Here is a 72,089-nt window from a genome sequence, read left to right on the forward strand (position 1 = left end):
AACTGGAACATTTTATTGTACACTGTAGACGTCACAGCATACACAGCAACCATTAGTTATTCAGGCCTTCACCCTCAGGATGTTTCCCTGGACAATCGCTGCAGGTACAGGGCCACCATAGCTGTCCTTGCTCTTCTCTTACTCCCTGGGGGAGTAAGAGGAATAGTCTCCCGCTGCTCCCCTAAGGGAGGGCACACAGATTGGCAGAGCCCTGCAAAACTGGTTTGGGAAGACTGGCCTCTCTCAAAGGTAGAGGTAACTGAACTAAATCAGGAAGTGCAGCTCATTAAGTACAGGAAAAGCAGGAACCAATCCTGAGTCTCTGAATGGTCAAATGGCTGGTTGCACCGCCTCCCTTATTACTCACTGAAGCTGCATAGGAGTGAGGAAAAACCCATGATTACTCCTGGCAGGCCTGCTTTACTAGGGCTTACTGCCAGGAGGAGGGCAGACTGGTAGCCCAAAACCAGCCAAGACTACATATATATTTACTGTGGTTACTATATTATCTGTTTGGATAGGATTATTATCTAAGGCATCATAAACGTTGGGGGATTTAGTCCACACCGGAATTTAAACTTAAAACTACTAGGAAGACAGAGTAGGACAGGGAGTTACTGGATTTTTGTTTGGGTGATGGGGTTGAGATATGAGAAGCAAGTTGAGTTGATGGCTGCATAATGAAGGAGATTACAGTAGAGAATGGAAAATTAGGAAGAAGGGTTTAGCGGTGCTGTATGCAATGCTTCTCTAAACACTAGGGCAAATAAGGGGTTAAAACCTACCACCACCATCCGAGGGAACTTTCCACCCTCTTCCACTTCCCAGGATCTTACTATAGACCAGCAGCTGTTCTCTGAGCAAGTACAGATTTAGGCTACAAAATAATAGTCTATATATTTACCTTCCTTTATAATCCCTGCCTGTCCACTTCTTCCTCGCTCTGCATAGTTCCTGTTTCCCTGTGTGCTGACCTATGCTGTGCTCCCTCTGTGTCCCTGCTGTATCCTGCTCCTGTGTTTTACCTTTGGATTTCCCTGGATTTGACCCTGCTTGTTCTGGACTACTCGGCTCTCTGTGCCCCTTTGAACCTTGCTACGCTCTCGACCACGCTGCTCTCTGGAACCCTTGGACCTGGCTTTGTACCCAGATGACTCTACTCTCTGGACCCCTTGGACATTGGCACACGGACACGACTATCCCTACGCATACTACTAAAGACGTTGCAAGTATCGCTAACTACTCTTTCTACAGGCCCAGCAACGCTATACCACACTCCGGGCTTGCTCCCATTGCTGTTGGTGTGTAGTGTAATACCTTTCCCACCTCAGTACTGGGGTCTTGCCAGGTCTGCGGATATACAGGCATGACAATTCCCTACTAAGGACTAATACTTACCTAATACTTACCTATCCCTGTTAGTACAGTTGTACCTACCTGGACATCAGTACTCTATCCACTGCTGCAAGGTCTTATCACACTTTTAACCCCTCGTTTTTGTCTAATTGTTTATAATTGTTTATTGTCTATTTTTTATCTTGGCATTTATATTATTAATTACTCCATTAAAAGTTATTTTATCACATTTCCATTATCCAATTAGTTGATTTACTGCAGCATACAGTGCTTTCCTCTTCTACTGCTATATATTACCATTCCTGTTTTTTGCACCATTAACTTCTAATTACTCTATTCTCTTTGATCACTATATGGTAGCTGAGCAAGGAGTGTTTATCTTGTGTATGTATGTCTTTATTTATGTACAGAGACAGTGGGTGGGCGTTCTGGTAAGTGCATCTGCATGGGGCCAAGCATTATGTTTCAGGTGTATAGTATTAGCCACAGAGCTACTCATAGAACATATTGATCTTTCTGGGTTGGTCTTTCAACCCTTTCCCTCCTGAGCTCGCTATACTGTACGAATACTGTATATACCACTAACAAATGGCAGACTTTTTCTCTACTACTGTACAACTAATTTTAATACTTGTAAAATGAAGCTGAGCATGTGTTTTCTCAAACTTAACCTATACCTGAGATCGCACCACACAGGGATATTAAAGACTATTGTCTTGAATTGGATAAGATATTGAAACAGTTGGCAAGATTTTGGTGAGATATATCTAACTTGGAGAATTACATAAAGAATAATCTTATTCCCAGGGACCTTCGAATCAATTTGTTCCCATCATATCAAACACTGTCTGAGGAATTTTATTGGTGTTTGGGACAAAATTTTGACTAAATGTTCCAGCTCACCTAGGAAACCGTCAAGCTACTTAAGGGCCCACTGATACACAAATCAGTTTACCTGTGAAAAAGCATTGCTATGACGCAAAACGATTGGCGGTCGCAGTTCTGACATCATTGCATCAGCGTGTGATATCCAGGGCAAACAGGCCCTGCACTTCCAGCTCCGATTGGTATTGTGGCCAACAGAGCTCATAACAAGTGCGTGCACAGGCGCTACGGAACATACTGTGCTAGTCTGAGAATAATTCCCTAAGGAGAGGAAAATGGATGACACCCTCACCAATATTTCCAGGGATTGTATTGTATGTCTTTATTTATATAGCGCCATTAATGTACATAGCGCTTCACAGTAGTAATACACGTGGTAATCAATTAAATAACAGATAATATAAATAACAGATCATGGGAATAAGTGCTTTAGAAATAAAAGTAACATTAAGGAAGAAGAGTCCCTGCCCCGAGTGTCAATTTATGTGACATTGGAACTTGAGAACTACATCCTTAATCATCATACTTCCCCGGTAGGGTTACCTCTGTATATATGAATGGACATGAAGGGACATAGCATTTGAGCTCCTACGGAACCCTATAACTAGTCTGAGAATACCGTAGATTAGATATTCAGGGACCTCTCTTCCCTTTCCCATGATCTTATCAGGGCTTACTATAGGAAAGCAGCTGTTCTCTGACCAAATATACCTATATACTACACACTAATAGTCTATATACTGTATTTACTGTGGTTACTATATTATTTAGATCCATTAAAGTTAACTTTTATCACGCTTCCATTACTATCAGTTGATTGAGTGCAGCACACAGTACTCTCCTCTTCTGCTGCTATATATCACTATTCTTGTTTTTGCACCATCAACTTCTAATTGCTCTAGTCTCTTTGCTCACTATAGCTGAGAAATAAGCAAACTTACTGTACTGTATATGCATATATAAATTAATCTTCCATTTATCTCAGATGTGTTCACAGATATCTCCCCACGTGCTATATAGATTAGTATTTTGGGAGGTAGATAAGTCAATTAATATTTTAAATGTATTTTCTCTCTTTCTACTCAGGCCTGATTTATTCAATGTAGGAGGGTGGAATATACCTATTCAGCACTCAGGGAAGCGCTAAACATGGAGTTCAGCTATCACTTCCAATCATGCAGAGATTCCTGACTGAGAATGAGGCTTGGTGAAAACCAGGTTCTGTATTGTTTTTTACTCTGGTCAGGGAGAATAAGGATGTGGTTTGCAGTGATTCAAAATGCAGGACGTCAAGGGGGCTCAGATTTTGCCACGCTAAACTCACCCTTCTCTAATCAATAGGCAGACAGAGTATTCTGACAATAGGTAGGGGGGTGGGGAGAGTGAGTGGACTGGGCGCTTCCCAAATATTAATTAATTGGTGTAATTAGTGACACACCTGTTAATACACAAAATAAACCTTACACCAAAAAGTGAATAATAAATATATAGTGTACAAGAGCAGCTCAACTTCCTCTGATGGGACAGTTCCAAGTCCCAGGATGTGGAATTTTCTTTTCTTGGAGTTGAGGAGGAGCGCAGGAAATGGTCGTGATATGCAAAAAATAAAAATATATATATAGTGCAGATGGTAGATCACTGCTAAAAAGATAATCAATAATAGGAATAGAACTCACAAAAATCGTATTGTGTTACTGCATGTCAGAGATCCATCTCTCTCTGACTGGAGCCCTTTGTGTAGCTGGAGACAGGATACCTCTCAGTGGAGTGGTTGATATGCAAATAAAGGAAACCACAATAGTGCATACTATATGAACTATAAAATGTGTATTAGTCACAAATGGTAAAGGAAACTCACATTTTCCATACTCTACGCGTTTCGCACACTGCTTCGTCAGGAGTATAAATCATTTATACTCCTGACGAAGCAGTGTGCGAAACGCATAGAGTTATTGGAGAGAATCTGCACACTGAAGGACTGGCAATCCACTGCTGACACCAGACCCATTTTGGCTTCCCGCCCTCACCCGTGACGCGAAAGCGGAAGTGACGCGACGGCAGAGACTGATGCGGAAATACACTGTGAGGCGCAAGTGAAGCACCGGGTAGCAGCTCTATACTTCACCACCCTTCTATCGGCGGTTCTCTCCACCACCCATCTTATTTATGGAAAATGTGAGTTTCCTTTACCATTTGTGACTAATACACATTTTATAGTTCAAATAGTATGCACTATTGTGGTTTCCTTTATTTGCATATCAACCACTCCACTGAGAGGTATCCTGTCTCCAGCTACACAAAGGGCTCCAGTCAGAGAGAGATGGATCTCTGACATGCAGTAACACAATACGATTTTTGTGAGTTCTATTCCTATTATTGATTATCTTTTTAGCAGTGATCTACCACCTGCACTATATATATATTTTTATTTTTTGCATATCACGACCATTTCCTGCGCTCCTCCTCAACTCCAAGAAAAGAAGACAGAGTATTCTGCCATATGTACAGGCTTCATATGGTACGGGGAATTGTGGCTTGTAACATAGAACTCTGCCTAACATAGAACTCTGGCGCTGAGGTGAGGTTGAGATGAGTGGATTTGTAGTTTCTTCTAATATGCTTTGACCTCAGGAAAGGAGAAAAGAAAAAGACAAAACATGCAGGGAACCTGCAATGGTGTATTACCCAAGGGATAACAAGATAGAATAAAGAAGGAGCAATTTATTGTTAAAATAACAAGGTTAAAAAACAATGGAAAACAATTAATACAATTAATACACATACATTGAATATAATAAAATGAATGATAGACAAGTGCCTAAGCACTATCCGTACTCTTGTGATTTGGAACTTGGTCCAACAATTCCGTTCTTTGCTCCGCCTGGTCTAAAATTGAAAACCTACTCACCACAGGTAAGTAGTATAAAAGCACTTGGGTTTAGTGGTCTTGGCCGTTGATCTCACTGTTCGCCTGGAGATATAGCCGTCTCTGCTGCCGGGGATCCTATTTAGTGTTCCTGCATGCGCTGCTTCCTGGATTACACGCGATCCTCCCGGCGTGATGACGTCACCCGTATTGGTCCTCGGCTACGGTGGCTCAGCGGTACCAGCAAACCATCCAACGCGTTTCAAAAGTCCAAATAATGTCTTTCTTCGTCAGGGATAAGACATTATTTGGACTTTCGAAACGCGTTGGATGGTTTGCTGGTACCGCTGAGCCACCGTAGCCGAGGACCAATACGGGTGACGTCATCACGCCGGGAGGATCGCGTGTAATCCAGGAAGCAGCGCATGCAGGAACACTAAATAGGATCCCCGGCAGCATAGACGGCTATATCACCAGGCAAACAGTGAGATCAACGGCCAAGACCACTAAACCCAAGTGCTTTTATACTACTTACCTGTGGTGAGTAGGTTTTCAATTTTAGACCAGGCGGAGCAAAGAACGGAATTGTTGGACCAAGTTCCAAATCACAAGAGTACGGATAGTGCTTAGGCACTTGTCTATCATTCATTTTATTATATTCAATGTATGTGTATTAATTGTATTAATTGTTTTCCATGGTTTTTTAACCTTGTTATTTTAACAATAAATTGCTCCTTCTTTATTCTATCTTGTTATCCCTTGGGTAATACACCATTGCAGGTTCCCTGCATGTTTTGTCTTTTTCTTTTCTCCTTTCCTGAGGTCAAAGCATATTAGAAGAAACTACAAATCCACTCATCTCAACCTCACCTCAGCGCCAGAAAAGATCATTTCCAGCCTTCAATCCAATTCTGGGTAGAAGATACCAGAACTATCTTTTCAAGGCAGCTCCAGGACTACCTATTGGACTCTGTATCTAAGGTTTTTTATGATCTGTTATTGTCATTTGCACTAGCGCTGATTACACACCTATCATTTCACCTATAACATAGAACTCTGCCTAACATAGAACTCTGCCTAAATTACTCAGGAATTTCAACACAAGTTAACCATTTATAAGCATTGTTAGTTGAGGATCGTATTGTTAGTCATCATTTAATATGCCAATCATTCTTGGGAGATGTTTAAAACTTGTCTGTTTAAAACTTGTCATCTGGCTGTTTATCCAAAGACAAGAACAAATTTACCCACAGGTAAACCATAAAGAAATACCAGCAATCATTTAGAAGTAGAAAGTAATCAAGCGTGGTGTTAAAGTTATATAAATAAAAATAAGAAACACAAGGTGTACTTTTTATGCAAAGCACATGAAACATGATGATGTTTGTTTATAGGTTAATACGTGATACGTTACATCAGCACTATTTGATGAACAAGTAGCATCACTGCAGTGAATCTGATCCAAAATAAAAAGTCAGTTCATGAACAAAGTTAATAGACGTTCTGACACCTAAGTTACAAACAAGAACAAACTCAAACATGCTGAAAACAGAAGCTGCCACACCAGAGAGAGAAAGAAATTATGGAAACGAAAAAGTTCACCTGAAAAGAACTTTAGGTGTTTTTGATGGTGTGAGCTTCATCATTGGCAGCATTGTAGGTGCAGGCATTTTTGTGTCTCCTACAGGTGTGCTGAAATATGCTCGTCTTAATGTTGGTGTGGCATTATGCATATGGGCTGCTTGTGGAGTCTTAGCTATGCTGGGTGCCCTCTGCTATGCAGAGTTGGGTGCTGCATTACCATATGCTGGTGGTCAATACTATCATGTAAAGAGAGGACTTGGATCCCTACCTGCTTTCATATTCATCTGGACTTTAACGATATTTCTAAGGCCTGCATCCAATGCAGCACGAGCCCTGATATTTGCAGAATATGTCACTCAGCCATTTTACTCTGGATGTCCTACACCAGTGCTGCTCAAGAAAATATTAGCGCTTGCAGTCCTCTGGGTTTTGGGAATCATAAATACCAAGAGTGTCAGAATGGCTACTTGGGTTCAGAATATATTTACAGTACTGAAGATGATAGCCTTGAGCATCATTGTTATTTATGGCCTCATTGTACTTGGAGGAGGGAAACAGGATTTAGATCACTTTAAGAATGCATTCAGCTCAGAACTTCCAAATGTAGCACAAACGGCAGAATCTTTCTTCCAAGGTTCATATGCATATGGAGGGTGGAGCTCCTTAAATTATATGGCTGGTATGTATATATTTTTCTTATTTTCAAAATACACCTTAAAAAATTAACTGTAGTGTTGAAGAACATAATTCTCATACAAATCATTTGAATGGTTTCCATGTTTAGATATGCTTCTTTTCATTTCTTGTTTATCTGTTTTGTCTTCTACTTCTCTCCTTTTCATAATGTTTGGAGAAATTGAATGACAACAACTAATGCTGTATCTATAATTTACATTCACCTGGGGGAATTAAAACAAAATACTATCAAATATTGAAAGTAGTCTATAACTATTAATATTTAAGAAAAAATAAAAGACGACAACTAAATTAAAATGACAAATCTGATAAATGAATTTACGCTTTTAATTTGGTAAAATAAACTAGCCACTGCTCAGGGTTTCATCTATTTAGAACAAAGCAATTGCTGATAAGATTGAAGGGGCTTGCAACTAGCTAATATCCATTTGGTCTCTAATATCACCACTGGTTAAAATAAATAAAATTACTAATAATGTCCTTCAGCATGGAGACAGTTTAACTATCTGAATAAAATGCATCTGAAATGTATCAGCAATACATTTTAGAGCTTCAATTTAAAAATAATAAAAGAGTACAAACTCTCCATTAATTGACACTTTCATAATATAGACGTATATGAGTGGAATGGAGGATGGAAGGATACAGAAATAATGGGAGATGAGGACTGGAGGGGAAGGGGAAAATAGGAAGTTACAATAATACAATAAGTACTGTATGTGTGGCCCATGCAGATATTTGCTGCAGTAGAAGTTGATCAAATTAAACAGTTCCGGACACTTTGTATGATCGTATAGTGTTGTTCAAAATATATATATGCAGCACTGTTTCCCCCCCTCTCTGGGAGATTGTACAGCCTTAACTACATGTATGTGGTGCACTACCTGTTTGGTGCAGGAGATACTGAGCTGTCTGCGGTAGAGTAGAGACTTGGACAGGCGTGGGTTCTCATTCTGTAGTTCTTTCTCTGGTGTTCAGCACCTCCAGGCGTAGTGGGTACCAGGGTATATGGAAATCAGCCCCCACTATTGCATTCTTATCCCTCCTGCCCAAGAACTGATACTCAGACAGGAGTGTATAGTAGAACAAGGATCTTTATTGGTATACATCACAGGCATCCACTGCAGTTCTCCCTACATTGGAGTAGAGTCGTGGAAGTCCCAGACTTCTAGATGGTGCAGGCCCTGGTCTTCAGGCCTTGCTGGCTGAGCCTGATGTTCCCTCAGTCCAAAGACTTAAGGTGAGCATACTCATCCTGGCATGGGAGATACTCATAGCTCCTATCTTCCTCTCTTTATCGGAGCAGGTAGCAGACTGACTAGTTTTGCTACTCCCACTTGGAAGACTCAAGAAGTGGTGGGCTCATGGACTATACCTATCCCTGATAGGCTTCCATCACTCACAAGAGGGGTATAAGGGGGGTCAAGAGCCCATAGATTTAACCGTTACTGTCTGCAGCTAACAGGACTTACATAACAGGAATAACAGGGGAAAGAAAGGTACTATGGGACATATCCTATTACACTCTCCCCTGGGTGAAAATCCCACCTTCTCGCTTGGGGTCCAAATTTGGTGCACCATCCGTCATTCTGAAACCTGCAAAATGACACAAAGTTAGCACAAAATTAATACTGTACATACCAGCAGATGATACATTACAAAAAAAAACATATCATCCACTGACTACAGTGATGACATACATTAAACTTATCCCAACAGAGTGTGGAGCTATTTATAATACCTGGGATCTGGCTTCTGGACAGGCCGTCCCTCGAAATCCTCCACCCAAACAGAGTATACCGTAGGGGCACCTGCTTGTTGGCAAACTTCCACTCTATCCATATTATATAATATATAAATGTCCCTATGAGCCATTCCCTCATGTTTGCACAAATATTGGACGCAGTTATGAATTCCTTATAACTGGTCTTGGCTTGGAGATAATCTGTGACCGCTAGCTTTAGCCACTCGTGTCGGTGATCCTCTATCTCCTGCATTATATTCTCAGGGACATAAGGAAACTTATAACCGTGGGACTACCGGTACCTATTTGTTATGGCCCGATCAGCCCTGCTTAACTTTAGAACCTTCCGACCAGCCGGGTAGTACCCAGAATCCTGGATCCTTAGGGTTTACCCTTTGGCGCAAAATAGAAGGGCCCTTAGGTATACGGACACCTAACTTAATTTTTCCTTCTCTCTTACGGAGAGCCTCCTCCGACTCCTCTAGAGAAAAGGCACCCTCTTCCCACCAATGGTTAACTATGGGGCCATTAATTAGTACAAACCTTGTATACATAATTTCAGGGGCTTAACCCTGGAACATGGGATCCCACCATTTACGGATCTTCTGGGATAATGATTCAGAACCCGCACTAGCAGGTCTGGCACGCACACGTGAAAATGCACTTGAGGGAACAAACGGTGAGGATGATACTGATTCCTCTGATACTTGGGACTGAGATCCCGAGGACCTCCTAAACTAGTGATATGATCCTTGTAGGCGGACGCTCACAGAGCTATGCAAGGGAGACTGGTTATGGTGAAATTAAATAAGGCTTTTATTGCGCCTGTTTGCTTAAGATCAGGAAACTATCCAAACCAGGGGTAAACAAAGCTTCTATTCACTTGTGAATATTTCTAGTGAAATACTATGCAGTCCACAACTCCCTTTAGATAAGTATGTCTCCCAGCCCCAAACATATATCATGAAATGAGCAGATATAAAAAGTCTTATAAATGAAAGTCTTATCTGTTCCTTGTGGTTTGAATGGAAAATCTTCCCTGTTCCTGGTTGCTACCTTTTCTTCAGGGTTTGTCAGCATTCAGGTTTAGAAGTTTCCCCTGTGTCTTGCAAGCAGCCTCTTCTGGTAGACTCAAGACGTCTGTCCCCATGTCAGTCTCACAAGTTGTGAGAGTCAGGGACCAATCTCACTTCCTGTCTCAAGGGCAGGCTTTTCTAAGCAACCTAATCAGGCAGGTGGTGTTTGTTAATTGACTACCAGCAGTTAACCACCACACTGCTGGATTAGAGGCATATTTCCTGAACAGGGATAACTCCCCTGTTGCATACCTCCCCTGTTTGTGGGAAGCTCAGGCTGGCCACAGCCACTCTCATCCTTCCACTCTCATTCTAGATATCTCTGTGACTTGAATTAGAGTGGATGGAGGAAGAGAACCCTCAGTCCCGCTGGGATCGGAGTCCTTTCTCCAGTTCATTCGTTTCTCCTCCCGAAGGTGCTTGAGATCAGCACTAAGTCGCTCGAGGAGGACTTTTTCTAAGTACAGTCTTTTTGCTACGTGTGCGGTCATGAGATTTCCCTCACGTCGGGTGCTCATCTTATTGTAGGCAGACTGTATGGCAGCAGTTGCAGAGCATTTAAAAACAGCCCTTTTCCCACTCAATGGGGTTGCTAGTTCAGCCTCTTTGGGATTAAGTTGCAATTCCACACCCACTTCCAGAGAATGTCCCATATTTTCAGCTTCATCAGCTAAGGATTCTTCTGGTTTTAATTCAGCACGTGTACCTTCTTTTATTGCCTGTTGGGCGGCTGAAGGTTTTGCTAGTGCTTGTTTAGGTGGTTCAAATTTAGCAACCTTGTCTTTCAGACGAGCGGTATTCCCAGCTCTCGCTGTACCCTTACCTTCATAGGTTTTTGTGGCTGTAGGATACTGACGCTTAGTCAAGGTCAATACTTGTCCTTGTAGAACTTTCATCTCATCCGCGAGAGATCCCTGTTTTTTGAGTGCGTCTTGCAAGTCTCTTATCAGGGAATTTATCTGCACACTTTGCTTTCTCTGAGCTTGCTTCCACATTTGTATTGCATTGTGAAGTACAGTTACTTGTTTTAGTTTCTGGACCTTCTTGTGCTCCCTTTTGTGGGTCACCTGGGTTCTAAGCGAGGCCTCTAGCGATGCTTTGGTGACGCTCAGGGTAGCCTTCAGTTTCTCATGCTGCTTTGCAGGGATATACTGGGTAATCAGACGTTCCTGCAGCACTTGAATTTCTTTAACAGCCTGCAGATTGTCTTCCTGCAGAGTTCCCTGCTTCTTCTCGGCCTTCTCGAGGTGCGTACGCAGACCTTGCAGTTGGTTCTGCAGTTGGTGCTCTGCTTCAAACTTCTCACCTTCCAAAAGTCTATTTATTTCTTTAAGCTCGTGCAGCTTTTCATTCTTTTCCTTGACGTCGTCTGTCAAATTAAAATTTTCTTCTTCCAGTTTTAAGTTTTCTCTTTTTAATCTTAAATGTTGTCCTTTTTCAGTCTCTGTACTATTCAGGGCCTCCTTGCAGTCCTCCTTTCATTTACGCACATCTGCTTTGAGAATGACAGTCTCCTGGCATGAGACTTCCTTCTCTAGGTTGAGGGTCTGAAGCTCGTTCGGAGAGACTTTGAGATCTGTCTTAAGATTGACAATCGTTTCTTTAGAAATGTCCAGCTCCTTAATAAAAGAGGTCACCGACCTGGAAGTGCCTATTGAACCACTGACCTACCTGCTGGCGGCACCACTGAAAGACATTGTCCGACCAGTCAGGAAATTGATATCCTTCATTATTACTGCGGCTCGTTGCTGTATTGCGGCCTCCTGGAGGAAAACAACTACGCCGGCACTGGGAATGATTAGAAAAAGAGTCGACGAGGTGATGATCATGGAATGGCTCACCGCCATCGTTCGACAAAAACTGCCGGCTTATGAGGAAATCTGGGACCCATGGTCCTCCAAAACTAGGGCCAGACAGCCAATCCCTGCGCCCCAAAGCCCGGACATCCCTCCATAGGTGATCAACCAATGCTCTATAGCTCATACCCCCAGACAGTCAGACGCCCCCCCCCCACCCCATTCCCCCCTCTCTTCTCCCCCCCTTCCCACCCTCTCAGTCCCCCTCCCCTCTGCCTTCCCTCTCTGAAGGCTTCCCCCCCCTTTTCTACGGACAATGGCGGTTGTCTTTCTGCTCCCCCCCCGAAAAAAACTGTGGATTGGAAAATGTTAGGCGTTTTAGCACAATACCACTGTATGTTTAACTGAATGCCTAATAAAATTGTTTGGAAAAAAAAAAAAAAAGAAATGTCCAGCTCCTCAGTGAGACTGTGTAGTTCCTTTCTGGAAACTTCCAGGTCTGTGCGGCAGCTGTTGGTCTCATGATGTGAGGCATCCAGTGCTCTGCGGAGTGTCTGAACCTCTTTCTGAGATACGTCCACCTCTGTCCGGACCTCCTGTTGACCTCCTGTTGTGAGGCATTCAGCTCTATGCGAAGAGTGTGAACCTCTTGCTGAAAGACTGTCATCTGCTCTAGTGCCTCCTCATACTTCCGCTTCAGCTTAGTCAACATTTTATCAGATTGGCTTTGCTTTTCATCCATGGCAGAAATAGTAGCGTTTGCAGTATCTAGCTCAGTCTTGAGATCGTCCAATTCTGTCCTGGCCAAAGAGTAAATTGTGAGCACATCTTTCTGTAGCCTCACGTTTTTTTTCTGTAGCTCTGTGTATCCATCTTTCTTTTGTTTCAATTGTTCACGGAGCATATCACAGTCATGCCTGGCATTTTTCAGGGCATCCTCAGGGCTGGTCAAGGGATCGTCACTCACTGGTTCTGGCTCCACTTCCCTGGGATGGTTGGTTGAGGGTTCCTCACTGTTGGCACCGGACAGACACTTCTTTGGGGTACACGACTTCTGCCTTGGGCCCTCTGGATATTCGGTTAACCGCGGGACGAATTCTCAATTTTCTCTAGGCTGCAGGGCAACTCGGTCCCCTTGTTTCTCCACAGGATCTGCGGACGTGTCTGTTCCTTCCACGGTAAGTGAAGAAACGCTTTTCTTTTTTCGCCTTTTTGTTTTGGATGACACTGTCCCCTTAGGGATACTGGGGTCTCCATCTTCATTTGAAATTTTAGCAGCGTCACTGGATCCACCCGGCTTTTCTTGCAACTGTAATAGCTGACGGAAATATTCGGTGATCCACTGCTCCCGCTCTTTCTCCTGCTGATCATATTCGTCATCATAAGGAGCGGTCTTTTCGGTTCGTGCCGAGTTCAGGCACCCCCACCATTCTTGGAGTGTTTTGTGGGTGTGATTCGGTTCGGGTTTCCCATAAGAGATGTCTTCCACTTTATTGGACTGGAAGGGCCACTCTTCCATGGGGTAGGGTTCATTACAGGAACGCTGCATCTTGTCATCCATTTTGTGGCCATCAGGTGTAATTTTCTTCCTGACCTCAGGAGGCGCTTTTGCAGCTGTTGCCGCTGTATTTGCTAGAACCCCCAATTGTGGTAGTCCTACAGGTGGGCATATTTTGCTTGTAGAGGTAGTAGCTCTCACAGGCATCTCTGTAGACTTTTCTTTCTTGGGTAAGTTTTTACAATATCAGCAGTGCTGTGCACGCATTTTCTCTCATCAAGTATACAGGATGTGCACTTGCTAGGTTAAAATGTCTATTTGCTTTACACCATTTACTTGCTAGGTATAATCCCTCTGCTTCAGCCAAATAATGTGGTTTTCTGCTTGAGTTCAGTCTCAACTTTTTGGTATTATGACATTCACTCTTCACACTTTGGATACCTTTTACACAGCTCAGCAATTCCTTTTTTTCTAGTAGGCAATTTTACCCTCAGCACTTGTTTACTGAAAATTCCCCCGCTTCAGCACAGTCTTGCATCAATTTTCAAACTTTTCTGCATATACTCCATTCACAACTGGTAGTCCTATGCGGTGTGGCAGCCTTTACTTGCAGAATCAGTACCGCTCGTGGGTCACCATCTGTATTCACTGCTTCAGCTAAACATTTGAAAACAACAAACGCCTATCCCTTTTAAGGGCTAACTCACTTCTTGAACCCCGACTATGGCTGGAAGGCAAACCCCCTATTTCAATGACCATATTACACTTTATTGTGATAGGCAAATAAGGTTTACCTGCTTCAGCAGTTTCTCTCTCTCCTCTTGGGATTGGGGGAAAGAGTCCATCGGTGGTTTTGTAAGTTTCAGTGCAGTGTAGATTTCCTGCCTGGGTGTGTATCTCTTTAACTCTGTCTCTGCTGCATGAGTTCCTTTGGTCAGGCTGTTTGTAGGCAAAAAGTACAAAAAAAAATTCACAGGCAATCTATCTCCGGGTCCCTTCAACTTCAAAGACCACCTCTCGTCCCACTTCTGACGACCATATGTAGGCGGACGCTCACAGAGGTATGCAAGGGAGACTGGTTATGGTGAAATTAAATAAGGCTTTTATTGCGCCTGTTTCCTTAACATCAGGAAACCATCCAAACAAGGGGTAAACAAAGCTTCTATTCACTTGGGAGTATTTCTAGTGAAATACTATGCAGTCCACAACTCCCTTTAGATAAGCATGTCTCCCACCCCAAACATATATCATGAAATGAGCAGATATAAAAAGTCTTATAAATGAAAGTCTTATCTGTTCCTTGTGGTTTGGAGGGAAAATCTTCCCTGTTCCTGGTTGCTACCTTTTCTTCAGGGTTTGTCAGCATTCAGGTTTAGAAGTTTCCCCGGTGTCTTGCAAGCAGCCTCTTCTGGTAGATTCAAGACGTCTGTCCCCATGTCAGTCTCACACGTTGTGAGAGTCAGGGACCAATCTCACTTCCTGTCTCAAGTGCAGGCTTTTCTAAGCAACCTAATCAGGCAGGTGGTGTTTGTTAATTGACTACCAGCAGTTAACCACCACACTGCTGGATTAGAGGCATATTTCCTGAACAGGGATAACTCCCCTGTTACAATCCTCTTCTTCCAGGTCTCTTGACACAGCTAGACACTGGAATTTTCCCCTCAGACTCCTCAGAGCTCCCACCCACACATGACCAATTTCCCACATTTGTATCAGAGAACTTTGTTAATAAAAACATTGTAACAGCGGGATCTATATATTTTACCCCCTGGGAACTACTGGTCGAGGATGGAGCAATGGCAGGGGCAGAATGGGCCTGGGCAAAGTCCACAATATCCTTCACAGGGGTTATCGTGAGATGGGACTTTTACTACTAGGGCCTGTGACTGGGGCTTAAGCAAGTCCAAAATCTGTCCTGTGGAAAGGGGCTTCCCTTTGCCTTTGGCTGGGGACATTAGCTGGGGTTCAGCGACACGGTGACCTCTTCCCACTCCTACAGGGGCCTGGACGGTGTAGGGATGTGCTGATCCTTTCTAGTGCTAGGCTTCACCTGACATGCAACATCATGTGGACACAGGCTCACACTCACCGCAGCTGGAATCAGCAGTGGTGCGACCGGCTCTGTGGGCGCCATCTTAGTGATATCATCTGCGAGAGGCAATCTCGCGAAACCACGGGGGCAGCTCAGGCCTGGCGCCAGTGATAACGCAATTTCCGGTAAGACCGGAAGTTCGTCACGGAGCTGCGCACCGGACAAGGCCGGACCCAGCGCCTCAATTAGGTAGGCCGCAACTGGATCTGCCGTAAAATAGGAATGAGGTGGCTCACCCACAGCAAGGTAGGGGACATCCATCGTTTCCTCCACAGGCAGATTATAGGCAGCACCGGCGTCATCTGGAGTCACGGAGCTTCTAGGCCGTTCCGGAACCTCCGCAGCCTTGGGGATGGACGCGATCGGGTTGGGACTTCTCTCTGCATGGCAGGTAGGCTGTGGGCTCTTCTCCACAGGACCCGCCCAGTAGAGATCTTCTTCCTCGTGTAGGGGGGACACCTTCACCAGGACACAATGCCAGAGTGAGCCAGTCGCCCGGGCGACCATGCGGGTGGAGCTACCTTGCTCCTCAGTCACCTGGGGACTCACACCCGACACCCCTGGGGCAGTCAACTCACCCTCTTTGTCGTCGACAGTTACCAATACCAAGCCTGGGACCGTCGGTACATCGTCATGGATTGGACTGGCATTTTAGGGCCCACGGCCCACAGCAGGGTCCGCGGCAGTAGATAAGGTAGTAGGTGGCACCGGACCACTTGGGCATCCGGCCACATTGATAAGGGTGCACGGGCCCGCAGCTTCCGTTGCAGGGATGATGAGAGACTGTACCAGTCGGGGTCACGGCTCTTGAAGAGGCACACACCTCCAAGGGCACTTGGCTGGCAGGCCGCAGAAAGAAGGTGCAACAGGGCAGGCACAGCGCGTCGAGGCCGACAGGGCCACCAGGCAGCCAACAGTGTGTGCATAGGCACTGCAGATGGACTTGGCCACCGACCCTTGCCATCAGGTAACCACCTGGGAGGGAGTAGTTGGAGACTGCTAGGTCGAGCACTTCGCTAGAGGCATCCATATTGAGATAGTATTTCATAATAATACATTAGCTTCTCTCTCTTTGGCAGCTCACAGAGGAATAATCACTTTGGAGGCAGTACAGAACTCCTCCCAGCACTAGACGCTCTCTGAGTGGCTGGACAGATAGTTAGCTCCTCCCCTGGGTGAAATCAGAGGCAGGGTGTTTCTATGTAGAACTGAGATGACACCCTTTGTTTGGAGCCTAAAGCTTGCAACTGTTTTGCAGATATTTTGCAAACGTTCCACACCATCCCATGCGGACCCGTTTCTTGGCGGGAGCGCCATTTTGTGACTCATGCACCAGGCACCACGCGGTGGACGCCATATTGAATCTCTTTATACTTGTACTTTTCCTGAGGCTGCAGATAGTCTAACACAGCAATACACCTCAGCTAGGCAAAACTCCATTCTATACGCTCTTGACAATTACAGCACAGTGCAAATACCCTGTGACTCTATGTTCTTGTTACTGGCTATATGTGCTCTGGGTTCCTCCCCATACAATACTCTTTTGTTTCCCCTGTTGGCAGCCATTATCGCGGATCCTATCTAGGGGTCCCTCTTAACTGTGTTAACCAGGCCACCCTCTAGGCTTCCTGAACCTGCCTCATGGCGACTTACACAGCAATAGCCATATCTCTCCAGACCTTTCACCCTGTAGGGACATCTAGGTCGTCTGTGCGAGGTAACTCTCCCCCTAACTACCCCTAGATTCCCTCCTTCCTGGTACTTGATCTGTCTACACTAAGTCTCAGTTCCCTGAGAGGTCGCCCTGTACAGCATCTGCTCTGGTAACAATAAAAGCCTGTCCTGCATCTCAGTAGCACCTCCAAATGTAGCACTGTTTCCCCGCCTCGTTGGGAGATTGTACAGCCTAAGCTACATGTATGTGGTGAACTACCTGTTTGGAGCAGGAGATACTGAGCTGTCTGCGGTAGAGTAGAGACTTGGACAGGCTTGGGTTCTCGTTCTGTAGTTCTTTCTCTGGTGTTCAGCGCCTCAATGTGTTGCTAGCTTATGGATATGGAGTTCTTTTATTGCAGGCCTGCACAACTCCAGTCCTTGAGGGCCGCAAAGAGGCCAGGTTTTCAGGATATCCCTACTTCAGCACAGCTGGCTCAATTAGTGGTGCAGTATGACTGTGCAGGCCTGTATTATTGGAATGATTATATATTGTGGCAAACGGCTCCCTTTATGTAGCGCTGCCGTTTGCCCAGTGTAAGGGTCTGGGGGTCACGACCGGCACACTGCATATACGCCTTACCTTCCTTGGTGGCCGCCACCGATGCCGCAGTTCCCGGGACACCACCGGCCCTCCGCTACCATGGGCATCTCTCCCGCGGCTCCCTCTCCTCTTCCGGCTCGCACGCACCAGCCCATTGGCTTTACAGGGCACGCGCGGACCCGTGCCTCTTCTGCTCTACTGTCGGAGGCTGGCTCCACCCCGTCTATCGCGTCACCACGCGCCACGTACCCAAGCTTCAGGGCCGCCCCTGTCTGCCTCCTTCTTCCCTTGGCTCCTATCCTGGCTCTTCCTTGGGCCGTGCATTCGCTCCTCCTTTCCCTCTGATTGGCATCTGTCGGGTATTTAGATCCATCTCCTTAGTCAGTCAGATTCTGGTACCTTGGTGCTGTCTGGTCTTGTGCTTGGCTCTTGCTCTTGTTGTTTCAGTCTCCACGCTCCTGACCCGGCTAGTCTGCAAACCTTCTCTGGATCATGACCCTGGCATTTCTCGACTATGCTGTCTTCTCTAACCCTCGGACTTGGCAAACGGAACTCGACTACGCTGTCGTCTCTACCCCTCGGACTTGGCAAACGGAAATCGACTACGAAGCTCTCTCTACTCCAGACCTTTTGGCTTATGGACACGACCACCCTACATTCTACTACCAAGGACCTGGCACGTACCCGACTAACCCTCCTCTTTAGCCCAGACCAGGCTTCGCTCAAATACCACACTCCGGGCATGTCTCCATTGCTGTGGGTGTTGGTATTCTCCCTTCCCACCTCAGTCTTGTCAGGTTTGCGGGCAGCACGAGTGTGACGGTATGCAGACCCCAACAAACTCTGACCCCACTGTGGTGGGCCAAGCCCTGGCCTCTATTTCGGAACATTTTTCATTTTTGGATAATCAGGTTGCCTCCCTAACCCAACAAATCTCTACCTTGTCTTTACAACAGTCTCAAGCTAGCGTTATCAAGCCTGCTACTCTTTTTACTGTTTCCTCAGAGGGTGCCGCCGCACCGTAGCCACGGATTCCCGCGCCAAACAAGTACGCCGGAGATCTGCTTGTCTGCCGGGGTTTCTTAAACCGGTGCGACATTCAATTCGAGCTGTCTCCCTCTCGCTTCCCCTCCAACCGAACCAAGGTAGTCTATATTATTGCCCTTTTGACTGGATGCCTTAGCTTGGGCTTCACCCATTTGGGAATTAAGGCCCAAGCTCACTCACGATTTTGCAAGCTTCAGAAGGGAGTTTCGTCAAGTCTTTTATACCCCTGGCTGAAGCCACACTGCTGCCTCTTCCTTGTTCCATATTTGGCAAGGTTGGAGGTCTGTAGCAAGGTACGCACTGGAATTCCGGACTATTGCGGCCGAAACGGATTGGAATGATGGCGCACTCTCCGCTGCATTCTGGCAGGGTCTTTCCTTAAAGGACGAGCTGGCGGCCAAAGAGAGACCATCTTCTTTAGAGGCACTAATCTCCGTATGTATCAGGGTGGACCAACGTCTACAGGAAAGGTGTGTCAAACGCCAATGCCCTCGTTTTGTTTTGGGTATGTCTTCTGTTTCCAGGAATCCTTCTCCTACCCTGCCGGATTTGGATGCTCCCGAACCCATGCAACTGGGTAGTCAACAGCTCTCTCCTGCTGAAAGACTGCGTTGAGGAATGAGGGACTTATTTTCTATTGTGGTTCATTCGGACATATCTTACCTCGTTGTCCCTTGAGACTGGGAAATGCCAACACCCAGTGAGGTATGAGGGATCTCACTGCGTAATATCTCTTCTTTCCCTTCTATCAAGAAAAAGCTTCCCAAGAGAATTCTACTCCCCGTCTACCTCGAGGGTGCAAACTTCCGAGTCTCTGCCTTCGCCTTCCTTGACTCCGGCTCTGGAAGTAATTTTGTGGACCCGGACATTACTATCAGGAACAACATCCCTCTGGTGGAGAAAGCAGTACCAGTCGGTCTCGAGGCCATCGATGGACGCCCGCTTCAGGAGGCCTTCATCTCTCTGGAGACATCTCCCTTATCTCTCTCCACGAAGGATGGACATTCGGAGCTGATTTCCCTTGATGTCATCCATTCCCCGTCAGTTCAACTCACTCTGGGACTGCCGTGGTTACAACTTCATAATTCGGTTATTGATTGGACCGACAACTTGCCCATTCAATGGAGTTCCCCACGTAAGGAATCCTTGTCTTCACTGTAACGGTACTGGCCAGCCTGTATACTACTACTCCTGGGGAGATCTCTATGCCTGAAGTCTATACTGAAATTTTGGATGTCTACAACAAGATCCAGTCCGAGTTGCTCCCTCCTCACCGTCCCTTCGATTGCCCAATCGACTTGGTACCCGGAGCCACTTTTCCCAAGGCCAGATCTTATCCTTTATTTTTGCCCGAGACAGAAGCCATGGCGGAGTACATTGGGAGAATATCAAGAAGGGTTTCATTTGGAACTCCACTTCCCCCGCCGGAGCTGGTTTCTTTTTTGTGAAGAAAAAAGATGAGACTCTTTTCCCCTGTATCGATTATCGCGGACTTAATAAGATCACTATTGAAAATCGCTATCCAAAAACCTTGATCTCAGACCTTTTCGATAGGTTGCAGGGTTCTACCATCTTTTCTAAGCTTGACCTACACTACCGACACACTTTATTAAAGTGTGGCCGGTTCCGCAAGCCGGGAGATTTCCCGGCTTGCTAGTGGGCGCCCCTCGGCGTGCCGCGCGTCACCGACGCGCGGTCACGCGTCATCGGGAGCCTGCGCCCCCTGTCTCTCTCCGAGGGAGCCCTGGTGATCGCGGGACGGCGGCAGGGGGTTCCGGGGGACCCGGCAGACCCAGCAGCGGTAGGGAGAGCGCCCCGATCGGAGGGCGCTCTTCCGCTGCTTCGGCACGCGCCCGTCACCCTCCGGCGCGCGCCAGGATACTGCTGCGGCCAAGAACGGGCAAATGCTCGAATAAACTTGGCCGCAGCAGTACGAGGAGCCTATAATTTAATTCGCATCCACAAGGGAGACGAGTGGAAAGCCGCATTTAATACGTGCAGTGGTCACTATGACTATCTTGTTATGCCATTTGGATTATGTAATGCCCCCGCTTTTTTTCAAGAATTCATGAATGATATTTCCGCGATGTCCTGAATATCTTTGTAATTGTCTACCTGGATGATATTCTTATTTTCTCTAAGACTCTTGATGAACATATCTTACATACCAAGCTTGTTCTCTCTCGTTTACGAAAAAAACGACTCTACACCAAGATGGAGAAGTGTCTGTTCCATCAGTCCACAACCGCATTCTTAGGCTATGTTATCTCGGACAAAGGTTTCACGATGGATCCTGAGAAGCACAAGTCGGTCCTGGAATGGCCACAACCCAGTTCCTTAAAAGCGATTCAGCGGTTCCCCGGCTTCGCCAATTATTATCGGAAGTTTATTGCTAATTTCTCCACCACAGTAGCACCCATTACCGCCCTCACCAAAAAAGGGGCTGATACATCTTCTTGGTCTCCTGAAGCCAGCCAGGCGTTCGAGTCTCTTAAAAAAGCCTTTGTCTCTGCTCCTATCTTGCGCCACCCAGACCCCACTCTTCCTTTTACTTTAGAGGTCGACGCCTCAGACGTTGGAGCAAGTGCTGTGCTCTCTCAAAGAACCACTCCTCAAGATAAACTTCACCCCTGCGGGTTCTTTTCCAAGAAATTCTCCCCACCCGGGAGAAACTACAACGTTAGGAATAGAGAATTGTTGGCCATCAAGATGGCATTACAAGAATGGAGGCATCTCCTTGTAGGAACTAAGGAACCTATTATGATACTCACAGATCATTAAAAAAAAATGTATATTGAGGGTGCTCATCGCCTTGGTCCTCATCAGGCTTTCTGGGCATTGTTCTTCTCTAGATTCAATTTCAGCATCTCGTACATTCCGGGTATCAAAAACGTTAAGGCGGATGCATTGTCTCGTCAGTTCTCCACAGAAGAGAGGTCTGAGGAGATTCCTGAAAGTATCCTTCCTTCTAAATTCATTATTTCAGCCACTTCTTTTGATATTTTGGATAAAATCTTGGAGGCCCAGTCACAGATTCCCGAGGGGCTAGAGGTACCTGATGGATGTCTATACGCCGCCCCACGATTTCATCGCAAGATCCTTGAATGGGGCACTCTTCCAGATCGGCAGGTCACCCTGGCATGAAGAGGATCATGGATTGAATCAGGCGGACCTTCTGGTGGCCTAATATGCTGAAGGACATTCAGGAGTTCACCACCTCATGTCCTGTTTGCGTTCAAAATAAAACGGTCCGTCAAAAGCCTTCTGGTCTGCTACGTCCCCTTCCGGTCCCGGATCGTCCTTGGACACATATTGCTATGGACTTCATTGTGGATCTCCCACCTTCTAACGGAATGACCACAATTTTAGTCGTTATTGATAGGTTTTCCAAACAAGCCCATTTTGTTCCCCTGAAGGGTTTTCCTAATTCTGCCACGCTGGCAGATACCTTTGTAAAAGAGATTTTCCGTATCCATGGTATCCTGCGTTTCATCGTTTCTGATCGTGACACGCAATTGGTTTCTAAATTTTGGCGTGCTTTTTCTCAGAGGTTGGGCATTTCTCTTCTTTTTTTTGTCTGGGTATCACCCCTAAACTAATGGCCAAACCAAGAGGATGAACCAATCCCTGGAGCAATATTTGCGATGTTTCACTTCTGACTCCCAGGATAATTGGGCAGAATTACTCCCATTGGCAGAGTTCGCTATCAATTCCCTCAGGAGCGAATCCACCCAGGAGTCACTGTTCTTCATAAACTATGGGTTTCATCCTAATCGACTTCCTATCCCCCCATCCACCTCCAGAGTCCCTGCAGCAGATTCCTGGGTTACCACTCTTCAGAACTCTTGGAGGAGGATTCAAAGAATATTACGGGAACCGATCCCGAGACAGAAGAGACAGGCAGATCGTCTTCGTCAAAAAGCACACAAGTATAGACCTGCAGATAAGGTCTGGCTCTCTTTCAAGAATATCAGATTGAAGACACCTTCTCTGAGGTTATCTCCTAGGTTCCTTGGCCCCTTCTCTATCCTTCAAAAGGTAAATCCTGTGGCTTACCATCTTCGTCTGCCACCGTCCATGAAGATTCTGCCAGTCTTCTGCCGGTCCATCATCGACTCTCGCATCTTCCGAGGCAAGGTCCAGTTCCTGGTCCACTGGAAGGGGTATGGACCGGAGGAACACTCCTGGGTCTCATGGCTTGAACTCCATGCTCCTTCCTTGCTCAGGCGTTTTCATCCAAAGTTTCCCCATAAACCCTGGGAAGATCGTCCAGAGTTCGATCCTCAAGGGGGAGTACTGTAAGTGTCCGGGGGTCACGACCGGCACGCCGTGTTATCCCCTTACCTTCCTCGGTGGCCACTGCCACCACCACAGTTCCCAGTCCCCAACGGCCCTCCGCTACCACGGGCATCTCTCCCGCGGCTTCCTCTCCTCTTCCAAGTCGCGTGTGCCAGCCCGTCGGCTTTACAGGGCATGCACAGACCCGTGCCTCTTCTGCTCTACTGTTAGAGGCTGGCTTCGCCCTGCCTATCGAGTCACCACGCCATGCTCCCAAGCTTCAGGGCCGCCCCTGTCCACCTCCTTCTTCCCTTGGCTCCTATCCTGGCCTTTCCTCAGGCCGTACCTCCGCTCCTCCTTCCCTCTGATTGGCATCTGTCAGGAATTTAGATCCATCTCCTCAGTCAGTCAGTGCTCAGCATAGATTCTGGTACCTTGGTGCTGTCTGGTCTTGTGCTTGGCTCTTGCTCTTGTTGTTTCAGTCTCCATGCTCCTGACCCGGCTAGTCTGCAAACCTTCTCTGGATCTTGACCCTGGCATTCCTCAACTACGCTGTCTTCTCTACCCCTCGGACTTGGCAAACGGAACTCGACTACGCAGCTCTCTCTACTCCCAGACCTTTTGGCTTACGGAAACGACCACCCTACATTCTACTACCGAGGACATGGCAAGTACCCGACTAACCCTCCTCTATAGCCCAGACCCGGCTTCGCTCAAATACCACACTCGGGCATGTCTCTGTTGCTGTGGGTGTGTGGTGTTCTCCCTTCCCACCTCAGTACCGGGGTCTTGCCAGGTTTGTGAGTAGCACCAGCGTGACATCCAGGCTCTTTGCGACACAGTCTTCTAGGGTTAATTTGTAGCAAAGGACAAACACGTGTATACACACACAAGAGGCACTCAGCCCTCAACCTTCAGCGGTTTATTTTTCGACAAGCTACTTAAACCACAGGTATACTGTGCCTTTAGAAAAACAATATGATAAAATAAAAACCTATTCCCTATAGGGAAACTAACTTAACTTTGCTGTGGCCCTTTCTAATGGCGCTTGCAAGCTAAACTGGTTCCCAGCCCAAAACATATGCTATCTTAAGCAACCAAAACAGTCTTTTAACATTGCAGAGTCTTATTAATTGCTTATCTGTATTGTAGGGGATTCCTATCCCAGGGTCTCTGTGTAGGTCCAACAGCAAACAGGAACGCCGGTTCTGGGGAGCCGGCTGTGTCTAGTCTGTGGAAATCTTTATCCTGGGTGGGGTTCCCAGCTGGTCCCAGCAGCCGTGCTTCCTGCAGAGCTGGGGAACCAGAAAAGCCAGACTCCTTCCTGGCTTGGAGAAAATCAATCTCCCCCTTGCTGGGGAAAAGCAGTCTCTCTTGTGCAGGAGACTGCCTTTTTAAACATTCACTTAGGAGTGCTGTCTTAATTAGTATAATGCAGCAAGCTCCCATAGAGGAATTTAATCTCCTGCACACTGGAACCTATCCACTCCGCTAGCTCTCTTGTCCCCAATGACATTGACTCCATTACATATCCTCCCTCCCAGCTCATTCCTACTGGGGTGAGCGACCAGTGCACAATTACCGTGCAAAAACATCAGGGACGTCCTCTATTTCCGTCTTTTCCTAGTCTTCCAGTTGAAAACTTTTCCCTTCGGGGCAATTACCAGGCCTTCTGGGCCTGCAGACTGGTAATTCGCTACCTCTTTGTCTTGTGCCGGTTTGGCTTTCTCTTATGAAGACAGTAATTCCGCATTAGCGGTGATGGTTTTTGGACCTTCCTCCATCAGCGTACCCTCGGCGTTTGAGACTAGAGACCGGTCATTTACCACAAGTTCTCTATTTGGTTCCACACCTTTTTGCTTCAGTATTTCAGCCTGGGCGAGATTCTCATTAACCCCAAAACAATGAGAATAGACAGCACTCAAAAGCGTATTTAAAAGGAACAGGCGCAGGGTGCCCACAGAACACAGGGGGACCCCAATTCCCCCTAGAGACAATAGTAAATTTTAACTTAAGTTCCAGCACTCACTGACTATAGAATAATAGATCAAACAAGGTAAATGCCAAAGTAAATTATTTAATCAGCACAAGACCATATAACTAAACTTGGAGTGATGTGGCACTAGTCGGTAAACAATAGACCCTACAATATGGGTGGTAAGGGAAAGGGAACACAGGGATAGGGACTTTGACTTCCATCCCTCGGCTCTCCCCACCGCAGGACCTAGATCAGGGGTACCAACAGCAGATTCTGCATCTGCAAGCCTCTTGGGAAAGGATTCAACAAAATCTCAGAAAGGCAGTCTTGTTGCAGAAGAAACATCGTCGTGAGACATGAAACTACATTCCTAGGCAAAAGGTATGGCTGTCTACGAAAAATATTTCTGAAGGTTCCTTCTGCAAAATTGGCACCCAGGTTTATTGGCCCATTTCTCGTTATCGAGAAGGTCAATCCGGTGGCCTACTGGCTGCGGTTGCCAGCATCGATGAGGATTCCTTCGGTCTTCCATAGTTCCCTACACAAGCCTTTCATCCAGGATACCCAGTTCTCTGCGTTGACGTCTCCTCCCGAGCCTCTTCTGGTTGAAGGCCAACAGGAATTTGAGGTCCAGACCATCCAGGTAAACCAGAGGAAAACTCCAATACCTGGTCCATTGGAGGGGCTTCGGTCCTGAGGAGCGCTCCTGGATCCCATGGGACCAACTTCATGCTCCAAGGCTCGTTCGGGCCTTCCATCATAGGTTTCCCTCCAAGCCATCCCTAGGATGCTCAGAGGTCGCCACTGAAGAGGGGGGTACTGGAGGATTGGGCATCGGTCCCGCTCCTGTGATGCACCACATGATGAGACGGGTGATGCACCTCGCACTGAGGTTGAGCACAGGCGCCCTGCACCCAGGCATGAAGACACCGCACGGATCGGGCTTAGGCCCGCCCCATGACACATCCCGTGATGCCACGGAAAACGTCCCTCGCGCTCGCGCACCTGCACACCAGCGTCGCATCACATGGGCATGCAAGGGGTTAATGAAATCTCCAATTACCCCACACAATGGGGGGGAGGGAGAGAGACACTAGGGGGAGGGAGAAAGAGAGAGAGAGAGAGAGAGAGAGAGAGAGAGAGAGAGAGAGAGAGAGAGAGAGAGAGAGAGAGAGAGAGAGAGAGAGAGAGAGACAGGGGGAGGGAAAGAGAGTGAGGGGAGGGATAGAGAGGGACTGGAGGGGAAGTGAGAAATACTGGGAGAGGGAGAGACTAGGACAGGAGTGTGAGACTGGAAGAGGGGAGAGAGTGAAAGACAATGGGGGGAGGGAGAAAGAGACACACACTGGGAGGAGGAAAAGAGAGAGTGGGGGGAGGGAGGGGGAGACACTGAGGAGAGGAATAGAGAGGGACTGGAGGGGGAGTGAGAAATACAGGGAGAGGGTGAGACTGGGAGAGGAGTGTGAGACTGGAAGAGGGGAGAGAAGTCCTGAAAGGTTCTAATGTGGCAGGAAGAGAGAGATTAATAATACAGCAGAAATTGGGACGCTATTAGACAAATATCATAATATTTATTTTTAAGTTATGTAATTTGTGTTATAAATACTTTTTTTGTAGGCGCGTGGCGGGGGCGTTACAAAGCTGGTTCGCCCTCAATGGCTGAACCAGCTCACGTGCGCTGACGTCATGTGATTTTGATTACATCAGGCAGGGGGGGCCCGAGAAATTTCATGGATGAAAAGGGGGGCTCTGCATAAAAAGTTTGCTCACCCCTGATTTACAGTACACTGATTTCAGTGGTGTTATTCACATCCAGTACTACTACATTTGTTTCCAATTAAGCTGTTGTTGCCCACAAATTCCCAGTCGTTATTCATTTCCAACAATGTACATCACAATTTATACTTTTAAACTTATATTTAGGTGATAGACTATAGACTTTTTACATTTTTAAATGAGCTTATTGTGTGAATCAGATAAGTGTATGAAGGTTTGCAGTTAAGATATACTATATTTATGGAGCTGATTGGAAAGAACAACTATATTTAAATATTTTACTTAGTCTATGACACTGACATCGTTGAGAGAACAAACAAAGAATTGGTGGGACAGCGGACCCATAAAAAAAATGTTAGAACTCACCAGGTATACAAAAAATGATTTTTTTCCATGTTTTTTACTATGTAATTTAATTTAAAAAAAATATTTTTGTATACATGTATCTGGTGAGTTCCAACATTGTTTCATGCGTCCGCTGTCCCACCAATCCTTTGTTTCTTCTCTATATGCCTGCCCATGATTGGAGTGACTCACACAGGCAGTACTGATCTACGTGCACAGCATGCTTACTACAGTGTCATGCCAAACTGAGGGAGAGACGGTGTTACACAGGGAGCAGCACGACTCCACACCGATAACTCCAAGAGACAACGGGTCATACTTCCAGTCCAGGCTACGATACAGAGGTAACATATTTGCCTCTTTTTGACTACCTGGTTAGCCTGTCGATATACAGTACCCTTGCAGTGTTCTCCGGTTCTCTCTCCCTCCACCAGTTTGGACTTTTCTATACCAGTTGATTGTATAGTATTGTCAATGATGCACCCATAATTATAACATTGTGCCTAGTGCCCTTTCCTTGAGCTTCTTCTCAGCTTGGTTCATTTACTGACATCATCGAGGCAGAAAATAAGCATCAATTAGGTCCTTTATCTGGAGGTATATAGTCCTCTATCCTCTGGGATCAGGCTCTGTGTCCAATTACAGTGACACTGGGGTGGTGCCTATTAGAGTTACTTATTGCATAGCATTTCCTGAATTTAGCAGTTCCTCTCCACCCTTGAGAGAGGATAGTCTATTCCACCAAGCTGCCAGGGCTCTGGCAGACTTTGTGGCCCTCCCTCTGAGAGCGGTAAGGGAAGACTATTCCTTTTACTCCACCAGGAAGTAAGAGAAGAGCAAGGACAGCTTCTAGGGCCCTGACTAGGAGTGGAGTCCAGGGACTTAGGTACTTCCTTCAGGTGACAACCTGTGATGAGTGGCTGAGTGACCGGGCTGCATGATGGGCAGTCTGCCTGTGGAGGAAATAAAGTATACCTTTGCTAAAGAAACCTTCTCGCCTGAGCCTGGAATCATTCAGGGAGAAGTTGCACAAATAGGTTCTCCTTCACAGATTCCTCCCTACCATGCTGGGGATCTGTTGGAGATGGAGGCGCTGTACCATGAGTGAGTATGACTCAGCCATACCTCGAAAGCCAGTCCTGATATCATCCCCCATAACCACCGCGGGAGACTCAGGGCCCCCTGTTGCCAGCAGGTTTGCACCACATACACTCAAGTAACCAGTACACCATTTCCCCTAGGGTACCCAACATGAGATTGAGGGGTTGGGGGGGAGGAGGGGGAAACAGGGTTACACTTACAATTGTCCTAAGAATGGAGAGTGGGGCCGGAGAGCTCTGGTAATCAGCTGGGTGCAGTAGTTGTTAAGGATCCCGGACCTGATCTGCTCACTCGTGCTGTAGGAAAACCCTCGCTCTCACGGACGCCACTTCTCACAGCTGAGAATCCAAAGAGCAACCTCACGTGACCTCATTTCTTTAGCTTTATTTTATTTAATTTGCATCCTTATTGTGTTTAGTGTCTTTGCCTATATTTGGTTTTATGTGTATGAAATACCCCTGTGAGTTTTTTACTAATAAATTTACCAGCTACTCAGTGCGCCTCTCTCTCTGCCCATTGTTTTCTTAGTTATGTAATATTTCATTGAGTACTTTTTTTTTGTTTCAGAGGAGATGAAAAATCCAAGTAAGAACATCCCTCGCAGTGTCATAACAGCAGTGTCTGCAGTGATTGTATTCTACTTACTAGTGAACATCTCATACCTCACTGTTTTGACACCCAAGGAGATTGTATCTTCAGGTACTGAAATTTTTATTTTGTCAAATGAAAAAAAAAAGCTGCTTTCACTGATTAAAACATTTGTCTGAATGAATGCATGAGCCATGTAGAGAAAAGCCTTCATAGTGATACTTTACTGTTATTGGGAGTCAAAAGTGATGCAGTACATGTTTCTTCCAACTGCTGTATATATATTTATTTATTTATTTTTCTTTATTATTGATCACAAGTTATTTTTCACTTTCCAAAGGGCGGTGTTATTTTTGTAATATATTATTTTTATAATTCCCTGTTAAGAGTTTATTTAGTTAGGATAGATGTTTTAGATGTCAATTACATACATCACTACATCAATACTGTAAATACTTATATATTCATATTCCACTAGCTTGTGATTTCTATCACATTTATGATAGATTGTTTACTTAAACACTATTATTAAACACGGATGGTATTTTTTGGAGAGCCCTTTACCCTTTTGTTGTTTGGTTACAAAATGAACAGACAAAAATAAAGTTATCGCTCAATACCAAAAACATACAGATTAGTATCAGGCTCCAGGTGCGTAGGGAAGAGATAAGACACAAACACAAATGGGGAACAGAGTCACCCAGATCCCTGTTGGCACGCACTCGTGGTGCACAAGCACAATTAACAAGGATAAATATCCACTGATTTAACCAAAATCACACTACCCCAATGAGGATATAACAACAGTTACAGACAGACGGTCTGTATAAAAACAGAAAATAACAAAACTTTAATGTTGACAAATAGTCACGCTGAAACAAGTGTAGGTATGTACATGTGGATTAAAAGAGGAATAAAAATGATCTCCTGAGGGGGGGTGTGTCAGGTGGGAAGCTGGTAGTGAAATCAATCAGCTTAATAGCTATATTGTAATTATCTTAGCCTCACTACCAATCAATCCATATACAACGATGGTACGGTATAGTGGTGCGGTATAGTAAATATAACCCTGCTAAGGTATATATACCACAAATTGAATACAAATGTAGAATATCATTAGCTGCAGCCACAGCAGAGGTAGGTATGGTAAGGAGTGTGGTGTGTAACAATATACACGCTGTACAGTGGCGGCCGCCTTTAATCTCCCGCTGCCGTTTCCCCGCGATTTTTGAAATCGCGGGCAGATGCGGCATGTTTTCAGACGGTTTCGGCGCCGTGGGCGCTTTCAATGTTAAGCGCCATTAGAGCTGTCTGGGAAATGCAGCTGGCGCGCGGCCAAGTCCGTGAGAAACGGAAAACATCCCTGAATTTTTTGGGGGATGTAGGAGGTTAAAAGGGGCCCTGGCTGTATGTGCAGGCAGTATATAGTGGTGCAATGGTAAACACTTATACACCTAAGGATGCCTCTGTCAAATGACGCCCCAACACTCAACCCCAGAACTGATAATATCAGAAAGCTGCAGCTGCAGCACCACAATGTCAGCAGTGTCCTGTTTACAACCGTATCACCGAGCAGAGTGAGAAGATCTCCCGCTATCACCGTCCTGAACACCGTCCCGCTCGCAGGCGCCACTACCTTGACGTCACTGCACCCCGACGCCGTTTCGTGTCCGCAGACACTTCTTCAGGGGGAGTGTCTGCAGACACGAAACGGCGTTGGGGTGCAGTGACGTCACGGTAGTGGCACCTGCGAGCGGGACGGTGTTCAGGACGGTGATAGCGGGAGATCTCACTCTGCTCGGTGATACGGTTGTATACAGGACACTGCTGACATTGTGGTGCTGCAGCTGCAGCTTTCTGATATCAGTTCTGGGGTTGCGTGTTGGGGCGTCATTTGACAGAGGCATCCTTAGGTGTATAGGTGTTTACCATTGCACCACTATATACTGCCTGCACATACAGCGTGTATGTTGTTACACACCACACTCCTTACCATATCTACCTCTGCTGGGGCTGCAGCTAATGATATACTACATGTGTATTCAGTTTGTGGTATATATACTTTAGCAGGGCTATATTAGTATTTACTATACCGCACCGAACAAAAAATATATCAATGGCGCTCTGCTCTATTATGTGTATGTGGTGTATATGAGATAACAAATAGAATAATACAACCAGTAGTGTAGATAGTCTCCTTGGGATAGGTGCTCCACATGTGATAGGTGACCATGTAAGGAAAAAAATCAAAACATAGTGTAATACTGTTAAACATACATACAGACATGTAACATGAGACTGACTCTGAGAACAACAGGTGACCAATTACAAACACATTTAATAAAATATATCATTAAAAATACATGAATACATATAAAACCAAGAAATAGAATCTGATAGGACACTCCAACTCAAGTGGGGGTACCTGCTTACCAAATGCAAGAAGGTATCAAGCAGTGAATATATAAGAGTATCCCCTCTATGGGTGGCTGCTGCTGCAACGATGTCCTGGGCTCACACGTGTGGCTTCCTACGTGGAAGGTGATCGATCACCATCATTGTATATGGATTGATTGGTAGTGAGGCTAAGATAATCACAATATAGCTATTAAGCTGATTGATTTCACTACCAGCTTCCCACCTGACACACACCATCAGGGGATCATTTGTATTCCTCTTTTAATCCACATGTACATACCTACACTTGTTATTTTCTGTTTTTATACAGACTGTCTGTCTGTTACTGTTGTTATACCCTCATTGGGGTAGTGGGATTTTGGTTAAATCAGTGGATATTTATCCTTGTTAATTGTACTTGTGCACCACGAGTGCGTGCCAACAGGGATCTGGGTGACTCTGTTCACCATTTGTGTTTTTGGTTACAAAATGAACCTGTTACTCACAGTTGCCAGATAATAGTATAACTTGATTATTGTTGGTTTTTCAATTTACATTTACTTGTAGCACTTTAAGACTGTTAAATTGTGAGCTAAGAAAAATATAAAGCTTTCTGATTAGTGAAACAGATTACAAAACAAATATTTGGAAAATCTTGGAAAATCACAGGAGTTTCACGTCTTCCCCATTCTCTGTCGAGAAAATATAGAGGTAGCACCCGCTAATGCTCCCAGTGGGCATTGCAGCGTGACACACACACTACACCTGCAGGAGCAGATGCCATCGTAATGGCATTAGCCATGTGCAAAAAAGGCTATCAATTGCACCCACTGGCTTGCTATTTTGTAGGGGTGAAGGGTTTGAGATAAATTCTATATAGTCTGAATTGGTTTCTTGGGCCATTTTCATATGAAAAACGGCCCGAATGCCTACTTTCAATTTGTATAGAATAAGACCTTCAGAACAAGAGATTATATTACAATGAATAATTCAACAAAATTAGCATTTTTCATTATGAATTTGTAACATACATCATCAACAGAAAATAAATTCTGGCAAATACACAGACATTGATTGCAAAAATATTTTAGGTGTTTATGTTGAAAGCCTGCACTTATATTCTGAATGGGTCGCAGACGTCTGTAATTTTATGTTAAATAGTTAAATACAGTAATTAAAACTTGTAAAACCCATGTTTTTATATAGACTAAAATCTCATAAATATCAACAAAGAAAAAAAATACTGAGTCTACTTGGGACGTATCAATGCCTTTGCTAGCATAAGCATGTTTTGCCTCTTGCTGTACTTAATAATGGCCATAAGGATCTTATTTTCTTCTGTGATTCAGCAAGCTGTATACATATGTGGCCGGTCTCCCCTTTGGGCTTCCCCCTTGGTCTCGTTCCCTTACCTCCGCGGGTGCTGCCGGAGGCTGCGGTGAGATCGCCGTAGGCAGGCAGGTGCAGGGAGGTTGAGGCAGGGGCAATTGGGTCGCCAGAGATCCACGGCAGCTCCCGTATGCAGGACGCTGTCATGTTCATTATGCGCATGATAGAAAAAGTAGCAAAAGCGCTCAAATGCCAGGCGAAATAATGATGTAGTGCCAGAACCAACATCCAAAGGAAATCCGTAATCACAAATGTAGAGTGGTAGCAATGCAGCTAACAATAATGGGTACAGTCCTCCTGAAGACAGGTAGTGGGTAGTGCAAGACCACCCACGATCAATCTCATTGGTAGGTTCCCCTTGTAGCAAAAGTACTCACGTTCCTTGGTGTGGCTGGCTGTGCAGCTTCCAATGCTGATATGCAGAAGTAAACGATTGGGAGGAGCACACAAACTGAAAGGAGCAGGAAAGGACCCAAAATCAAAATATATAAAAAGGTACTGTATTGTGTCATGAGACCCATCCAACGCGTTTCGAACATCACAGCGTTCTTTATCAAGGAATTATGCGCATGCATGAGTAGACGGTTTATGCATGAGCAGACGGTTTGCGCATGCGCAGATAGGTTCCCAAGTCCAGCAGCCATTAGCATAGGTTGCGCATGCGCGGTGGAGCCAGACAGAGCGGTGGCCATTACAGGAACAGGCCTGCAGGGGAACTACAACACCCAGCAGCCACAGGGGCTGCGATCACATGGGTGCAAACAGCCAATAGGGCTGTCAGGATCATGGCCAGCTAGGGGTTAGGTTTGGTGCAAATCTGAAATAACGTCAGTCAGAGCTGTGACAAGGAAGGGGTAGGTGGTGTGTGCAGGTGTCTTTGGCACCTGCACTCGGCCAGATACCCCCTGTTAGGCCCCAGGTAGGCCCCAACTCCCACATAGCTTGTGGTTGCTATAGGGACTTGCCCTTAGACAGGAACACTGCCCCGCTTAGCAATATTAGTGTCAGGGACACAGTGAGATGCCGCACGGTGACTGCAGCCTGCGGTCCAGAGCCAGACCATAGAGACAAAGTTAGAATGAGGCTGCGCTGGCCTTAGGTGATCTGGGACCAGATCACCCATCTATAACAGAGACTCTCTTCATGGTGGGAATGTCCAAGCAATATCCACCCAACGTAGAGGCAGAAGCTTCGTGTTCAGCACTTTAGATCCGTGGATCCCATCTTCATCTGCACGCCCGGGTGTGGACACACCCAGCAGGTACCCAACATATCACATGATCCAACTCAACCCTTTAGTGGGGAAGTGCTGTCTCACACATTTGGGTGGGTTGGCTCTTGGGAGACACTGGGACAGTCCGGTGCCTGGAGCACCTCAGTATATTGGGGCAAACCCCACCGGGTTGTGGACACAGTGTTGTCGAGGCACAGTGAGGGGTTATGGCTCTGCAAAGTCTGTGAGGGTGTATCTTACTCTTATTATCGGTTTATGCTGTGTATAGTAAAACTATTATGCTTTACACGTGTGCATTCTTTATTGTCCTGTAACGGGGTCATTCCACATAGTAGAATCCCATTACAGGTGGAGGCGCTACCGAACGATCACTCAGGTACACCCCAGGTTCCCAGCAGCAGAGACTCAGATCTCCTGTACTCCACAGGTATAGCACCACACATATACCATAGCCACACATCTCCCAGGGGGTGGGGGAAAGTGCTCTACACATATATCATGACTTGACTCTCTGAGGCTCCCAAATGTATTTTAAGGTGAAGATATTTCTCCAAGCTGAAGCTCAGCTTCTGTGGGTGCACAGATATTATAAGTTAAAATGTATCATTAATGGACTGCAGCAGTGCTAGACAGACAAGTGTACTTTAGTCAACAAAAGTCCAACCTTCTGGGTTTGCATTAGTGGAACTTAATGTTAGAGAATTCCTAACAGTTTCTTATGCTTTCAGTTACTTATTAAATATACAGTACTGTGAAGCTGCTTAGTTGTGCCGAAGATTTTAGTCACACTCATTGAATGGAGTTGGATTCTTCTCAGCACTTGGAAGTAACTTTACTGCATATTGAATAGTCTAAGGCAGGGGTGCACAAACTTTTTGCCCTGCGCCCCCCTGTCTGCTCTCTTCCACTGCTAGCACCTCCCTTACCTAGTATCAAGCATCAAATGATACTGCGGGTCGTGATGTAATGTGACCCCGCGGTGGCATTTGACACTGCGTCACACGGAGCACGGTAAGTGAGTTACAGAGGCCGAGCGCCGTCCCCCGGAATTTTATTGAAATGCGTTGGGGAAGAGCGTGGGACCTCTGTAACCCCTTCCCCCCCCCCAAAAAAAAAATCTTGCGTGCCCCCAGTTTGCGCACCCCTGGTCTAAATCCTAGATGCACTAATCTCCATGACTCTCACGTTAATGCTAGCGCTCTATCCACAAAAGATAAGAACATAACGTTAAGTTGTATATTCTCTTGACAGCATTGCGTTAACTATAACAGACGTTAGTCAAAATGAGATGAAAATAAGGTATTATTTTAACATCCGATATCCACAAATCTTTTAAGGTTCATGTGGAGACTTAATGCTCCATTATTTAAGTTAAACGATACCTAAATCTGGCATTACTACTGTACCAGATGCTGAAATTACGGCTTTTGCAGTGTCTGGACAGATGTAACGCCATAATTAGGCATAACTTAAATAATAAATCATTTTTTTCCAATGTTATTTCCCCCTCCTCTCTCTCAACTTCAGCAAAAACCCGATTTCAGTTTCTGAATAGGAGTAACTCCAAAATTGATGTACGGTCACTGTAAGGCTGCGTCCATAGAAGGACAAGCAGCGCTGAGGCGTGCGGATGCTCCGCGCTGAGCCCCTGCATCCTCAATGAGGATGCCTTCAGAGGGGGCTCACGCGAGCATCCGTAGGCGTGCTCAGGCTTTGGAGTTTTCAGCCGAGCGCCAAGCTGTTTTTCAGCGTGCTGTCGGCTGAAAACATCCAATCAGCCTTAAGCAGCGTCAACGTCACGGCGCTGTGACGTCGGCACCGTGACATTGACGTCAGTGCGTCACAGGCGATTGGCCCAGCGACGTCACTGCCCCGCCTCCAACCACCTCCCCCCGGCTCCCTTCGCGCACGCTGGCTCGCCTGCAAGTCCGTGCAATCGCGCTGACTGAAGCAGGCGAGCCTCAGCGTTAGCGCGCCTCCGCTCTCCCCACCTTTCTATGGCCCGGGCCTAAGTGGAGGAAGAAGAGACAGACACACAAACTGCAATTGATTAGAAAGTTTGAGTCTATTTACAGTATCTCCAATAAACAAGAAATAAAGTATATGCAGCATACAGTACATATACAACGGCAATCAATAGAGATGGGTGAATCCGCCCAAATCCTTTTTACAGATTTTTTTGGCATTTTCCCCCCAAAATCAGTTTCCAAGTGTTAAATCAATAAATGTATTTGGTCGGTTTTAATCCGCACAGATTCATCAAAAACCGCCATTGATACAACCTACAGATGAAACCGTTGGTTTGGGCCCTCTCGCTTTGCATGTCCCATACGGCCTCCTCTCCGTGCTGCAAGATCCCAGTAACCAAACTTCATGGCCCATTGGATTAACACAGCGGGGGTCCCTGTGTTTAAATGGGACGTGAAATGTGTGAATCCTACCGGGCTGCTCCTGTATGTAAGAGACACGCACTAAAAGTGAGACTGAATCAGTCCCTCCCCCTGCGCACCTCTAACAGACAATCGCACAGCTTTAATTTTATTTTAATAACACTGTATTGTAGCAAGGGGTCTTCAGAAATGTTAGTACAGAGAGCAAAGTCCTTGGCGCACTATCAAGTGCATGAACCTGATAAATTAGTCCTGTTTGTTGAAGAACTAGTTGCAAAGTGTCCACAGTCTGACTTCCTGGTTTTCTTCTGAAGTTTGTTGATCTGCAATCAAAGAGAACAGGAAACCATTGCGCAGTATCTCATGTGTATTGAAGCCTCATTCACACAGCTGCTAGATACTTACATCTAGATGGGTAAATGCAGGCCTTGAAAGGTATCTTTAAACCGGAGATTGATGTCTGTCACCGGGTTCCCCACTGGTGTTGCTCCCGCTCCACAGATGGCCGGTCCGCCTGCTGGATTTAGCTGGGATCCAATCCTGTGGATTCAAAGCAGGAGGGTAATGGACTTGATTTATTCCGTAAATCTGAGTATATTTGATGTACTACTAAAAAGAAATATCACCAGGCAAATTGCGTCTGACCAAGATACTCTATGCTGTAATTGGAATTCAGCTCCTGGTGTTAGGAAAGAGTTAAGGCGGTCTGTGTTCCTGTCTCAGATCTACAGGGGGAGCTCCTTTCCTCCATTCCTCCATCCTCCATCTCCGGTTTAAAGATACCTTTCAAGGCCTGCATTTACCCATCTAGATGTAAGTATCTAGCAGCTGTGTGAATGAGGCTTCAATACACATGAGATACTGCGCAATGGTTTCCTGTTCTCTTTGATTGCAGATCAACAAACTTCAGAAGAAAACCAGGAAGTCAGACTGTGGACACTTTCCAACTAGTTCTTCAACAAACAGGACTAATTTATCAGGTTCATGCACTTGATAGTGCGCCAAGGACTTTGCTCTCTGTACTAACATTTCGGTTTACAGCTATATGGAATAGCTTATTTATAGTCCTAGGCAGCCCATTCCCATACCCTCCCCTAATCTGATGGTGTGGGGTCTATATCATATAGTGGTTATCCTTAATACGTTTAACACACTTATTATTGTCACATTATTTTTATTTTTAATTTTATTTCACTTGTTGTATATACCATTTCACTATACACACAATTCACAATAGGTTGAGCGCTTGGTTGTAGTTTAGTTTCTCTTTTCACTGCAAGGGGTCTTCAGAGCTGAACCGCATTAATTTCAGGTCCGGGGACCCCCTTCTTCCCGAGTTACTGGTCCCGTTATGGGGTTCCGGTATCCCTGCCATGTTTACATTCTCCCGTGTCACGGCACATGTGACCGGGAGATTTAAACAAAGCAGGGGGATGCCAGCACCCCATACCGGTAAGGTTAATAACCACTAGGCTGATTATGGGGATAGTGACCAGTAGTTATTTTTTTTATTTTACTGTCGGTGCCCACTGAAGATGAGGGGGACGAGGACGGCCTTCATCCTGGCAGGGGTAAGTACAACTTTAATTTACTATATGCTGGCTGGGTCATGTTTTAGTTGTTTAATTTTTTAATGGGCATAGAAATGAAATCAGCTACACTGCATGGTCACAAGCTGGTCACTTTATATTATAAGTAGTAGCCACCTTAGCAACTCATGCTGTAGTGATCATAGAAGCATAATGTAGTATAGACTAAAAAACATCTGTACAGCTTTTATATTTGAAGTTATGAAACAAAATGTTCCCTTATTTTTAATCCCAAGAGGATCACTCATTGTTTTTGAGCTAATCGTTCGCCAATTAAAACTTTACTTTTCTATAAGCCACAAAAAAAAAATATTTTTGGGGCACTTTATGAACTCATTATCTCACCCATTTTCTCCCCCAAATTTATTATTTTTGCTTTATCTAGGACTGGCTGTTATAAGTTATCCCCTCCTCCTAATGATACCACCATTATTATATATCATAATTGTCAAATGTTTAAGCAACTAAATGAGAGATTTGAGGGTTCTGAGCTGCACAGCAATTACATCAAGGTACCTCAATGACTTTTAATGAAAAGTGTCTCCCACGGTCTAATGGGGTCATAAGTAATTGTTCATTTTAGCACCACCTGTAACTTGTAGAGTGCAAGTAATAATACTGTCATATTCTTTTATTGCAGCTGCAGTGTCTGTTACTTGGGCTGATAGAGCGATTCCCTCTGTGGCCTGGATCATTCCTGTCTCAGTTGCTATCTCAATATTTGGTTCACTCAATGGTGGCATGTTTACGTTAGGGAGATTAAACTATGCTGGTGGCAAAGAGGGACATTTACCAGCCATCATATCCATGCTTAATGTTCATCACTTGACTCCAGCACCAGCCATGATCCTCTCAACAATTATTGCATCCATTTTTGTCATCCCATCTGACCTACTTTCTTTAACAAATTACTTTGGCTTTGCTTCTTCGCTGTTAGTTGGCCTAACTTGTACTAGTCTGATAGTTCTCCGCTACAGAGAGCCCAATCTTCATAGACCATACAAGGTAAGATAAACTCCAAACATATATACAACAAAACATCTTTCTTTTGCATTTTCTCAAGGCCATGTTTTAATTATCGGTTGATAGGTAACAAGCAATGTACGCATAGTCGAGTAGAAAAGTGGGACACTTGAGATATAACTTCTTGTATAAGCCTAGGTTTACACTAGCGTATAACATAGCATGATCTTATTTGATTAATGTTGAGCTTATTGCTGAAGCTCAAGCTTTTAAGATCTCTTAATTGCTTTAGTTGAGTTTACATCTAAAAAGCAGACTTATGAGATGTCAAATGTTTACCTGCAACTTGCAACATATCTAATTATCCATGACCAATAAGGCATTTGGAACATGTCAGTGCTGGCTATGGAAGAGATCCAAAGCGAAAAGGAAAATAGAATATTCCTGCGCCAATTGTATTGTACTGTATGTCTTTATTTATATAGCACCAAAAGTGTACTCATCGCTTCACAAAGAATGCAGTACAGGGAATAATACAATAAGTGCAGAAAATTCAGACAATAGGAAAGCAAATCCCTGCTCTGAAGAGCTTACAATCTAAGAGGTTTGATGGGTAACATACAGAGACAGCAGGTGAGGAAATAAGTGCTGTAGATGGCAGTGCTTGGCCACAATGGGTGGTAGAGTGATAGTATTGGAGAATAGCCACAAGTGCAGGCTATTGGGATGCTTGCATTGTGGGGTGAGTTTTAAGGTTAGTCAGTAGTAACGGAGAGGGTTAACACCATTAGCAGGAGAAGAGATGGCAGGGTGGTGTGGGTGAAATCAGGTGTACAGTATATGTCTGACTTCAGGCCTAGGGGAGATCCCCCAGTACCTTCCAGCAGAAAGGAATAGATAGAGGATGTGAATAGAGGATTTGTGTGGGTGTTTTTTATTGAGGGGTAAAGAAGTTGTGGGGAGAGAGGTGTATAAATAATGGTGCAGTGGTGAGTGGGGAAGTTGAAGAGAACAGAGGCATTCACAAAGGAGTGAGGAAGCAGTAAGCAGAAAAAGCAATAGGGAGGGCATAGTAAGATACAGGAGGAGAGACTTCTCAGGTACTGGAGGATATGAAGAGTACAAATAATCACAACTTTTAGAAAGTTAAGTTCTCACAGTTGCAAAGTTGTTGTTCAAATTCCAGATCTTCCTCAAATCTTCACCTCCAATTTCAACTCCAAAATTAACTCTGCCAGACACTTTAAATGTGACACTTAAGATGGGACACACAGCCAAATGGCTCACAGCCAATATAGTCTGTCTTAAATACAGTGATCACATGCATTTGTCTAACAATTAAGGGAGGTGTTTGCCTAATCAACTCACACAGACATACCAATACAATTTTAAATTCTGGAGAAATTGATGGTAGAATTCAGCTCATGCAAAATATAATTTTTTTTACTTGAATGTTCTCAAATATTTATAAAGGACTGTCCCAGACTCTCACATTAGCATTGCTTGCAAGTAGAAGGTAACCCCCTTATTGAATTTTTTTTCTTTAAAGAAAGAATAATAATGCTCAGATTCTGTTTAGTTTTGTAAACGTATTTACTTTCCCAAGGTCATGTAAATATGTTTGTCCTTGTTTTCTTGTGTTGTTTTGAAAATGATGCCAACATTAGGTCAATTTTCTCATGAGTTAAAATTAATTCCCATGCGTATAGACTATGATATATTAAGTAATGTAATGCAACATGTGTATACGCACTTTACTACCCTTGTTCATGCAACTTTGTGCAGAACAAATATGTTGATGACCCATCTGATAGTTTACATTTATAATGAATTTACCAGTGTTATCTTTTTAATTTTCAGGTCTTCCTTCCAATTGCGTTTGGAGTAGTGGCAGTGTCTATCATTTTGGTTTTAGCACCCTTAATACAGTCTCCAAAAGTGCAATACCTCTATGCCTTGCTCTTTATGTTAAGTGGTATGCTTATCTACTTTCCCTTTGTATATTTCAAATTACATTTTTCCTTTTTCGATAAGATCACTTGCTATTTACAGCTTTTTCTTGAAGTTGCACCAACTGATATGTTTGATGATTCTAAGACTCAGTAGCAGTAATAACCTCTCATTTACAAACACATTTACATTGTATCATACAATAATCATGTTGATGCAACACAGAAAAAGATATTATTGCAAATACAGAAAATACAATTTTAATTATTTATATTTGGTGAATAACAAAATATGTATTGAACTGCAATAGTGAAGTCAAAGGTAGTGATATTGCCCTGATCTGCACTATTGCAGTGTATTGGATAACCCCATTGCATGTTTATTATGTAAAATTGTGAAACAGTTTATTAAAACATCTTAAAACAACGTTTGTAATGTTATCAGCTCTAATCTCTCACTGTTATTTTATCTTTAAGTAAATATCTACGCATTGTATGATTAATGTATTTACACGTACACTGTCTTGTACTATTCCACGTCTTACTCCTGGGCCTCTTCTGTCTCCTCTGTTCCTTTTCACACCAGACTGCCAGCACCCACCCTGTCATAATATATCTCACTTCCTCTACATCTCTCTAGTTTTATTGTAGTGTATTGGATGTCTTTATTTACATAGCGCCGTTAATGTACATAGTGCTTCATATGCCATATCTGATAACGAACCATGAGACGTTTTTTCTTCTTTCTACATTTGAAAGCTTGTAACTGTAATGTATCTGTTGGTCCAATAAAAGGAATCACACTTAACAGTGTTGAAAAATTACAAAATGATAAGGCTTAAAAAAGGATGTGGAACAAAGGAAAATAGGCTTCTGCATTCACAGCATATACACATACAGGAATCCTAATACCGTATTATCAACAATAAATAAAAAAGGAATGGGAAATAAAAATTGAGTCTTGGAACAAATAAAATCAAATACAAATATTTGACTTAACCTTACCAATTTCACCCCCGCTGTGTATAAAGAGCTCAAATCCAACAAAAAAAGTTATTTAAGCTAACCATAATTAAGCTAATCAAAAAATGCTGATTCCAGGAAGCAAAAGATTCTCCACTTGTAAATATTCGCCACTGCTGCTCCATATACTCCCGAGATCACCAGGGAAAACCTCAACACAAGAAAAACAAGAAAGGAGCACAAAATAGGAAATGTGTAAATATAACAAAATAAGAGGTAATAAAAAAACTCACATCTAAAATTACATAGAAGAGCATGGGTGAATGCATCGTCTTGCTCTCGGAGGTGAAGCTGACAACAATCCGGGACAAAAGATACATGTTCCAGGGGAACCTTCCAGAGTCCCAGAGTCCCAGAGTCCCACTCCAGGGGAAACATACAACAGTGGGGATACCAGCAGTCTGACATCATAACGGGCTTCTAACACCAACATCAACACATTTCGCCAGGACATACTTGAAAAATGAGAGGTCTCAATTATCCGACCTAAAGAAGACCTATACCGTGTTTCCAGGATGGGATTGAGCGCAACCACCTCGTTGAGCCCTGAGGGGCCTTGCTATGGAACATGAAGATCCAATATTGTTCCCTATAATCTGATGTCCCTACTACTACCCTTGGGATCCCTCGGGACCACCTCAAGACCCCTAAATAAAAAGCAGACTGGATTACCACCATGGTGATCTAAAAAATGTTGTGCCAGTTTCTTTTTCTCACTAATCAACCTTCTCATTAAGGGGGCTATACACTAAGCAGTGATAACTGCTTTAAAGAGTGCAAAGTGTCTTTTAAGGCTGATATAGCCTGCTGTGCAATTCACTAAGCAGTGAGAACAGAGCTTTATCGGCCTTAAAAGGCATTTTTCCTGGCCTGTAATAACAATCTGTGCGATCAGGCAAAAAACGGCAAATGCGCCTTAAAAGCACGCCAGAAAAACGCGGCAGTTAACGGCAGGCACAAAAGAAGCTGGGCATAGAAAAAAAAGCTTTGTTTACCTTTTTTCAGGCACACTGTACATACAGAAACAACAAAGGGATAGGGAGTGATCAGAGAACCATACTAATTGAATAAAGTGGTCAAATACATCAATGTGGTAATCAAATAATGGGCACACCATTGGTACCGCAGGCCAGTGGGAACCCCCTGCGGGGATCAACCGGGGACACCCGCCAGCCTGTTGTATGTACAGTGTATCAGAAAAGGTGAAGGGAAACACAAAATGGATTTGCCCCCTAAAAGAATTCACTTAAATGCACACCAAAACAGTGGAAAATTTAACTTTTAATAAATTTACTTAAAACATATATTACCAAAGTAATGTGTAATGTGAATTAAAAATATATTTAATTCACATTACACATTACTTTGGTAATATATGTTTTAAGTAAATTTATTAAAAGTTAAATTTTACACTGTTTTGGTGTGCATTTAAGTGAATTCTTTTAGGGGGCAAATCCATTTTGTGTTTCCCTTCACCTTTTCTGATACACTGTACATACAACAGGCTGGCGGGTGTCCCCGGTTGATCCCCGCAGGGGGTTCCCACTGGCCTGCGGTACCAATGGTGTGCCCCCCAAAAAAGGAACAATACTTTAAAATAAATACACCCCCCCGCCCTCCCCACTCCCGCCCCCAAACACATACAGTACAATAATGGGCAAAATTAATATTATCCAAATATGGATAATAGTGCAGTTGCCCATTTAAAAAACAACATTAAGCAGCATAAATAAAGTAAATAAATCTTGCACTCACCCCTGCCAGGCTGCCACGATGAAGGCCGTCCTCATCCTCATCCCGTCCATGTCCTCTGTTGCTACACACAATACAGAAGAATAAAAAAAGATAATCTAATGTCACCTAACCCCTTAATCACCTTAGCGGTTAGTAACCGCTATAGTAATTAAGGGGTTAACCCACCCACCCGTAGGCCTAACCACCCATGTTTGGGGACAATACCCCCTTCACCCACTCCCGCTACCCACAATAAGAACAATACACACAACAGCCCTACTACCCACCTCTTAGGTCCACAATAAACATTACAATAATTTAATAAACACCAATAAACAACCCACCCCTTGTGCCCCCACATAAAACCAATATTTATTTTTTTACACACAGGATTAATACCACAGGCCAACGGGGGTCCCCGGTGGTCCCAACGGTGTCTGCAGGCAAAACTGTGCACCCCAAGAGGTGCCCACGGGTGTCTGGGGGCCTCGGGTGGTCCCTGCTATGCTCCGTGAGCCTCCAGATGGTCCCCGCGGTTTCCCATATAATATGGGCATGATTTACCAATATACCAAGAAATGGAGAAGGATTAAAAAAACAGGCCCAAATAAAAAACATTACATAGCCAAATAAAACACAGCACATATGAAACGCAGCACATATCAAAATCAAACACCACACATATCAAAATAAAACACAGCACATAGCAAAATAAAACACAGCACATAGCAAAATAAAACACAGCACATAGCAAAATAAAATACAGAACATAGCCAATTAAATAGATAACAAATGCCAATCAAACAATCGAATGGCACAGTGGGTACATGATGCCCATATAATTTGTGCATCGTTTAATACTATGCCAGTCATTGCTCAACCTAAAGAAACAATCACAAACAAGATCCAATGCCATCCAAACAATCAGAAAATAAAAACAAATCAAGAAATAAACAGAACTAAATTACCAACAACCAATTAATCCAATCACAATAAATTCCACAATTCACAACTAAAACACCAAAACCAAACCATTATGAAATCAATGAAAGCTCAAAGTAAACACCATCCGACAAAATCTAACTACCAAAAAGAAGCTATTAAAAAGCAAACACTCCCCCCCTGAAATAAACAATTTAAAACACAGCTAAAAATACAGCTTACTAAATAAAAATGTAATTGCCCAAACATTTCTATACAAACAAGCAAAATACATTTAAAATACATAAAAACAAGCATTTGCAAAAATAACCATTGATTGGCCCTGTATGTATGTATATCCATAGAGACATACATAAATACAGTGGCAATGAATAGACATCCCAAAAAAATTCAATCACAATAAAAATAAAAATAAAAAACCTGTAAAAGAAAAAGAAAATACATTCAATGTCTTCACCCTCCGAATCCCGGGGACACCGCATGCACTCGAACCAATCCACGAACAGGAACAGGCCACAGGTAAAATAATCCAAAGTCTTTTTCTTCTTTCTTTTTCTTCTTCTGTAATTTGTAATCCAATTTTGTCACTTTTTTAGGTCACATTTTCATCAAATGGTTCCCATGGCTCTGATTGGCCAGTGAAAACCATGTGCTTTTCCTTTTTTTTTGGTGATGTCATGTAAAGGAAATGAAGCCAGCCAATCAGAATGTTTGTGCACATTTCCCTTTAACATGACATCATCAAAAGCAAGATGGCCGGCATCACATGGTACTTGAGCCAATCAGATCATGGGAACTATATCCCCAATCTGATTGGCTATGTTATTTTTCTTCTCCAGGTTTTTTATTTTTTATTTTTTATTGTGATTGAATTTTTGGGGGGATTCCCATTCATTGTCCCTGTATTTATGTATGCCTCTATGGACATATATACATACAGGGACAATCAATGGTTGTTTTTGCAAACGCTTGTTTTTGTGTATTTTAAATGTATTTTGCTTGTTTTTTTTAGAAATGTTTGGGCAATTTAATTTTAATTTTTATTTAGTAAGATGTATTTTTTAGTGGTGTTTTAAATTGTTTATTTCAGGGGGGTGCTTGCTTTTTAATAGTGCCTTATTTTTGGTAATTAGATTTTGTCTGATGATGTTTACTTTGAGCTTTCATTGATTTCGGAATGGTTTGGTTTTGGTGTTTTAATTGTGAATTGTGGAATTTATTTTGGATTGGATTAATTGATTGTTGGTTATTTAGTTCTGTTTATTTCTTGATTTGTTTTTATTTTCTGATTGTTTGGATGGCATTGGATCTTGTTTGTGATTGTTCCTTTTAGATTGACCATGGACTGGCATAGTGTTAAATTATGCGCAGATTATATGGGCATCATTTACCCACTGTGCCATTCAATTGTTTTATTGTCATTTGTTATCTATTTCATTGGCTATGGGCTGTACTTTATTTTGCTATGTGCTGTGTTTTATTTTGCTATGTGCTGTGTTTTATTTTGCTATGTGCTGTATTAGATTTTGATATGTGCTGTATTTGTTTTTTATACTGCACCGACACACTTTATTCGAGCAAATACCCAGTATGTACCTGGCAGATACCTGGAATGCGCCGCTCCTCACCTCTGACAAGCCCCGTTGTGTTTGCCTTCCCAGCCTGGGTTCATGCCTGGCTGACGGGCGGCTGATCTGTTAAATGATAATGATTAGGATTTAATAGGCTGCAATGCTTCGCGTGTCTACCAGATGGCATAAATTCATGAATTGTAATGCAGTATATATATATATACTGTGCAGTATTGCAGCCAGCGGGAATAAAATGCTTCAATCCCTGCATGGAAAATACCTCAATGCACTCGGGCAGAAAACAGTCACAAACCTCAATACACCCGGGTATACCCGAATTCGTGGGACTAGCCGAGCTCGAATAAAGTGTGTCGCCAGTGTATGTGCTGTGTTTTTGATATGTGCAGCATTTGATTTGGCTATGTAATGTTTTTTATTCGGGCCTGTTTTTTTTAATCCTTCCCCATTCCTTGGTATATTGGTAAATTCTGCCCATATAATATGGGCATAAAATAATACCCACTGTGCAAATGAATGGGTGAAGGGTGGGGGTAGTTGCCTGGGAAGGGTGGTTAGGCCTCCTGGGTGGGTAGTGGGGCAGGGTGTTAACCCCTTAATTACTTTTGTGGTTAGTAATCGCTAAGGTGATTAAGGGGCTTGGGGACATTAGAATGTATTTTGCTATGTATTTTTCTGGCAACGGAGGACATGGACCTGCAGTAAGCTGATGAGGATGCCCTTCATAATGCCAGGGGTAAGTATAACGGTTTTTATTTACTTTATTTATGCCGGCTAATGTTATGTGTTTAATAATGGGCAAATAATCTATTATTCATATCTGGATAATAGTTATTTTGCCCATTACTGTACTGCATGTGTTTTGGTGGGGGGATGGGGGAGGCGTATTTATTGAAATGTAGGACATCTTTTATTTTTTACATACATGAATTGTACCGCAGGGTAGTGGGGACCCACGGAGACAACCCGACGACCCCCGGACAACCATACGTACCAGCTGTGGACCCATGGGGAACACCTGCGGGGAAGGACCAGGGGCCCCGCAGTTGTGGGTGACCCACAGGGACCACCCAAGGGCCCCAAGACCCCCATGGGAACCAACCGAGAGCCACCAGACACCTGTGGGAACCACTTAAGGGCCTAGATAGAGGATGAGACACGCACTCAATATCAATGGTAATAGAGGTGGGGTACATAGCTGCCGGTGCGCTGGTCCTGGGGAGCTCCTGTAGTCCCAAATGTTCCAGTACAAAGATGAAGAAGCAGGCACACGGTCTTACTCAAAAGGAGGTTTAATATGCCATAAAGTCCAACGTTTCGGCAGTCAAATACTGCCTTTCTCAAGGTGAAGGCATACTGCAGTATGCCTTCACCTTGAGAAAGGCAGTATTTGATTGCCGAAACGTTGGACTTTATGGCATATTAAACCTCCTTTTGAGTAAGACCGTGTGCCTGCTTCTTCTTCTTTGAACCACCTAAGGGCCCCCAGACACCCGCGGCGACCACCCGTGCAGGGACCACCTGAAGGCCAACAGGACCTAGTGGGACCCCCCAGACACCAGTGGGTACCCGCCAGGGTGCACTGTGGGGCCTGCGGATACTCGTCGGGACCACCATGGACCCCCGTCAGCCTGTGGTATTAATTGTGTGTGTAAATAAATAAATATTGGTTTTATGTGGGGGCACAAGGGGTGGGTTGTGCAGTTGTTTATTAAATATTGTAATGTTTATTGTGGGACCTAAGAGGTTGGTAGTAGGGCTGTTGTGTGTATTGTTTTTATTGTGGGTAGCGGGGGTGCGTGAAGGGTTATTATCCCCAGGGATGGGTGGTTAAGCCTACCAGGTAGGTGGTAGGGGAAGGTGTGTTAACCCCTTAATTACTATAGCGGTTACTAACCACTACGGTGATTAAGAGGTTAGGGGACATTAGATTGTCTTTTTTTATTCTTCTGTATTGTTTGTAGCAACAGAAGACATTGAAGGTGATGAGGATGAGGATGGCCTTCATCGTGGCAGCCAGGAAGAGGTGAGTGCAAGATTTAATTACTTTATTTATGATGCTTAATGTTGTATTTTAAATGGGCAAATGCACTATTATCCATATCTGGATACTAGTAATTTTGCCCATTATTGTACTGTATGTGTTGGGGGGTGGGGGGGAGGAGGGGGATGTATTTATTTTAAAGTATTAATGTATTTTTGGGGGGCACAGGATTGGTACCGCAGGCAAGTGGGGATCCCAGGACATCTGTGGGGACCACCCAGTGACCCATGTGGGGCCCTTGGACACCTGCGGGGACCACTGCCGGCCTATAGTATCATTTCTGTGCATAAAAAAAAATAAGATATTTTATGTATGTTAAGGGCATATAGGGGTTGTTGGGGGCACAGGGAGTGGGTGTGTTGTGTATTGAAATGTTTATTGGGGGCAATTGTCACCAATAAACATGCTATTTTGCCTTCACCCCTTCATTGCCTTAGCGGATAGCTGCTATAGTAATGAAGCTGCTTTAATGTATTTTTTTTAATAGTATGCGGGAGCAGGGGGTACCCTTAGCTGAACCTCTTTAATTTCTGGCTCATGGACCCCCTGCTTCCCGAGTTACAGGCCCTGGTATGGGGCATTGGATGCCAGTGTTGCCGCCATCTTTATAGCGTCCACGTCGCGTGACGTGTGACATGTGTAAGGAATCCGCTCCTGGGTTTGGCTAGAACTCATCCTTACAGAGCTTTAGAGTTTCCAGACAAACCTCTCTTCAACCTGCAATCAGCATCACCTGCTCTGGGTGTTACTCTGCAGTCTGACTGTGCTATTTAACTGCTGCCCTTCCCCCTAGGAAGTTGCTGAACATAGACTTAGTAATTCTTTCTCAGTAACTGTGCTTACCACAGCACCTCTGTTTGGCCTGACTGGGCCTCCTTGTGCCTTAGTCTCTTCCTTCTACCTCCTGCTTCCCAAGGCCTTCCTGCACTGTAGCCCCAGTGCTACTCCTTGTTCCTGGCAAACTTTGCCTCTGCATGTGTATTTTTACTGTTCCTGGAGTGCCAACCAGCAGAGATGTGCATCGCGTGAGTTTCAGGGGTGATTTTATGGTAAAATGTTGTCAGGGTGTGTTTGGGTAGAAGGGGGCCAGTGTTGCGTGTTACCCCAAAACATGTACTCAGGAATCTGGCGTCTGGCAGTCCGTGGCACCAGTTGGTTTGATCCTTTTCGTGTATTACAGTTATTTATATTCTTATTGCCTATAGGGTTCAGATATAGCATTGTGTATATCTAATTGTAAGAAGCAGACTGGTTCTCTGGTATATTATTTTCTTGAATAATTTTAGGACATAGCTGCTTCATTTGTGGCAGCCTATCTGTATACTATTAGCACTTCAGTAATTTGAGCTGTTTTGTGCTTTATCTCCCATTTCAGGATTTATTTCAACATATAGTTCTTTATTTCTTAATTGCATGCTTTTGGTTTGTCTGAAAGCACTTGAATTTTCTACAGGGAAAAGGATTGTACCTATATTTAATTGACTCTAGGGAATGGGCCAGAAGAAGGGGCTAGGAGCCCCGAAACGCTTGATGTCCCCCTAATTCCCCTGTTTTTTCCTTTCTCTTCTTTCCCCCACCTTCCCTCTTTTCCTTGTCTCCTTAATAGTGTCTCCTGGGTTGTTTATATTGTTCACACCTCGTTTGTATATGTTTTGATTGCAGTAAGCTGCTTAGTTTTTTGAGTTATATAACTAGGCTTTGTATTTTTTACATTTCTTGTTGTGATAATTAGGTTATAATATTTGTTAATTATATATACATATGTATGTTTGTTCTATGCAATTTCAACTATAAAAATTCTACATTTTTTTTTTACAAACATCGTTGCCATTGTATCGTTATTGGAGTGCTGGGAATTCCCCCTATGTTATGTATTGTAACTTTGGAGGAAATTAGGGTTCCTCTCTGTTCCCGTGCACCATTTCCATTTTCATCTTTCAGTATGTTTTATTTTTAGGTGCTATTAAAAACTATATACACCATGTACTCAGGAATCCCCCCAGATTCCTGAGGACATGAGGAACACAGACCACCGGATAAAATCCTCCCTAGAAAGCAGTTTGCAGTTCACCGCCAAATCTCCCTGCTTCCGCACAGACCAGAATAGTAAGACCAGGCAGGGGAATGAATAACATTCATGGTACTCGGTATATGCCCACAAACCCCAGGAACCAGGTTGGGGTTCAGTGCATCTACCACCAGGTATAAGGTGGCGAGAGACATATGTTTTGAAGTTCAAGTGATGTTCAAATATTAAATACAAAAGTACTGTGACAAGCGCTAAACCTAATATTACAGTGCGTGCACTAAAAGATCTAAGCTGCCTGGTAATCTACTGAGACATCTCATATATCTCAAAACATAATCAATAAACACAAAAATAGATACAAAACCTGGCGCATAAGTGTGTAATGAAAAAAGTCCCAAATGAATATGTGATAAGGTGATAGTTCCAATTTTACAACCTTGAGTGGCTGGTGAGAAACGAACCCAGTTCACAGTTCATAGGGGCAACAAGCAGTTCTTCTCATGGGATGGACTTGATCCTGCATTTGTGAAATATCAAGCAGAGAGAACAAACATTGCGCAGTATGTTTGAACAAACAATGGTTATTTCAAAAGCTGAGTTATCTAAAATGCCTAGTTACTAGAAGTGGCTAGATCACATGCAGGGGAGAGAAACTGTTCTTTGTGCCTTCTTGATCCTGGAAGCCTCGGTTATAGCACGAACCCCTCGTGGTATCCGGTGTCTCCGTGGATCCTGAAAAGCTGTCTCTTCGAATCCTGTCTTTAAGGAATCCTGCACCTTTTTCTTCGTTAAGGAACAGAAAAAGGACAGAGGATTGCGCAGCACAGTAAAAACTTTTAATGACGCCTTCCTAAAAACATAGATAAAAAATACTCACAAGAGAAGGTGAGTATGCATACAATACAGAAGTGCTCGGCCCAGCACACACAAACACAGCCACCTCAGTCACTGAGAGTCCGTTCAGGTACCGCGTGTACCTCGCGTTTATCCGGCGCACTTGGGTGACGTCACCGTCTTCAGTATGACTGGCAGCCGGGATGTCTGGGACACTGCTTCTTAGGCTCCTCCCTACGCGTTTTGTGACGGGGAACGTCACTTCATCAGGGGATTGTCAATGAATAACATTCATGGTACTCGGTATATGCCCACAAACCCCAGGAACCAGGTTGGGGTTCAGTGCATCTACCACCAGGTATAAGGTGGCGAGAGACATATGTTTTGAAGTTCAAGTGATGTTCAGTAGGGGTAAAAATCCATTTGCATGGGAGACAGAGTAGCTACTCCGCCCTCTAAGCTTCAAAGGCAATCCAGGATATGGAAGTGTTAAACCATGTGTTAGCTTGCTTGGTAGGGGAAGAGAACTTCAATAAGCCATCCTGGCAAGATGTCACTCTGCCCCGACTGAGCAGCACCATGTAAGAGGGGCAGGGTCCCATATGCAAAGGGACAAAGTTCGCATGGGCCCAGAGCAGAATAAGAACCCCCCGTCTGCTAGGTTTGCAAAGTATTGGCAACTCAGTGATAGGGGGAAGGAAATATTCCCACAGAGAAGATAGACTGCACTAGTTAGGAATAGAAATGTTAACCCTATAAGAACATGTGCAGCCCATCAGAAAAGAGAGTCATCATGCTGTAACAGAGTCACCTAAGTGTCATCATGCTTTAACAGATTCACATAAGATTCATCATGCTGTAAGAGATTCTTAACATCGTAACAAAGATTCAGATAAGCTTCAAGAGTTCGTAAGAACTAAGGTTCCAAGATCCAGTACTACAGGAACAGAACGAAAGAAGCAGCTCTGGCGGAGTTAACAGAAGTGGCAAGTTGCGCTGCTGACCGAGGACTGTTTCAGGCTTTTTTCGCAAGCAACTCCCGCTCCTGGGAAATTGCTCCTAGAGACTTTGTTTTGCAACATTTCGTTTTGGGAACAAGATATTTTGTTTTACCCCATTCCGGCAAGTGTATTTTCGTTGTAATTGTGAACCAAGCTGTGTGTTTTCATTCTGTAAATAAATCACAATTTATTTTATCTTTTGCTTTGCTCAATTAAAGGATCCGGGTATTAAAGTGTTAAAAGTTCTTGTCTACCGTGACACACATACAGCAGCACTAGTGCACCGCATGGTTTCACACCTCCCAGGCCTACCTATGTGTGCTGAATAAAATCCCATAAAATCAAAAGGCAGACTGGTTAACAGTGTAAAACACACAAAAAAGAGACTGGCTGGCGCTTCCTTGTGAAATACTACAGCACCACCTAATGGTGAATGAAATACGAAGCATATGCTGGGAATAAATACATGAAACAGGTGCAATACCAGGTTAAACACAAAATATATATATATTCAATAAATAAAAAAAAGGTAAAAGTCTTAAGACCACTCAACCACATAAGGAAAAGCCACAATCCTCCAAAGAACCAGGTACACGAGAGCTGAGGGAGTGTGTCTTGGACTGACACAGTGGTGATGGCAGCATCTTGATGCAGTGAGCTGCAAGGTAGCCAAGCTTGGCTAGATAGGGTAGAAGTAGGGTAGGGAGGGAAAACAAGAAGGGGCTGATTGTGTAGTAAATTACAAAACACCTTTAATACACATAGATATATTAAAAAAAACCCTAAGGGCGTACTCACACTTGGCACTGCCACTCAGGACACATAAAGGTATCTTTACAGCAGTGTGCTGTCCGGTGTGCGATTAGTCCGTCTCAGTCCTCCGCTGGCGGTCCCCACAAGCGGCCGCTGGCGTTCTCGCGTGGTTGGTTCTACTAGGCGTCTGATGTTACAGTTTACCGTAACTTAAGTTCTTCCTCTCCACTTAGTGTGAGCATGCGCAGTAGGACACAGCTGTGACCTGGATGTAGTAAGTGTCTCCACTTCTGGGAAAGATAATATTAAGAAATAAAGTGGTGGAGGAAGCACACATGAGGCTTTTCTTACCTCTATTCAAAACGCGTTGAGTGGAAGAGGAGAGGAGGAACTTAATTTCCGGTAAACTGTGACGTCAGACGCCGACTAGAGCCAACCACGCGAGAACCCCAGCGGCTGCTTGTGGGGAACGCCAGCGGAGGACTGAGACGGACTAAATGCACACCGGACAGCACACTGCTGTAAAGATTCCTTTATGTGTCCTGAGTGGCAGTGCCAAGTGTAAGTACGCCCTCAGAGGGGTTTTAATATATCTATGTGTATTAAAGGTGTTTTGTAATTTACTACAGCATCAGCCCCTTCTTGTTTTCCCTCCCTACCCTACTTCTACCCACCTATCTACCCACGCTTGGCTACCTTGCAGCTCACTGCATCAAGAAGCTGCCATCACCACTGTGTCTGTCCAAGACACACTCCATCATCTCTCGTGCACCTGGTAAACAGTGTAGCCAGACTTGTCTCAGACCTCAGTGATGCACAAGGGTTAAAACGGAACCTCAGTCAATGCACCTCTTGTGGTGTAAAATACACATGGGTGGGTTAGTGAAACATCTATATAAAAACAATATATATTTATTTTATTTATTTATAAAATATTTTACCAGGAAGTAATATATTGAGAGTTACCTCTCGTTTTCAAGTATGTCCTGGGCACAGAGTTAAGACAAATAATACATGGTTACAAATACAGTTACATAAATGAACAGGGTATACATTATATACAAGACATTGCATGCACAGTTAAAGAAAATATATATTATGGGCGTATGAAACAGTTACAGACCTGATTAAAATGTGAGACAGCCTTAGATTTGAAAAAACTTAAACTGGTGGTGGATGTGAGAGTCTCTGGTAGGTTGTTCCAGTTTTGGGGTGCATGGTAAGAGAAGGAGGAACAGCCGGATACTTTATTGAGCCTTGAGACCATGAACAGTCTTTTGGAGTCTGATCTCAGATGATAAGTGCTGCATGTGGTAGGGGTGAGGAACTTGTTCAGATAGCTTGGTAGCTTGCCCATAAAGAATTTGAAGGCAAGACAGAAAAGGTGAACTTTGCGCCTAGACTCGAGTGATGACCAATCTTGTTCTTTGAGCATTTCGCAGTGATGTGTGTTGTAGTTGCATTGGAGAACAAAACGACAAATTGAATTCTACAAGTTCAAGTTCGCAAAGGTGGGTTTGAGGTGCCGAGCCATATACTATGTCTCCATTGTCAATAATTGGCATTAGCATCTGCTGTGCGATACGCTTTCTGACCAGGAGACTTAGGGAGGATTTGTTCCTGTAAAGTACTCCTAGTTTGGCATAGGTCTTGGTTATCAGGGTATCAATGTGCATCCCGAATGTTAAGTGGGAGTCAAACCATAAGTCCAGGTATTTAAAACTAGTGACAGGGGTTAGGGTGGTGTTAGCATTGGTTCTAATCTGGAGCTCAGTCGCTGGAAGCTTTCAAAATTTAGTCTTGGTCCCAAATACCATTGTTACAGTCTTGTCAGTGTTTAAAATGTTTGTTTTGGGAAATCCAGTTTTAGAGTCTCAAAAAGTCAGACTGAAGTATTGTCACGCCTGTATGCCCGCAGACCTGGCAAGACCCCAGTACTGAGGTGGGAACGGTATTACACCACACACCCACAGCAGTAGGAGCAAGCCTGGAGTGTGGTATAGCGTTGCTGGGCCTGTAGAGAGAGTGGTTAAAGATACTTGCAATGTCTGTGGTGTAAGTGTAAGTATATTCGTGTCTGTGTGCCAATGTCCAGGGGTCCAGAGAGTAGAGTCGTCAGGGTACAAAGCCAGGTCCAAGGATTCCAGAGGTCAGCAAGGTAGAGTTCGTAGCAAGGTTCAAAGGGTACAGAGAGCAGGGTTGGTCCAGGACAAGCAGGGGTCAAAGCCAGGGAAATCCAAAGTAAACACAGGAACAGGATACAGCAGGGACACAGAGGGAGCACAGCATAGGTCAGCACACACAGGGAAACAGGAACTATGCAGAGCGACGATAGAGAGGACAGACAGGGAGGAGGAGTCAGGAACGTGGCAGGCCCAAGAAGAGGAGCGTGTGCGCGCGCCCTCTGTAAGCTGAGGGTGCGCGTGCACAGGCTGCGACAGGGAGATGGCCCGCAGGGACAGGGAGGAGGAAACAGGAGGGAGACAGAGAACAGAACAGGAGCATGTGCGCGCACCCTCTGCAAGCTGAGGGAGCGCGCACACAGGCTGCATCACCAGGCGTGCGGAGGGCCGCTGGTACCCCGATGGAGGGAGGCAGAGGGCTGGACGAAGCCACCAGGGAAGGTGAGGTACTGGCCATGGGCATAGCAAGTGTCTGGGAGCGTCACTTCAGGGGCTCAGAAGCCGCGCGGGCGCGCGAGACCTGCGGGGCATGCGCTGAGGCAGTGGGGTAGAGAGAGAGAGGTAGACGGAGCGGGACCGGAGTGGGAAAGGGTAGGGGGATTGGAAGGAGATGGGACAGAGGGAGAAAAGGAAGGGGAAGGAATCCCCTGAATCGTCACAAGTATGTGTTGAAGGTCAGAGAGGCTATGGCTGTGTTCATATAGGCTTGTGTCATCTGCATACATGTGTATTGAGGCTTCCTTACAAGCTGTGGGAAGATAATTGATGAACACTGAGAAGAGTGGGGCCCCAGAACAGAGCCTTGCGGGACACCACAGGTGATATCCAGAGGGTTGGAGTTAGAGCCTGCGATGGACACATGTTGGGATCTACCTGATAGGTAGGACTGAAACCAGTTTAAAGCATGCTTCCCTATTCCAGAGCTCTGGAGTTTGTTAAGCAGGATAGCATGATCAACAGTATCAAAAGCCTTTGCAAAATCTAGGAATACTGCACCAGTGAGTTGTCCTCATTCCATTCCACACTGGATTTCCTTGCAAACTTTTAGCAGGGTAGTTACGGTGGAGTGTTTGGGGCGAAATATGGTTACTCACACGGCCTTGTGTGAGTACAGGATCATCAAGGGTATATTTTCCTGTTCATTTGAAGTTTTGAAGTCTCTGCTTGTCCTCCTGTGTGGCTCTTTCTTGCGTGGGTTTGTTGGATACTCCCCCCCAAGTGCCAGTAAAGTTCAGAGAGAATGGAAGTAAACCACATGAAATTTATTAACAAATAAATAATAGTACACACACATCTAAAACCTCCCGTTGGGTGTAGCAAAGTTCATGGGGCTGGTCACACCAGGGCGCTCTCTGCTTCCGTGTCCGGGCAGCAGTTGATGGGACGCACAGCTGGAATGCACCCACACTCCTTCCCTACGGTGGCCTCCAGGGGAAAAAAGTCTTGGTGGATTAGAGCAACGCGTTTCGCTAGTATAGCTTCCTCAGGCTCTCTGGGTCTTGATGGCATCCCTCAGAGGGTTTAAATATCCTTCCGCTGTCTGTCGGAGGGCGTCGGTGTTGTCATCAATCTTCTGGGGTCAAAGGTTGTCAATGAGTAAACAAGTCAAAGCGCTTACTCTACTTATATTGGAATGTCTGTTTCAAAGGTCCTGCTCATTCTTAAGTGATTAGCAAGTGTGAGTTGTACCTTTTGACTTGTAACAGCCGCAAATCCCCCTAATAAAAACCCTAAACACATTCTGGACATGTAATCAATCCTAGGAATATTCTGCAAATAGAAACATGGGGGTCTATGCAGTAAGCAGCGAAAAAAACCATTCGCCAGTTTTGGAACTAGCCATGTTTTTGGCGTGTTAAACTCGCTGTATGCTGTAAGGTCCGAATCCCTGGCGAATGAATGCGCCACCACCATTTGATAAAATGGCTAGAAACCGGTGGCGAGACGGCTGCCTGGCGAGACGGCTGCCTGGCGAGAAGCTGCCGAGAAGCCGTCCCCTGCCGAGATCTGTCTGCAGCAGAGAGAGATCTGCCGCTCTCTCTGCGCAAAGTTCGGCATATTAAAAATTATTTTTTAAACCATTTTTATTCATAGTGTACATGTGCAGGGAGCTGAACCGCATTGGTTTCCGGGGACCACCTGCTTCCCGAGATACAGGCCCCTTTATGAGGTGCCGGTATCCCTCTGCATTTAAAGGTCCCGATCACGTGACCGCAGAATTTAAACAAAGCAGAGGGATACCGGCACCCCCTCAGGGGGCCTGTATCTCGGGAAGCAGGGGGTCCCCGGACCTAAAACCAAAGCGGTTCAGCTCCGGAGACCCTCTGCACATCTACACTATGAATAAAACACACATATCAATACACAATCATTCCTTACCTTTGCGGCTATCTGCTATGGTAACGAAGCAGCATGAATATATTTTTAATAATACTGTACAGTGAGCAGGGGGTCCCCTGAGCTAAACCGCATTGCTTTGTGGACCATGGACCCCCTGCTTCCCGAGTTACAGGCCCCGGTATGTGTGATCGGGTGGGCTGTGTCGCCGCCATCTTTATAGCATCCCATACGCTACGTGCCCGCAATAAAGATGGTGTCGACACTGTAACCGATGCCCCAAACTGGGGCCTGTAACTCGGGAAGCAGGGGGTCTCTGAGGCATAAATCAATGTGGTTCAGCTCAGGGGACCCCCTGCTCCCGCACAATTTTATTAAAATACATTAATGATGCTTCATTACCATATCGGATAGCCGCTAAGGCAATAAAGTGGTTAACGCATAATAGCATGTTTATTGGGGACAATTGCCCCAATAAACATTGCAATACACAACATACAATACAGTAATGGGCAAAATTATTATTATCCACAAATGGATAATAGTGCAGTTGTCCATTTAAAATACATAAAGAAAAATAAATACATTAAATACATATTGCACTCACCCTTGTCCGGCTGCCACGATGAAGGCCATCCACATTTTCATCTTGCTAATACCCCATCCGCTTCTGCAAAACAGAAACAAGAATAAAAACATCCAATGTAATGTCCCCTAACCCCTTAATCACCGTAGCGGTTATTAACCGCTACAGTCACTAAGGGGTTAACCCACCCTCACCCACCACTCGGGAGGCCTACATACCCTCCCACACTAACCCCCACCCCGTGAGGCCTAACCACCCTCACCCACTACCCACAAGGGAGGCCTACCCACATACCCTTGGGGCCAATACCCCCTCCCCCCACCCCCAGTACCCACAATAAAAACAATATACAGCCCCACATTAAACATGATTCTATTTATTAAATACATTACCCACCCCCTGTGCCCCCCCCCCATAAATACATGATTTATCCTTTTACATACAGGGTTCATACCCCAGCCCCACGCGAGTCCCGGCGGGCTGGCGAATCACCTGACAGACCTACAGGGTACCAGCAACTTGTTTCATGCAGGTTCTGGAGGCCTGTTGGAGGGTCCCGCCAAGCGCCATGGCCCCCAGGTGGTCTCCTCGGGACACCGTGGGCCACAATTGGGTCCCCACAGTAGGCCCGCAGATGTCTGGGAGCCCCGGGTCAGACCCACAAGTGTCTGCGGGGCCTCGGGTGGTTCTCACGGGGGTCTGGGGAACTCACGAGTGCTCACTACGGGTCCGTGGTTCCTCCACGGATGTGGGACCACCGGTTCATCCCCGCACCTACGGGTCCATGGTGCCCCCACGGATGTGGGACCACCAGTTCTTCCCCGCAGACTACGGGTCCGCGGTGCCTCCACAGATGTGGGACCACCGCTTCATCCCCGCAGGTGACACCCGTGGAACCACCAGCCTGATACCCGTGAGATACCCGAGGAGACCGCAGGTAGTCTCCAGAGGTCTCACGCAGAACCAAGGAACAAACCCTGAATGTAAAAAAAATAAACCTGGCCTATACATTCAATACATACATCTCTCCCCCCCACCCCCCCAACACCTACAGTACAATAATGTGCAAAATAACTATTATCCAGATAGGGATAATAGATTATTTGCCATTATTAAACACATTAACTAGCATATTAAAATAAATAAAGTACTACTGACCTCATCAATAAGAAGCCCCCATCGCCAGCAACAATCTTGTCTTTCGTTGCCCACAAAATACATAGCCAATACATAGCCAATACATTGCAATTACATTCAGATATCAATTAACCACTTAAACACCTTATCGGATAATAACCGCAAAGGTAATTAAGGGGTTAAGCCACACTGGCCCGATACCCACCCTTCACACATTCATTTGTACAGTGGATTCATCATGCAACTATATATATATATATATATATATATATATATATATATATATATATATATATACAGAGAGAGAGAGAGAGATATATGTATATACACACACATTATGAACCAATATACAAATAAATGTAGAAGGGTTATCAAAAACATGCTGTACTACAAATACCACTTCTCCATACAGACACACTACAATAAAATCAATTTCCTTTAATAATCCAATCTGATCTTCCAATCAAAATCCTCAAATGCCAATCAAAAGCCACAAATGACACTGAAAACATTGCATTTACATTGTATACATGATGCATACAATCTATGCACCATTTACATTCTGCAAATGAATGTTAACAATAATATATTCCAAACAAAATATCAATACATCCAAACAAGTATACTATTTAAATCAATCCAGTAACCATCAATCAATTTGCAGACATTAATTACATCCCCAAACAATTAAAATAGCATCCATACCAATTACACAATTAACTATAGCAACCGCTAAAGAGAACAAGTTACCATCATACAAAATAGAAGGACACCAAAAAATAAAATATACAAAAGCAAGCCTCACCCTGACCTAAAGTACACCATACAATAGCAAAAATTACATCTATCTAATTTTAAAATGCATGACACACACATTTATGCATAGCAGCATAGCCAAAATATTTTAAAACACAGCAAATCAAGCTTTTAAAACAACATAATTTCTTACCCTATATGTATATATCGATCTAGACATACATACATACATACAGTGGCAAGAAATGATATACCAAAAATAAATAAATACACATGTAAAAAAGCTTTAAAAAAAGAACAAGTTAAATAAAATACATTTCTTTAGTTCACTTACTATTACTTGACCCACTCACCGACTCCCATTGAACAGCTCTTACTCTCGAACCAATCCACCACACACAGGAACCCATAAAATAAAAAACCATAAAATAATAAACATTAAAATAAAAATCCAAAACAATCCACGGGTCTTCTATTTGTAATCCATCTTCATCTGTATTCTTCTTTCTTCTATCTGTGGCTCTCTTCCGGGGTCTTCATGTCTTCTACGGCCACGCCCTGGCCTTCTTCTTCTGTAGGAGGTCCTTCCTCCTCGGCGTCTGCCTTCAAAATGAGACGACATAGGCTTTTAAAGGCCTATGACGTCACATTTTCATCATGGTTCCCACGGCCTGATTGGGCCGTGAAAACCATGTGTTTGGCCGAGAAAAAAAAAAGGATGACGTCACTTAAAGGCAATGAAAGCACAGCCAATCAGAATGGCTTTGCTTCAATTGCCTTTAAGATGACGTCATGAAAAGAAACATGGCCGGCCTCACATGGTACGGTAGCCAATCAGAGCGTGGGAACTCCATCCAAACTCTGATTGGCTCTAATATACCATGTGACAGAGGCTTGGGGGAGAACGGATGTGACGTCATTGAAATCAGAATCTGACGTCAAGAAATGGTTACATATGAAGATAGAAGAAGGTGATTAAAGAAAGAAAAAAGAAGATTGGGGTACCTGAGCCGGATCTTCATGGCGGATGGCATCGGATGCTGTTGGAGGCCTTCAAGGTACGTGAGCTTCCTGTTTCCCTGGGAGTCGGAGGGCCACCGCTTCTAATGGTAAGTAATATATTCAATGTTTGTAAAAGTCTCTTTTTACAGGTTTAATCTTTGGATGTAGTTTTTGATTTTTTCGAGGCACATTGACTGATAATGTATTAATCGGTACCTCTTTAGGGTAAAGATTAATACATTATTATGACAATATTTGGGGGGCATTTCTCACTTGGTATTGGTGTTGCTTTTTTGCATTTCATGTATTATGTGGGTGTCATTGTTTGTTTTTTCATGCTTAATGTAATTAAAGGTTTGCGATTGGTGTTCGTTTGTATTTAATGTTATATTATGTTAGCTAATGTGTTTTATGGTTAGTTCAGATATTGTTAGAATTTCTTTCTTTCTATTTAACTGTTTAAATTCATTAATGTTGTAGTAATTCATTGTTTAGATTGGTTAGTGTTACTATTCATTTTGAGTTGGTTTCGGAATTAATTGTTTAGATTGGTTAATGGTTTAATTAATTAATTGTTGATGTTGCTATTGATTGTATTGATTGGATTAGCTGGCTACTGTTTGTATTTAGTGACGTGTGATTTTTTGGAGTTTAGTTACGTTTTATTACTGTGTGTCTTGTGTATTACTGTATTGTGATTAGGGTGCCCATTGAGTGCTATAGTGGCTTATCATGCCCATATTATTATTATATGGGTATGATGTACCACTATACTACTCAATGGGTATAGGGTGGGTATAGTCAGTCAGGGGTGGGTGTTTAGGCCTAACGGGTGGGTGAAGGGGGTATTAGCCCTAAGGATGGGTGTTTAGACCTTGCGGGTGGGTAGCGGTTGGGTTAACCCCTTTACTACCTTAGTGGTATTAACCATGTGTATACCAAAATGCTATGCCGAGTATATAGCAGTTGAGTGAGAGCTCACTAATAATGGAATCGTATAGCCACAGGAGGCAACAATGTTCTAATAACTCTGGTCGTGAAGGACCCCTGGATAAAGGGTTAAACAAGCCTAACAATAAACAGGTGGAGATAGTGGTCAAGATCTTCGTAAATAGTGTGCACAGGAGCTCACAAAGTGTGGTACTTAGCTCTGGGGCACGGATCTAGTCCGTATCCAGTTATAGCCCCCTAGTTCAAATGTGCCACTATAGCAAGCTACATAAAGCCTCACATTACACAGAAATAAATAATTATCTGGACTGTCGTGAATAGTGTGCACAAGAGCTTACAAAGTGTAATACTCAGCTCTGGGGCACGGATCTAGTCCGTATCCAGTTATGGCCCCTTAATTCAAATGTGCCGCTATAGCAGGCTTGATCACAGACAACAGAGAAATAGTGAGCAAACATATACAGATGGCCGAGGGGAGGAAGGGATGAATTCAATGCAGCAAATATAAACAGCAGTTACGCATGAATACTCAGGGTAAAGTAATGGTGTGTACACCGTGCCCCTATCAAATGTATCGAGCCCTCGTCAGAGCTCACGAAACAAAGTAACGCTGAAATTAGTTACATGCTGTGAATCCAGCATGCAAAAGCATCATAACAAATACAGAATGGCAATTAAATGCCAACATAATGTCCCTTCGCGCATACACCGGCACTTAGCAGTGCCTCTCACCCTCTGCCCGGCATGTGAACGTCATCACGTGATGACGTCAGTCCTGTAGCCGCCTTCCACCTCCCGCAGGAGGCACTATAGGCACACAAAATGTGTAAGCACGCCTAAAGGCACGAATAAACATTCGTATCCAGTTATAGCCTTCTGAAATCAAATTAGCCTAGTAGTAAAGAGCCCTTATGTTGGTATACACATACGAATATTTGTATACAGCTGTATAGTATACAAGCACATTTAATTGGTGACCTATTATAGGTATACATTTCTGTCCACACGCTACCTGTTTCATTGGATACAAGCTTTTACATATTTTTATTGTTGGGCAGTCCCTTGTCTACAGCTACCACATTTTTGGTGGTTAACAGATAGTAAGCACACTTGACACCTTATATCTAGGTGTCTAGCAACCAACAATTGCTTAATGATAGACGGATTCATATATTCAATAAAAATATGTAAAAGCCTGTATCCAATAAAACAGGTAGCGTGCGGACTGAAATGTATACCTATAATAGAAGGTCACGCGTCAATGCTCCAGTAATGGTCTACAAAGTAAATACTCCAAGTGGACAAAGTATAATTATTGCTCATAGACCTACAGTATTCATATGCCCTTACTCAACTATAGGCACACAAAATGTGTAGATAAGCCTAAAGGCACGAATCAAGGTTGGTCTCAAATTATAGCCTTTTAAAATATAACTAGCCTAATGTTGAGAGTGCTTGTGTAAATATACAGACATACCCTTACATAGAACTTGTTGATGTGTGGGCATACTGAAATAGTATCCTCTGATGGTACTTATCAAATAGAGAATGTCAGTTCAAATAAGATAATGATGATCTAGCTATCTAGTCTATTATAGGTGTGCAGACAGGAGTGCAGTAATGTGGCTTGCTATTGCGCAAAAGAAAAGGATCTGCTAGTATACTCAGATTGCTAAGTGTAGCTGGGAGATAGGTAAAGCACATAGATGTAATCATGCACCAAATATCAACTATAGGCACACAAAATGTGTAAGCACGCCTAAAAGCACGAATCAACATTCGTATCCAGTTATAGCCTTCTGAAATCAAATTAGCCAAGTAATAAAAAGCCCTTATGTTGGTATACACATAAGAATATTTGTATACAGCTGTATAGTATACAAGCACATTTAATTGGTGACCTATTATAGGTATACATTTCAGTCCACACGCTACCTGTTTTATTGGATACAAGCTTTTACATATTTTTATTGTTGGGCAGTCCCTCGTCTACAGCTACCACATTTTTGGTGGTTAACAGATAGTAAGCACACTTGACACCTTATATCTAGGTGTCTAGCAACCAACAATTGCTTAATGATAGACGGATTCATTTGTGACTGCCAACCAGTGTATTTGTGTATATATAGCGTTATTTTTGTTTTTTGTATTGTGTTCACCTATTGGCCATAGATTTTGATTTACCAATTCTACCAACTTTTTATTTCTATACAAAAGGAGAGAACAGTCCTTGGCGCACTATAAAGTATGGAAACCTGACAACAAAGTCCCAATCCTTTGAATACAGGAGCAGTTCGTAAGTCCCGAAACAGATCTTTCAGAGTCCCTTGGCTTGGGGGAATTTGTATCTGCAATTAAACAAAACAAAAAGACCATTGCGCATTATCCTCTGTATTTTCAGTTGCACCCACACAGATACTAGCTACTTACTTAAAAGTAGGTAGTCAAGGACCTTGAAAGGTATCTTTAACTTGGGCTCCAACGTGTGAATGGATATCAGTGGATTTTCAGATGGTGTTAGCCCTCTCCACATGGATCACTCACAGTCGTGTTTATATATAAAGATAATAAAAGAACCAATGGTATGATACCATAACAAAATTTAATAAAATAATAAGGACCAACAGCAATGAACTCACATGCTACACAGCCCTATGGACAGGATACAAAGATACGATGCGGTGCATGTGGAGGTAAGGTCCCGCGTTTGCCTCCTCCTCGTGGCCGCGACTCGGAGCGCTAGGTCCACCTCTGATGACGTCACTGCTAACCGCCGCTTCTCTCCGCCTGCTCGCGCACATCGTATCACGTCCCGTTAGACTCCACCTTACGCGCGTTTCGTGACTCCTGACGTCACTTCTTCAGGGGTACTGGAGTAGTGATGGAAATATGCGCTATTTAAGCGCATAGGGAGCTAGCAGCGAGGCCCCTATTGGACAGCTCAATCTTAAAGGTACCGGCTGACTATACAACATTAAATTACAGCATGAATACAAATGTTTTTTTTTAACATATATCATAGTCCAAACCTCCCACACAAAACACTTAAAAAAATCACACATTGTGCTTTTACCTAAAAAATACAAAAACAAACACAAACATGTAAAATTATGTAAAATTATACATATTAGCAACTAAATTGGAGGGATCTAAATCTATCTAGTATACACTGACCTGAGAGGACTAAATTCTAATGACTATATAGGAACAGAGGATGCAGAGGAAAAGAATTGGACTAGTGGAGCGGATAACATATACCTCGAAAAATACAGAATAGACCTAGCACTTCTTTAGAAAGGAGGCTAAATCAAATTCTATATTTAGACCTCTTGGGGCCAAAGTTTTCAAAGTATAGATACAATAGCTTTCTCGCCTGGATATTAAGTTTATCTTATCTCCCCCTCTCCAATTTTGTTTAGGGCATTCGATGCCTTTACAAATCAGTCCTTCTGGATTTTGGTTGTGTCTAATTTTGAAGTGGTTTGAGACACTGTGTGTCTCTAAACCTCTTTTTATATTATATATATGTTCCGCAAAGCGTCGCTTCAATGGTCTATCTGTTCGCCCTACATATTGTAGCCCACAAGGGCACTCTAACAGGTAGACCGTGAATGGACTCCTGCAGTTAATAAAGGATTTTATTGGAAATGTTACTCCTGTGTTGTTAGATTTAAAATCTCTACATTTGGAACAAAATCTACAACCAATATACCTATTGCATGTGAAGAAACCATGCAGTTCTTTTAACCAGGTGGTGTTCCATTCTTTGGCTATGTTAAATGGACAGCTAGGAGATAGCTTTAATTTTAAATTATCTGCCTTTTTAAACACTATTTGTGGACACTTTGGTAATATTGTACTAAGTAGGGTGTCACCTTGTAGGATCCCCCAATGTTTTTTAATTATTTGTGTTATTTTAGTGGCCATTCCATTATATTTAGTGATAAATGGGATAAATTCAACCCCTTCAGATTTCAATTTATTTTTATTCTCTTTATTATTCATGAGGATTACATTTTCTCTATTTGTATTTTTAGCTGTTTCTAATGCCCTCGTCACCCTAGTATAACCATATTCTCTATCTATAAATTTGTCCCTTAGATCATCAGCCTGTGCATAAAACACTTCCAATTGTGAACAGTTATGTTTCGTTCTTAAAAACTGGCCTTTTGGTATATTATTAATCTAGGATTATGATGGCTTGATGCTAAAAGGTAGGTATTGGCGTCTACCTTTTTGTAGAAGGTTTTGGTTTCAATTGATCCCTTCTCTATGAACAAAGTTAGATCTAGAAAATCAATGGTTAATGGACTAGTTTTAAAGGTAAATTTTAAATGTAAGTTGTTAGTGTTGAGGTATTGCTGAAATTTACCTAGATCCTCCTCACTCCCCCCTCCCCCCCCCCCAGATACACAGCACGTCAACAATATAACGTTTCCATAGCACCAGGTCCGCCCCAAATGGGTTGCGGGACAGGATATAGTCCTCCTCCTACATAACCATAAATATGTTGGCATAACTAGGGGTGAACTTGGGTCCCATGGTGGTGCCGCATACCTGGAGGTAGAAGTTATTGTCATAATTAAAGAAATTGTGGGTGAGAATGTATCTTATTCCTTCCATTATAACATTTTTAAATCCCAGTTCTATACTATCATCATGGTCTAATACCCTCCTTATTGCCTCGATACCTAACTTATGGTTGATCACAGTATATAATGAGGTCACGTCACACGTGACCCATGTATAGTGATCCTCCCATTTGAGAACTTTTACGATATTGAGAACATGGTGGTATCGCGGAGATACGAGGGTATCTGAGCAACATATTTCTGCAATGTGTAATCTATAAACTGGGATAAATTCGATGATAACAACTTAATCCCAGATATGATTGGGCGGCCAGGGGGATTCCAAAGATCCTTATGAATCTTTGGAATGAAATAGAAAACTGGAGTCCTTGGCTGTTGCACATCCAAGAACTCCAATTCTCCTTTTGAAATAATTCCATCATTGAACCCTTGTTGTAGGAATTCGTTAAGTGTATTTTTAAAAATAACGGATGGATTACATGTCAATTTTTGATATGTTTCAGAATCACTTAGGATTCTCATGGATTCGTTCCTATAATAGGACGAATCCATGATGACGATCCCCCCCCCCCCCCCTCTTCTGCAGACTTGATTACAATTTCGGTGTTGCTCTCTAGACTCTTAATGGCTTCCTTCTCTAATTTACTTAGATTGTGATTACGGATCTTAAATTCATTGGTTGCTTTTCCATATCCTGAATGACTAATTCGGTGAATGTGTCCAAAAAATTGCCCTTTACATATTTAAGATAAAAAACAGAAGGTCTTTTAAATTAAGTTTTTTTTGGAGTTGGGGTCAGTGCTATTTTTAATATTAACTTCCTGGATTATTTCCCTACTTACTGCATCTTTCATGAAGTACTTTTTAAGGTAAGACGTCTCACGAATTTGTGAGTGTCTATATAGAGATCGAACATGTTGGGTCCCTGTGATGGGGTGAAATTGAGACCCTTGGAAAGGACCCTATCTTCAACCTCAGTGGTTTGATAACCACTGGTGTTGAATAAATTAGTAGCCCCTACCGTTGGTTCCCTTGTTCTGATTTTTTTCTCTTTCCTCCTTCCTCCTCTTTTTCCACAGACTCCTCTGTTCTCTTTCGTCTTGTGGAGCGTGGAGTGCCTTGTCTCCCTACAAGGTTTTCTGTCTCGCTGTTCCTCCTCGGAGGGAAGTCGTACACCTTGTCATGATCTTAAAAAGACATTTGATATTGGTTACTCTCATGATTCCTAGATGGTACATTATATGGTCTAAATTCATTATTTTGTCTAAACACATTATTATCATGACCTCTAGGTCCATCTCTATGTCCATCATGGTAGTATTCTTGGTGGTCATATCTATCATGGCCATTTACATATCCACCACTAGGTGGACCATGGTATCTATGATAGTCGTTCCTAAATGGTACCTGTGGTCTAGTGCCTAGATAAAGACGAGGTTGTGCCACTATCTTTTTGTTAGACAATTTTGTTGTTTTACTAGTGTCTTTTATTGTCTTCTTTAGGTATCATTCCTTTATTTTTAGGTGTAGACTTCTTCAAGTTAGATACCTCTTCTGTGATTAAGGGCTCTATGCAGTAAGCGTTGATAAGGGTTTTTTCGCCATTTTACTGGCAAAATTGGGTTTGAGATTCAGTAAGCGCCGATAAGTGCTTGATTTCGGCAGGTTTCGTAGCCGATAATTTTGTTATGGCCAGTCTGCTGCCGATAAGCCTGTTTTCGGCACTTATCGCCACTTTTTTAATTCGGCTGGATTCAAGTAGCAAAAGCAGCTTATCAGGGCTGATCGGCACTAAGAAATTGAGACTTTATGGCCAATTTCTCCCGCCAACTAAAGTTCACAAGTTGGAGGGGAGAACGATCGCTAAGGCTGCCGGAACGGCACTTAGAAAAAAAAAATCATCTGCACATCAATGGAGTCTATGGAGCGGGGACGTATAACATTATAGTACTGTTTACGTTCCATTGCTCACAATACAAATGTGATTAGCATTACAGTGTGGGGGGGCATTCACTGCATTGTGTCATACCTGACGTGTATTATTTGATTTACATTGTACTTTTATATGTTTTCATCATTTGCGTGTCACATTACTCATCATGTGATGATGTGTCAAGGGAAAATCCTATACTCAACTATTAAAGGAGAACCTCACATCATATGACACATTTTACTGAACTGAGCGACAATTGTTTATATGATGTTACACATGTCACACATCTAACACATCCACCGTATATTCATGTTGCTTTACATTACACAATGCTTGTAATGTGTAACGCATCTTTAAACGTTCATGTACATCTTTCTTCTCATGTTTACATGTACTTTGGGTCCTCCCTTTTTTCATGACGTCAGTTATTGGACAGTCAATCACATTGCATGTTTACATTGTAAACGTTGCATTACAAGCACTTCAAGCTAACTTATACACACATCTACACTAGTTAATCATTGTGACACCTTTCAAACTGATTCTATAGCAACTATCCTCATTACATAAATGTATGCATATGCACACGAGAATTCATTGTTGTGAACATGTGACAATAACATGGCTAATTACACATGTTACAGCAAACTTTTTCCACGTCAATCTCCGGCTTTTTGTCTAATTACATGACTGACTGTTGCGTTCAGAAGTGTTACATGCATTGCACATTACACTAATAATTTTCAAACAATGTTTGTACAAAGCTTCACGTTACATCATTGTCAAATATCATGATTCCCTGCTGAATACACAGAACAAATACTTCTTAGATCAAATGGAGACAGCTTGGGAGCCAAGTACTTTAATATGTTAATGTAACACCTTGCATTTTACTATGTCACCTGACATCATCACATACCTATTTAAAGGACGCCCATTACCTGCTCATTCACAGCTACTCATTTCAAAATGTTGCGATTGTTTAGGAGACGTCGGAACATTCTTTTGCATGAGTGGCTTGCTGATCAAGAGAATGACATAGGGCAAGGGAGGGACAGAGCCAGGGACAGTGACAGGGACAGGCACGCGGATACGACAGGGAGAGGGACAGGGCGAGGGACAGGTAGAGGGATAGGAGATCAGAGGAGAAGACAGAGGAGACAAGTTGTGCCTCGTCCGCGTGTGTACAGGGAGAGAACCCTGTTAGATGGGATGAGTGAGGAGGAGATAGTAAGTCGCTAGCATTTGAGTTCAGCAGCAATCGTATCTCTTTATGAAGAGATAAGGGGAGATTTAGATTTTTTGACAGCCAGAGGTCGTGCAGTCCCTGGGCTTGTTAAAATGCTGTGCTCATTACATTATCTTGCTTCCACGTCATTCCAGACAACAGTGGGCATAGTGGGCGGGGTCTCACAATCTACTTTCTCGCGGGCCTTTACCCAGTTTCTCTATGCACTCAATAGACGCGCTAGGAATTATATTCATTTTCCTACAGAGGCGACAGAGTGGCTGGAAGTCAGGAATGGCTTTTATAACATAGCAGGGATACCATGTGTGCTGGGTGCAATCGATTGCACCCATGTTGCTTTGATTGCACCTAGTCAGAGTGAGCATGTTTACCGCAACCGTAAGCACTACCATTCACTGAATGTCCAGGTGGTATGTGATGCCACGATGAGGATAATGCATGTGGTACCCAAATTCCCTGGTTCCAGTCACGATTCCTCTAGCCTGAGGAACTCTTCAGTCTTCCATGCTTTCGAAGAAGGACATTTTGGACATGGTTGGCTGCTGGGTGAGTACATGTTTGGATGTTGTAACACCAAACACATTTTTGTTTAGGAATCATTTCATTGTAGAATCTTATCACTAATGTAAGCTTATGTGTGCTCCATTGATTATAGGTGACTCAGGATATGGGATTAGGCCCCGGCTCTTGACTCCGGTGCTAAACCCTCAAACTGACGCAGGGGAGAGGTACAATGCAGCCCATATATCTACGCGATCTGTTATAGAGAGGACATTTGGCCTACTCAAGACCAGATTTAGGTGTCTCGACAGAACTGGTGGGGCTCTTCTATACAAGCCTCAAAAAGTGTCTGATATTATCATTGCCTGTTGCATTTTGCACAATGTGGCACTCACACATAATGTACAATCAGACCTAGCTGAGGCTTTGGTAGAGGAGCGTCCCACCCATGTAGCTGCTGAAAATGAACAAACAGCCAGTGGTGGCCAGACACGCCAGAATCTCATAAATTCCTTTTTTTCTTGTAAGTAAAAACATATATTTTCATAGTACTACTTTTATATATTAATTATGTAATATTAACACTATTTTTTTTTACATAACCTTCTGTTAGGACACAGATGAATATGGGTTGCACACCTTTCTCTTCTCTGCTGTGTGCACAAAGGCATGTGGCACCGGTATGTTATTGTTGCACAGGTTATATAATCCTTCTTCGATTGTAAATTAGTTGTGTGTATGTGAATACAACTGGTGTTACAAATGAGTAATTGCTTAGCATTGTGTTGGTGATGATGCTAACACAATACACATAGTATGGCCATAGTCATTCATTCTTGCAGTATGCTTACATACAATGTTATTGTTACAGTGTAACATGCGCATCCATATGATGTGTACACCAGGCTGCTTTTCATTTGTTATGTGATAAAATATACATGGTGTTTCACATTTAACACCAAATACACACTTTGCTGTGTTGCTTACGTTAGTGAAGATGTCATGTACATGTTTGAAATGTATATATTGTTCCATTGTATTATAGGTATATCTCCTCTATGACTGATCATGGTATGTATATGAACTGACATCTGTCATAAGATGTGCCTAACTCAATAGACGTTTAATTATACGATGTTAAAACCCAACATATTGCTACACGTTAAATTTTACATACATGTAGTTTCTGAATCATGTACATGCGTTTACCTACTATTGAGGTTTCATGAGCATTGTAATAGAAAATGATTAGTGCCATTACATCACATTTAATGTATGTTCCCTTAAAAATTCCATTAATCTAATATAGAGGTGGGTGGAGAGAAGGAGATAAATGCTGATAGTTTTATCCTTACGGGAGATGATTAATCACGGATGCAATTGACTGATCATAACAGTCCATGCATGAATGCCTGTAATCACACCAATTCTTTGTACATCTTATATGTTGCAATGTATGTTATTAGTAATGCTGTACATTATTAGTAAAGATTACTTTAGCATTCTCACATGTGTATGTATAAGTCACACATCTGTGTTGATGTGACCTACATGTAACAAGTGTCAAACTGTTAACATAAACCCAGTAGTGTCTCAAATTTTAGTGTTATTTTGCATTATTAATTTCAGCCAATGAAAATGTTGTTAATATAGTTGTCATGTAATTCATGTCACTTCATCATTATTATGATGATCATTTACAAGTAGTCTCAACATATGAACGTCAATCACGTGCACATTTGCATAGCCACACTTTTCAATACAACTGTTTGTGTCGGTATCAATTTGTGTATGATGCATGTATAACACCGTCAAATGATAACATCAGCTTTATTATGATAGCTTATATCATCATATTCACTTTACTATGTATGTGTTGAACGTTTAATAAACACAGAAAACTACAGTTAGTTTGCTACAAGAAATATACACATAAACGTAATTGTTTACATGATGTTGACCTAATATTCATAACTGCATGCATTGTAGTTGACCACTACATCTTGCCAAAAACATTATTTGCAGCAGTCCCAAACCAT

The 72,089-nt window shown here is 43.6% G+C and overlaps 1 protein-coding gene across 1 annotated transcript; it reads left to right on the forward strand.

Moving 5' to 3' along the window:
• Positions 1 to 6,628: 6,628 nt before the first annotated feature.
• On the forward strand, positions 6,629 to 41,485 carry SLC7A13 (solute carrier family 7 member 13). Its single transcript, XM_075583010.1, has 4 exons — positions 6,629 to 7,370; positions 28,943 to 29,074; positions 38,603 to 38,967; positions 40,786 to 41,485. The coding sequence occupies exons 1-4, from the start codon at positions 6,647 to 6,649 to the stop codon at positions 41,029 to 41,031; spliced, it is 1,467 nt and encodes a 488-aa protein (XP_075439125.1). The 5' UTR covers positions 6,629 to 6,646; the 3' UTR covers positions 41,032 to 41,485.
• The last annotated feature ends 30,604 nt before the right edge of the window (positions 41,486 to 72,089 follow it).

This window comes from Ascaphus truei, chromosome 2 (genome assembly GCF_040206685.1).
Source record: "Ascaphus truei isolate aAscTru1 chromosome 2, aAscTru1.hap1, whole genome shotgun sequence".
NCBI classification, from domain to species: domain Eukaryota; kingdom Metazoa; phylum Chordata; class Amphibia; order Anura; family Ascaphidae; genus Ascaphus; species Ascaphus truei.

What these genes read in the sequence shown, in the direction of transcription:
- SLC7A13 (XM_075583010.1), top strand. Translation starts at nt 6,647, where the DNA reads ATGCTGAAAACAGAAGCTGCCACACCAGAGAGAGAAAGAAATTATGGA. An exon ending in CTCCTTAAATTATATGGCTG is followed by an intron (nt 7,371 to 28,942) that starts GTATGTATATAT and finishes TTTTTGTTTCAG; the next exon opens with AGGAGATGAAAAATCCAAGT. An exon ending in CAAGGAGATTGTATCTTCAG is followed by an intron (nt 29,075 to 38,602) that starts GTACTGAAATTT and finishes CTTTTATTGCAG; the next exon opens with CTGCAGTGTCTGTTACTTGG.